Genomic DNA, 60,948 nt, shown 5'->3' with positions numbered 1-60,948 from the left:
TTCGAGCTTGATTGAAGTGAAAGAATAGTTCACTCAATACTCACCAAAAGACTCCTCTATTATTTATAGAAGTTAGTTGTGATGTTCTTCTATGTTTCTTAGCCATGTGGGATTGTTTTGTTCTCATATTTTTACTCTTTAGACTTTTAGGATGTTCTTCTATGTTTCTTAGTCATGTGGGATTTTAAAAAAAAAAAATTAAATCAAACAATATCATTTTGTTATGATTTTTTAGCCCCAAATTTATTTTTTTAATTATATTTATATAATTATATTTATTATTTAATATTTAATATGTTTTACCTTAAATATTATATTGTAGTTAATTTAAATCATTTTGTTTCACTTGATTTTATGGTTTTTAACTTATATATGTTATGACTTGCTTTGAATATGACTTGTGATATAAAAAATTATTTTTTATTAAATATTTTTGGTATTTTTATTTAATTTTTAAATAATTATAACGTCGTCCGGTTCTTCCGACCGATCGAACTGGCTCGACCGATTAAACCAGTGAACCGATAGCATGGTCGGTTCGCTAACTGATCCGGTTGTGAAAACTATGATAAAAATTTAAGACAACACATAATTGGAAAATAATTAAAATAATTACAACTCTCCCCTTTGTAACCAAAAAATAATAATTAAAATATTATCCAAAATATTTTTTAGTAGTTTGAAAATATTAATTCTTGAAAATTTCGTAAAAAAATAATTTATATTAATCATTTTGAAATAAATACCATTAAATACCTATGAATTTAGTTTGTGTTTTATATTGAAATCAAAATTAAGTTCAATGATCACCATTAACAATGGTCACCGTTAATTTAATTTATAAAAATTTAAAATTATCAAGGACTCAAAGTATAATTATAAATTAATTAAAAATATAAAAATAAATTATTTAAAATAAAATAATAATGAGATTATTTTTATAATCTTTTTTTGGGTAAACTATAGCATTAACCACTCAACTATTTAGCTCTTTTACTTTTACTATTGATTTTTTAATTTTGTAAATCAGATAACATAACTATTTAATTGTTGTCAATCAAGCCACCTGCTGTTAATAATTGACGAAAGTGCTGACGTAATAGTTAAAAAAATTGGCATAATTCCACATATTCATCAATAGTTATATATTTTATCAATTTTATCCTAATTTAAATTTAATTTATTAAGTTTAACCCTTTAATCAGATTGTGACATGTAGAGATTTTTAAATTTTATTATTTTTAATTATTTAATTTTATTTTCTATCTGATTATAGGATTAAATTTAATAAATTAAATTAAAATTATTAAATTAAAATTAGGATAAAATTGATAGGATATATAACTATTGTAGACTAAATGTAGAATTATGTCAATTTTGTTAACTATCACTTCAGCACTTTGGTCGATTGTTAATGACAGGTGACTTGATTAACAATAATTAAATAGTTAAATGATCTGATTGACAAAATTAAAAAATCGATGGTAAATGTGAAAGGGTTAAATAGTTGAGTGATCAATATTATAGTTTATCAAAAAAATTATGAAAAATAATGTAATTAATAATTTATTTTAAATAATTTATCTTTAAATTTTTAACTAATTTATAATTGTACGTTGAGTCATTTAGAATTTTAAATTTTTATAAATTAAACTATTGATGCTCATTGTTTGTGGCACTCAGCGGTGCTCGTTGAGTGTGGCAGACTCATCCATAATATATGGAGAAACTTGAAATATTTTATCGCGTTCAAAATTAATACCTTAAGGGTGCATTTGGTTCACGGAATATAAGATTACCAGTAGGAATAAAAGATTATCGATGAATAGGATTACTAGGAATGTTATATTTTGTATTTGGTTGGTTTAGCAGGAATGTAAGATTATATTGTTTGGTTAAAAGAATAAAATATTTATTGGAATGTATATTTTACCAAATTGTCATTATTATATATATATATTTTAACAAGTTAAATTCTACTATAATATTACTATAATTAATTTATATATTTTCTTTAAAAAATTTAAATTCATAAAATTTATATAATTTTTTTTACAAAATTGAAAAGATAAATAGGTTTAATGAAAGGGTAAAATTTTATTTTAACCCTTGAACTTCATATAAAATTTTAATTATAGACTTTTTTTTGTAAATCTAAAATAGTTTAAGGATAAATTTGTAGGATAACCTTCGTAGAATTTTTATTATTCAACGACAGAAGAATGATAATTTTGGAGAAAAAAATTAAGGTCATTTTAGTCCAAAACGTCGGTAATCCAACAATACCTAAGGGTGCGTTTGGTTCACGAAATGTAAGATTATCGGTGGGAATAAAAGATTACCAGTGAATAGGATTACTGGAAATGTTATATTACTGTGTTTGGTTGGTTTGGCATGAATATAAGATTACAGTGTTTGGTTGAAAGAATAAAAAATTACTTGAATGTATATTTTACCAAATTGTCTTTGTTCTATATTTTTTAACAAGTGAAATTCTAAATATTTAAATAAAAATTCTATTTGTTGATAATATATTACTTGAGTATTAAAATATATCATGTATTATTTTTATTTTAATTAATATTAAATTTTACATAATTTATGTAAAAATATATTAAAATTTTACATCAACATTTAATTAAATGTTTACATTGTGAAAATTCTTCATAGATATTCATAATAATAAAAAGATGTAAATTATTTTTGTTATCTAATATATAATATTTATTATATCTTCTATATACAATAATTTATTTATTTATCTTTTATATTTATACTTAATTCTGCATACTTTATCATTATTATTTATCTCATGAATTTATATTACAAAAACATAATTCAAATAAGTAAGAAAATATAACACTAAAAATCATATTGTCTATAATTTTATATTTCACTGTCATTCATCATTTTCTTTGCTAATATTTTAATAAAATTATTAATACTCAGTTCTAATATGATTTGTACTTAACTCTTGATTACAAAAAGCAAGCAACCCAATAATTCATGTTTCCCAACCTGTAATTTCTCTCCGAACATACAAAAACCGACAGAGGCCAAACTTTGAACATACTAGACCGTTAATTTCTTTTAGATCATACACAAAGGACAAGTGAAATAACTTATCTGTATCTAAAGAGAATTATAAAACAATTTTAAGTGGCTGCTAATTCGGCCATGTCTGAATTATTCTAAGATATCAGTCATGAAATTGTTAATTCGGCTATGTCCGAATTATTGTAAGCCTGTTTGAAATTTGACTTATTTCTGAATTAATTGGACTATTTGTAGGGTAAAAATGATGCCCTATTTAACAATAGAAGATGTAGCGAAAACCAAATTTTTGAACTGACACTATTGAGGATTAGTTTTTGAAGTAAAAATCTAGATTTTTAAGCGTAAATAGTAAAAACGAAGATGATGTATAAAAATTTTGATACTTAATTATTGGGGTAAATAAATTAAGTTTAAATGAATAGGATTTTATTTGTATTTGTTGATTTATTTTTATAAGTATTTATGTTTAATTTGTATTCATTTAATTTTTAGTGTTGTATTTGTGTTCGTTTATTTATTTTTGAAGATATTTATATTCACTTATTTTTTTAAGGTGTTAGTGTTCATTCGTATAGTGCTTACGAATATATTCATTTAATGTTGGTTTATATGTTCACGAACGTATTCATTTGGTAAAATTATGTTACTAGTAGGAACTTTTCAAGCTTCATATTTTAACCTCTAAATTTAATCATGTGTTCAATTTAATTAACTCTAACCTAGATTATAAGGTTGAGCCCTACGCCCCATCTTACTTAGGAAGTATAAAATAAACACACCTTCTATTACAGTTGCTACTGAACTCTCAACAATCCACAATCATACTAAACAAGTTTATATCGATAGCATCGGTATGAAAATTCATTGAAAATAACTAACGACAAGATCACCGAAAAACACGACTCTGTGTATCTACATCCAAGATTTGCCAAGAGTTGGAGAAAGTTTGGCATGTCTACTTCATCCCTGAACTTGCAGCAGGTCTATGGTTGGAAGGTCTATAACAACACAACACATATCTTCCAATAATGTTTTCCACAGGCAGAGGACCTCTGGTTATCGATCAAAATCGATGACATGATTGCATTTACATCATGAATTCACATTTCATATAATGTACAAAAAGAGGAACAAAGAATATCATAGCCAAATCAAAACGTTCAAGAAGATGCTCTCACGAATCGTTAAGCTCTGCAGGAGTCTTTCAGGGATAAAGTATGTTCTAAACTATATCAATGTACCAAGAATAATAAAGAACAAAAGAAAATAGAGCTGAACACAGAAGAAACTAAAAACCAAAAGGAGGATCTAGCTAATTTACCAGTTGTGAGAGTCATAGCTGTTATTACGGTTGTCCCCCAACACATAAACATGACCATTAGGAACATACTACAGATCCAAGAAACACAATGCAGTCAGCATGAAACAACAATTCTGAATAGTGCACCACCCGAAGTCCTATGATAAACCCAAAACTAAAATGATTCGGGTCATGGAGTCCACCAAGACTCATATTTAATGCAAAAAAGTAAAGGGAAATGTTGGAGAACTCAGAAATACATGGAGAGACAACAAAGGGGACTCACCTTTAAGTCTGATGTGTATGATGGTCATTCAGCTATGAAATTTTCTTGTTGTTCAACACTATTGACATAGAGTGACCCATGATGAACCTGCATAGCGTAAGAGGACATTTTAGAAGAAGATGAAGAGCCTTCAACATTAAAATAGCCACATATTTGGACAAAACATTACTGAAAATCTCTCCTATAAGAAAACCTATTGAACAACACATAAAATAATTTCAATCACGCTCTAGATCAAGTCGCTGTTCAAAGCACTCACAAATTCGAAAAAACTACTACCCAGAAGTTAAAAACAAAAAACAAAAAAAATGATAGCACAATTAACCAAAACCGAAATCATCCACAGATTTCAATCTGAAGCAAGGAAGAAATAAGATTAAAATAGCCACATATTTCCATGATTTCTAAAGCTACAAATCCATAAACTGAGTTCATATGCAGAGATCTCCTAGAATTAACAATTACTAAACAAACAAAACCACCAGTAGAAAGGAAAGACTAATTTTTTTTACCTTTTCGGCAATGATCGATCACCAACACAAAGAGTAGGGTACATGGAAGAAAAAAGGATGAAATGAATCTCTGAAAACATGGTCCACAAAAGAGCGATGACTAAGAACCTAAAGAACCCACCAAGACCAGGCCACCTAAGGAAACCCCAACTCTGGCAACGCATCCATTTCAGTGAAGGGAAAGTTATCAGAGACTTGTACAAAGCACACGGTCTCAAGACCATTACCCGAAATCATTTTTCTGGAAAAATTAAACAAGTAAAAGATGAATTTTTTGCAGAGGGATGCAAGCTCTCACGGGGGAGAAGAAGTTATAGCAGAGGTAAACGGGGAATAGAAGGGTATTTTAGCCCTTAGCACACAGAATAAACACACTTGAGAAAGAAATATTACCCTCACTTTGGAAAGAATATTCAACTAAACATGGGTATCCTTAGTTAGGAAAAAAATATACCTGCCAGGAATCTTAAAATTCTTGATCCAACGGGCCATAAGAGAAGGGAGGTAATCACATTTCAGGTAATCACATTCCCGATAATATACTTAAAAAATTCACTATTAGTAATAAAATATTATCAGGAATAAGATTATCGATCAACCAAACGGAGGAATAAGAATTTTATTCCCCCGATAATATTGTATGTCGGTGAACCTAACGACCCCTAACATTAATAAGTTAGATCTATAAAATGAATTAAGGTTTAAATTAATTGTTCTTTGACGAAGAAGTATTGAGTCATGTGCTAATCAAAATAACAATGGAGAAGAATAAATATCATTTAAATCGATAAAGAGATAATATAAACATTACGTTTATTGAATTTATTTTATATAACATTTTAAAAGATGGATGATTTTGTAACACTCAATGAGCATTATTAACGATAAATATTACTAATTTAATTTATAAAATTATAAATACTCAACGTATAATTATAAATTAGTTAAAAATCTAAACGTAAATTATTTAAAATAAAATATTAATTAAAAAAGCTTATTTTTAAAAATAATTTGATCAAATATTAACTCCTAAATTAAAAAAACCTTAAATTATTTTTTTGTTTTGAAGCCATCGTCACTGTCACCAGTGTTGTCGTTGTCACTACCGTTGCCACCGTTGTTGTTGACATCGTTGTTGTTATTATCTTCATTGCTGCCACTACCGTCAATGTTGCTACAACTGATGTTGTTGATGTTGTCACTATTGTTGTTGCTACTAGGGGTGTGCAAAAAAATTCGATCCGACCGATCCGATCCGTTGATCCAATCCGAAAATTCGGATATCCTATCCGTTTTTCAATTTTCGAATAGTTCGGATCGGGTATCCGATTTTTTTTTCAGATTTTCGGATTGAATACGGATCGATCAAAATCCAATTTCGGATTATCCGAAAACCCAAAAAAATTGGGCTATATTATTAACCCAGAGCTATTTGGGCTTGTTCTGCCATTTCCTTTTACTTCTCGCCCAAAATTTCACTTATTGTTTAAAATGAATTCAAACCCTAATATCATGATTTACACAGAATGTTCCAACTCCTTTTTTTTCAAGTTGGTTGCAGTTATCTTTTATTGTTGTCTTAAGAGTGAAGTGGAGCAATAATTTTATGCTTATGAAATGGGCTAGCCTATAGAAGTGAGTAGAAGGCATTCAAATATACTGGAATTACTTGCTTTAATCCAGGTTCCTTCTCAAACGATAACACATATGTTGCATATAGGCCTTGCAACCAGGAAGTTGAGTTTTCAGCCTTGTGAATATCTAAAGTTTATGACTTCCATATCCTTTAGCATGCTGGAATAAAGAAATGACATTATTTTCAGTTGTCAATTGAGAAATTATTATGATTAAATTATTAGTGTGATAACATTTGCAAATCTGCTGTGTTGTAAAGTATCTCACCAGTTTTGTCGGAAGATTGTGAATAACAATGGGATAATTTACGCGTTTAGTATCTAAATTATCAGTTTTTAGTACTTAAACTTTTAATTTTATGTTAATTAATGCTTCTATTATATTTATTTTTTTAAATTTTTTTGTAAAAAAAAAATCGGATTCGGATATTCGGATACGGATCATTACTTTAGGTATCCGAAAATTCGGATCGGATACTATCCAATATCCGATAATGCACACCCCTAGTTGCTACTGTTGTCGTCGTCGTCGTTGTTGCCGCCGCATTAAAGCAAGAAAAAATAATTTAAGGTTTTTTAAATTTAAGGGTTAATATTTGATCTAATTATTATTTAAAATAAGATTATAAAAATAATACAATTAATATTTTATTTTAAATCATTTACATTTGAATTTTTAACTAATTTATAATTATACGTTAAGTACTTTATAATTTTAAAATTTTATAAATTAAATTAATAGTGTTAATCGTTAATAATAATACTCATTGATACCACTTAATGTTATAGTAATTTCCTTAAAGATACTCTAACATTAAAGTTTATGAATGTATTTTGAATAAAATATTAAAACCTATACATAATCCAATGTGAGTTTCACCTTACGATATCTATATTTTATTAGTATTAATTTTATTTTTATTTTAATCTATGTTTAGTTACTATTACAATAATAATTTAATTTTTACAAAAAAAATATGAAACAATTTGTTATTATTTTTATGATTAAAAACTATGAATTTATATTTTTTCTAATTTTTAATTATATTTATATTCAATTTATCGTCATTTTAATTTTAGGTTAACTACATGGAAAATTACTTATGTTTATGTTTTATCCACTTTTGATTACTTATTTCAAAAAACATAAGATATGATACTTTCATTATTATTTAATTAAGATTTAGTCACCTCGAGTTAACTGCTGTTAACAGAAGTTAAATATTTTGATATATATAATCACACATTTTGTCATGTTATTTACATATTCTCTCAATTTAGTCATACTTTTAATAAATTACAATATATTTAATTCTATTTTACAACTCATAGTTGACTTAGAATTTTTGCGAGTCGAGTCAAAATTTTGAATTTCTATTTAAATTTTATTATAAATATCAACTCAAACTTGAAAATCAATCTACTAATTACTAAAATTTTTGGGTTATTCAAGTTGTATTTTACAACTCGATTTGAACTTGAAATTTTTTTGAGTCGAGTTGGGTTTATGAAATTACAAATCGAAGTTAATTCGAGTCAAGTTTTCAAAAGTTAAGTCGAAAAAACCGGTTCTTCAAGTCGAGTCGAATTTCGCTCACCCCTAATGCCACGTGTCACCGTTCGATTGGAGGATTAACTTTCATAAAGCCGACTCGACTTGAAAAAATTTCAAGTTCAAACCGAGTTGTGAAATACAACTCGAATAACTCGAAAGTTTTAGTAATTAGTCGATTAATTTTAGTAATTAGTGGATTTATTAAATAAAAACGAAAGTGACTATATCTTACGTTTTTTGAAATTAGTGAACAAAATTGGAAAAAAATATAAACGTAAGTGATTTTCCATGTAGTTAATCCTAAATTTAATTATAAATACTTATAATATTATGATATTATTTGTTTCTAATTTAAATGATATTTTATAACCATATACAATACATGTGTATTTATTTATATGTGATATATATTTATGATACAAAGTCGAGAGACTCAACTCAAACTTGAAAATCAATCCACTAATTGCTAAAAATTTTGAGTTATTCGAGTTGTATTTTACAACTCGGTTTGAACTTGAAATTATTTTGAGTCGAGTCGGTTTATGAAAGTTAATCCTCCAACCTAAAGATGACACTTGGCATTAGGGGTGAGCGAAATTGGACTCAACTCGAATAACCAATTTTTTCGACTTAACTCTTGAAAACTTGATTCGAATTAACTTCGAGTTGTAATTTCATAAATTTGACTCGACTCAAAAAAAATTCAAGTTCAAACCGAGTTGTAAAATAAAACTCGAATAACTTAAATAACTCGAAAATTTTAGTAATTAGTAGATTGATTTTTAAGATTGAGTTGAGTCTCTTGACTTTGTATGATAAATGTATATCACATATGAAAAAAAAATATATATGACGAAATACGCATGCATTGTATATGGTTATAAAAGATCACTTAAATTGGAGTCAAATAATATCATAATATTATACATATTTATAATTAAATTTAAATAGGAACTCAAAAATTTGACTCGACTCGACTTGAAAAAATTCTAAGTCAACTCTGAGTTGTAAAATAAGATTAAATTTATTTTAATTTATTAAAAGTATGACTAAATTGAGAGAATATGTAAATAAGAGGGACCAAATATGTGATTATATCAAAAATATTTAACTGTTGTTAACGGCATCTAACTCGGGGTGACCACGTCTTAATTAAATAAAAACGAAAGTGACCATATCTTATGTTTTTTTGAAATCAGTGACCAAAAGTGGACAAAACATAAACGTAAGTGATTTTTCATGTAGTTAACCCTTAAATTTAAATAGAAACTCGAAATTTGACTTGACTCGACTTGAAAAAAATTCTAAGGATTAAATTTGTCACCCCTACGTGGCATGACATGTGACATCCTTCGATTGGAGGATTAAATTTATTTTAATTTATTAAAAGTATGACTAAATTGAGAGAATATGTAAATAATAGGGACCAAACATGTGATTATATCAAAATTTTAATTTCTGTTAACGATAGTTAACTCGGGGTGACCTCATCATAATTAAATAAAAATGAAAGTGATCATATCTTATGTTTTTTGAAATCAATGACCAAAAGTGGACAAAACATAAATGTAAGTGATTTTCTACGTAATTAACTCTTTAATTTTTAATTTTGACTGAACGTCCAGACGTACACAAATAACTAGTAATAAAGGGTAAATTATGTGTTTAGTACCCAAACTATAAGTTTTGATATGTTTTATTGCTTAAACTTTTATTTTTTCTCAAAATCATACCTAATGTTTAGTTTTTGTTTCATTTCAGTACCGGTTAAAAACTTATCATTATGTTTAGAAAAAATTGAAATTTAAGATACTAAAACGGACAAAAACTGACAGTTTAGGCACTAAACACGTTAAATTTTCAACAACAAAATAATAAAATGAAATAAAAATTAAATGTTAAGATTTAAAAAAAAAAAATTCAATACTTCTTTAGATCAAAACTAATAATTTAAATACCCGTAGTTTATCGTACAAAAGTTAGTGACGCAAAATATATAAACTGGTTACACCTGGCCGAAGCCCATGGGCCAAAAGGAAAAAAATTAGCTGACCCTTATTCTCATATGTAATGGGGTAAAGGGGAGGTAGGATAGTAGGCTGTCCCCAACGCCAGATTGAGAACAGCTTCCGTAGGAGACTTCCGATTTATAAAATACCATCCGTGAGACTAGATCCCAAAATTAAGAACTTTGTGCTCTATCAACTGAGCTGGATCGTCAAGAGATTCCCGGAAATAATATATACGGCACGTGGGAAGAGAGTAGCAAGTGTGAGATTTCAAAAATCTAGGGTTTTGGGGGGCGACGGGCAGGTGCCTGTTCCCACTCAGTGTGTGTGTTTCCACATCCCGCTTCCTCCATCATTCGAAATTGATTTATATATAAATACCTGAAATCATCAAATCCCATATCTTCAAAAATCCATAGCCATTTCTTCCCCGATTCCTCCTCTCCTTCGTTTCATTTTGTTTCCTTTTTTCAAATCTTTGTTTGGCTTTGGCATCGGCAGGAAAACAGCATAAGAAAACACTGGGAATAGTGTTTTCGTGTGTGTGAGAGTGATAAAAAAAACCCTAAGTTCTCTCTGCCCAGACTGTGTGTGTTTATTTCGAAGCCCCCTGCTTCATCGGAGACTTGTTTGAGGTATATCACTCTCCACTTCAAGTTCGTCTGTTCCTTTTTTTCTGTTTTAGTTTCAGATCTATGGTTTTTTACTTGTACTTCAGTGGGGTTTTCTTGTATTTTGGTTTTCAGCTTTGAAAAAGATTAGTTTCGCTTTATTTCCTCTTTTTCATATATGTAGATCTCGGTGTGCTTGTTCTTTTTGTTTGATTATCTTCACTCACGTGTGTTCTTTTGTTCTGTTTGGTTGATTCTCCGATTAGTAAAGGAATAAGATTACAGGTTTTATGTTATGTTCTAAGGTCTTCCCCTTTTTCTTAGCAATAACTGTTTGATTTATGTTATTGTGCGAAGGGGGTTGAAGAACTTTTGGGTTTATGTAATTGTAAGATAGACCCTAGAAACATTAAATTGTAATGCTTTTATTTCTTCGTTTAGGTTGAACTTCGAAATCAAATAATATGACAATATCATTGAGGGATAGTGATTGAGAAATTGAACAAAGAAGTTACTGCATGCACTTGAAATTTAATATTCTTATTTAAGTATAAGGATTTAATTTCTTTTAGTGGAAAGTATGATTTCACTGTTTCAGCATATTTGTCACTGTTGACCTATCATTGGCAATGATATTCTACTCTATATTAAGCTTGGTAAATGGTGACTTATGTTTTCCGGATAACTTGTGTGGTTTTGATAAGTTTGTTTCTTCAACATCTGCTCCAAGGCACCAACCATGATTATTACTATCTATGACTGTTTGATATTGTTCAATTATAACTGGCTGCAATCTCTAGTGATGTATTTGTGTCCTATTCACCAATGCTGATTAGTGTTTTTTGTTTCCAATTGCAGGTTAGTTAAAATGGCTATGGAGATAACTCAATTTATGCTGGCTGCCCAATCAGCAGATACAAAAGTCCGGACTGAGGCAGAGACTAATTTGAGGCAGTTCCAAGAACAGAACATGCCTCTTTTCCTTCTTTCTTTGTCAGTTGAGCTTTCAAATGATGAGAAACCTGTTGAATCCCGTAGATTGGCTGGTATTGTGCTTAAGAATTCGTTAGATGCCAAAGATGCTATTAGGAAGGAACAACTTGTTCAACAATGGATGGCAATTGATGTTTCTATTAAGTCTCAAATCAAAGACTCTCTCTTGAAAACTCTTGGCTCATCTGTTCCCGAGGCGAGGCACACTTCTGCTCAAGTTATTGCAAAAATCGCTTCAATGAGGTTCCTCGGAAGCAGTGGCCTGAACTGATTGGGTCATTACTTAATAATATGACCCAGCAAGACAAACCTGCTGCCCTGAAACAAGCTACCTTGGAAACCCTGGGATATGTTTGTGAAGAGATATCTCATCAGGACCTTGTTCAGGATGAAGTCAATGCTGTTCTCACCGCTGTTGTCCAAGGAATGAATCTAGCTGACCATGGCCCTGATGTTCGGCTTGCAGCAACCAAGGCTCTGTATAATGCTTTAGAATTTGCACAGACCAACTTTGAGAATGAGATGGAACGGAATTATATCATGAAGGTTGTTTGTGACACTGCCATGTCCAAAGAGGTGGAAATCAGGCAGGCTGCTTTTGAGTGTCTTGTTGCAATAGCATCAGCATATTATGAGGTGCTCGAGCCTTACATGCAAACCCTATTTCAGCTTACATCAAATGCTGTAAAAGGTGACGAAGAGACGGTAGCACTCCAAGCAATTGAATTCTGGAGCTCTATCTGTGATGAAGAAATTGAACTTCAGGAGTTTGAGAGTCCTGAAAGTGGTGATTCTGGACCTCCCCATTCTTGTTTCATAGAGAAGGCTTTATCGTCTCTTGTTCCTTTGTTGTTGGAAACTTTGCTGAAGCAGGAAGAGGATCAAGACCAGGATGATACAATCTGGAACATATCAATGGCAGGTGGGACTTGTCTAGGTCTTGTTGCCAGAACAGTTGGAGATGCTATAGTGCCTCTTGTGATGCCATTTGTGGAATCTAACATTGTGAAGCCAGACTGGCGTTGTAGAGAGGCTGCCACTTATGCATTTGGATCTATTCTTGAAGGCCCATCTGTTGAGAAGCTCTCCCCTCTGGTACAGGCGGGTCTGGAATTTTTGCTTAATGCAATGAAGGATGGGAACAACCAGGTGAAGGACACTACAGCTTGGACACTTAGTCGTATTTTTGAGTTACTGCACACTCCAGCTAACGGTTTCTTTGTCATTTCTCCTGAGAATCTCAAAAGAGTTTTGGGTGTGTTGTTGGAGAGCATCAAGGATGCTCCCAATATAGCTGAGAAAGTTTGTGGGGCAATCTATTACCTTGCCCAAGGCTATGAGGATGCAGGACCAAGCTCCTCTCTTCTTTCACCATATCTCACTGAAATAATCAGTTGTCTAATTGCAACTGCTGATCGGACTGATGGGGGTGACTCCAAGCTCAGGTCTTCTGCTTATGAAACCTTGAATGAAGTTGTCAGATGTTCCAACATTGCAGAAACATCTTCCATCATAGCGCAGCTATTACCGGCCATTATGAATAAGTTGGGCCAGACTATGGATATTCAGATTGTGTCATCGGATGATAGGGAAAAACAAGGGGACTTGCAAGCCTCTCTTTGTGGTGTTCTACAGGTTATCATCCAGAAACTTAGCAGCACAGATGAAACCAAACCCATCATACTTCAGGCTGCCGACCAGATCATGCTTCTGTTCCTAAAGGTGTTTGGTTGCCGCAGCTCTACTGTTCATGAGGAAGCAATGCTTGCAATAGGTGCTCTTGCTTATGCAACTGGATCTCAGTTTCAGAAGTATATGCCTGAGTTCTATAAGTATCTTGAGATGGGATTGCAGAATTTGAGGAATACCAGGTATGCGGAATCACAGTTGGGGTTGTTGGTGACATCTGTCGTGCCTTAGATGACAAGATCTTACCTTATTGTGATGGCATAATGGGTCTTCTTCTAAAGGATCTTGCTAGTTCAGAGCTTCATCGGTCTGTAAAGCCTCCCATATTCTCTTGCTTTGGAGACATTGCTCTTGCAATAGGAGAGCACTTTGAGAAGTATGTCCCCTATGCTTTACCCATGATGCAGGGAGCAGCCGAAATCTGTGCTAAGATGGAAACTTCTGACGAGGAGATGGTTGATTATGGCAACCAGCTCAGACGTAGTATTTTTGAAGCTTATTCTGGTATGCTTCAAGGTTTTAAGACTGTGAAACCTGAGGTTATGGTGCCGTATGCTCAACATCTTTTGAAGTTCATAGAATTGGTCTCTAGAGACAGCCAAAGGTAGTTTTTATTTTCTATATTATGTCATCTTTAGTATATTGGTTCTTAGCCTTTTGTATTATCCATCTAAATACTTTGTTTTTTTTTCATGTATTGCAGGATGAAAGTGTGACAAAAGCTGCAGTAGCTGTTATGGGTGATCTAGCAGATGCTCTTGGTTCGAACATAAAGCTCATGCTGAAAGAATCCTCATTTTATGATGAATTTCTCGGCGAATGCCTCCAATCTGATGATGAGCAGCTCAAGGAGACAGCAGGATGGACCCAGGGTATGATTCAACGAGTCATGGTTTTATGAGCTGAATTTTAGTCCTCAAGGTAATGTTGTCATCTCAGTCCGTCGTTTGTTACAAAGCGTCTTTCTTTCTAGTTCTGGTAAAGGTTTTGAAAAAGGCGGGGATCCGAAAGGGGGTTACTACTGCATGTAGTTGTGCATTTATTATTACGAATTTGGGTTTTGAATTTGTCAAGTGTTTCCTTAATCCTAATGTGATTGGTTTGAGGCATTTATATGAAGATGGTGTCGTGTCCTAAACAGTTTATCTAATGCATCCTCTAAATCGGTGGTTTGTTGAGTTAATCTTTTGCTGATGGTGTCAAATATTCTTATATTATATGTTGATGGTGACATGTAATTTTTTTATTCTGCCGGAAGCCTTTATATGCATGTATATCTTTCCCATTGAATGAATAGTTCATCCAACTAAATCTCTTCATTAAAAAATTCATAAAAATATTGATTAAATAAAGAATTTCCATGAACTGGTAACTCTAAGAAGCTGCCAAGTAAGGAAGCCGACCCAACAGGGAACCTTTATTCAGATTTGATTGCAGATTTGGAATTTCATTTCCTTAATCATGTTTCTTTCTATATTATATTAATAATCAACTGCAAAAATGACCTTACTGCATCTCTATCTTCTATTCTATTTATACTAAAACTAACCTGGAAAGTGGAACTCAAAGCAAATCAAAGTTCTTTCAACCCTCTGAAAATTCATCGGAAAGATGATGCAATCGGAGAACTTTACCCCTTTATGGCCATTCAACGACGGTCTGATGGATTCGAAAGACTTTGGTCTTAACATGGATGTTCGTTTTGATGGTTGTTCTTCATTTGCTACCAGAGAGGAGTCATGTTTCTCTACGATGTTATCCGATGTGATTTTCCCATACCCGACCTATGGTTATGATGATCAGCTTCAGGTCACAGTACCATGGGGAGAATTTTCAGTCCCCTTGGTGGAACTTGATTCTATGTTGACTGATGATGGGGTTGGTGAAGAAAGTTTTCTCTTGTCACAGTCGCAGCCGTGTTCCTCTCAGAGGCAAGATGTATGGAGTCCTTGTCGGTCGAGTGAGGCATCGGTACATACGACAACAGCGCGGTCTATGCCGGGCCTAGGAGAAGCCATGATGGGAATTGAAAACCAGTTGACCCTATTTCATCTTCTCACTGCATACGGAGAAGCTAAAGAGAAGAACCAGACAGAGCTCGCAGAGGTGATCTTAAGGTGCGTGAGCGAGAAAGGAAATCCAGTTGGCGAAACCTTGGAACGGATCGCATTCAATTTATCGTCTCAAGATGTTCAAAATCAAAGAGTTTATCTAATGCAAGAGTCTAGCAAGAATTTTGAGGTAGCCTTCCAGACTTTCTATCAGATATTCCCTTATGGGAGGTTTGCTCATTTTGCTGCTAACTCGGCAATCCTCGAAGCCATACCGAACGATATAGACGTGCTACACATAGTGGATTTCGACATCGGAGTGGGGATTCAATGGCCTCTGTTGATCGAGGCAATGTCAATGCAACACAAGACGTTGAGACTGACATCAATAAGATGGGGAGAGGAACACTTTGGACAGTCTCCATGGAGGTTTCAGGACACAAAAGTGCAACTCTGCAACCTTGCTAGGACTTTCGGCCTAAAGTTTGAAATCGAAGAAACGAGAATCGAAGATTTGGCGAATGAGCTCGAGGGAACGAAGAAACGAGGTGGAAGTCAGAAATGGTTGGCCTTCAATTGCATGGTGGGACTCTCTCACATGGGCAAAAGCAAGAACAGGAAGCTTGTCAACAAGTTCCTAGACATAGCTAAACAAGTATTAGCAACAAACAGGGGAATCATAACACTTGGTGATGGAGATGCTTGTGAAAAACTGGAAGATAGTTCCGGTTTCGGGGCATTCTTCATTGGACAATTGATGCACAACCGAGCTATTATCGAGTCGATGGAATTCGACATCGCAAAGCACTTGGTCCAAGCAAGAACGGCAATGGAGTGTCTGTTTGTAGGGCCTAATATCAATGCCGAAGCTTGGTTCCAAAAATGGGAAAACATGAATGAAACTTGCCATTTTGTCGATTTCGAGGCGGGGACGACTTTGGAAGGTTTGAAGGTGAGCATAGAAAGAGTAATGGAAGCTAAAGAAATGGTTAGGGAGAAGGATAATTCATATGAGGTAAGAATTGGAGGGAATTCTGGGCATGAACTGGCCTTGGAGTGGAGAGGAAATAGATTGGTCGAAGTCTCTTGCTGGAGAAATTAAAGCTAATTTTATACGTACTTAGATGTAAAATACGAATTATTGAGGAATTATTTATGTATAAATTGTATAAATAGAGAAAACGATGAGTAAATAGTTTAATGTATCCTTCTAATTTGTTTATCGGGGTAATGACATGAATGTCCCTTGTAATTTGTAAATTTGTGAATATGATACCTCTACTTTTTAATCGTTTAATGTACTCTTTGTACTTGTCTTACGAAATATTTTCGAGATTAACACCGTTAATTGATGACGTGACACTCTCATATACTGTCACACGACATTTTTTTATATAAGAAATACTAAAAATTGAGGGAGTTGAAAAAAATGATATTTATCTTTATTTTCATGCTCAAATAAAATTGAGATTCGAACCTGCTTCGACAATGGGATACAATCATGAGCAAGCAATGACCAAAAGATTTCGAGTCTGTCTCCTAAACCACTCGGACATATCGACATTGTTGAAGTTCAGTGAATGACTAAATGTGTAATATACTTAAAGTAGAAGGACTGGGTGCATAATTAAACCAAAGAAGAACTGTTACCATTACCTTATAATGCAATTAAATAAAAAAGTATAAAGACGTCGATAGCAGCATTCGAATCTGCGCAGGCACAAAGAAGAAATAATTACCATTACCGTATATGGCTATTGCAATTAAACGACGTCGGCAGCAGGATTCGAACCTGCGCAGGCATGGCCCATCAGATTTCGAGTCTGACTCCTTAACCACTCGGACATATCGACTCTATCAAAAGATAATTAAGGACTAAATATCAAATTTGCTAAATGTAGAAGGACTGTGTGCAAAAATAAACCAAAGAGGAACTAATTACCATTACAAATAAAAAGAACAATAATAACGTCGACAGCAGGATTCGAACCTGCGCAGGCACAGCCCATCAGATTTCGAGTCTGACTCCTTAACCACTCGGACATATCGACAATGTTTGAGAAGTTATTATAGAATTAATTTAAAATATCGTAAACACAGAAGGACTGGTTGCACAATTAAACCAAAGAAGAACTATTACCATTACCGTATATGTAATAAATTAAACGATTCAACCTATAACATCCAAAAATGGATTAGTGCAGGAGGAGTAAATTTGAATTTGACCCAGAAAAGATGATTTCTAATTGCTTTTACTTCCTGGTGCAGAATGGAGATTTCATCATATAAATGAATCATAACAACATACGTATATATGCTGTTGCTTCTATGTTCCTCCGATCCGAGATCTTTGTTCCGCAGATCGGAGAAACTGAAGATTTCTCTCCAGTTACATTTAGAGAATGTAACAGTCAGGCCTTTACCAAAACTGTCTTGTAGGCATAGCAGATGTAGGCTATGAAATTTTCATATTGCTGCACCCCAAACTTTTCATAGGATCAGAGACTAACATAATAGTGAGTCTGATTGTTCACTGCCACCCACGGAACGTACAAATGTTTCGGATTTAGATCATCAGTTTCAGTGGCATACCGCAGCAAGAGCTGCATTTACATTCAATTTGCATCTGGTGTTCCTGATATGGTATATAGTTGCTTATAAATGGTATATGTATGTCCCACAATTCCTTCAATTTATATATTTTGTTTCTCTTTCCATACAACAATAAAATAAGGTCTCTTTGATGACAATTTGTGCAGGCTCGTCTGGCTTCGGGACTCGTTCGAATAATATATGCAACAAGGATGTTGATTTCTCATTCATAGAATGGAACAATGATGATATAAACACATCAGCCGTAAACATGTCGCCTATAATGACAACTAGCATTTGGTTTTACTATAGAGTTTGTGAATGATGAATGGTGAAGCAGCTGCAATGGACAAAGCAGAAGCTATGACCTCTTTTAAGGCCCTATTTCAACTTTGTTCGGCATAGCAGCCCGGATGGATTTTAGTTCCCATCCTCCGATTCTTTGAACCGACACTGGATGATTGTGCATTGCAGGCCTCTGGTTTAGTTTCACCTTGATAAGCATCAGAGACATATTTCACAAAATTTTCATAGTCCTGCACCATGAAATGAATATCGGAGTTACTTGTCACAGAAGTTACTTCTAAGTCGTGAAAAAAAGAGTGCGAGGAACTCACATCTTTGAGTGGCTGGTTATTCACCACCACCCATGGAACATATTCATGAGGTGGATTGAGAATTGCAGTCTCTTAACCATGTCGAAGCAGAAGCTGCAAACATTCAATGTCAAGAGTGGACCATAAAATAGAAGATTTCGGAGAAAAAAAACAAAGGAATGATACTAAGATATGCAGCCAACCTTCATTCCAATTCCAGTAGCATAGCGTTTCTTTATCATGTCCACTCTCAATCCCAGTTGGTCACTGCAATTTCTCCACATTGCTTCTTTGCTTCTAACTGGCACCTCCTTTAACCTCTGTTCTTCCGTGCAGCGAACGAAACCGAAGTGCGTTTTCTGCATCGCATTAAATTAGTTGATAACTAATCCGAACCCGAATCCAAATCCAAACACTTTCGGCTAATAGAATTTACCTCATCAGGCCACAAGTGGATGACACAGCTATGTATGGCATTCAAGTAGCATTCATCTTCTCCATGCTGCACATTGTTGCAAAGAGTTAACAGTACAAAAGAATAAAATCCATTATCCATGAGAACACAAGCAACCAACCGGAGTATCGAGCTCGAACCTGGCAACGGATTAAATCGCCGACGATGTCGGCATTATCCCAAGGGACCAACCTTAGATTGACAATGGTATACAGATCAGTCTGGAAGACCTTCACAAGGTCATTTGTGATAAACGAGGCACAACCTAGGCATAAAGTTTCATAGTACAGTGACAAAGTAACATTACCATCTTGTCTGGCAGGAGAGAAAATCTCAACATCATCATGATCTAAAGAGGAATGAGATGGAGAAACAAACAAGAATGGAAAAGCTGCCAGAACAAAGAATATCAATGGCTGAAAATAACCCATTTTTTAAAGATCTTTCTGCACAATGCCGAATCTTCATTATTCAAGAGTTTTTATGGTTGAGAACTGGGATGACGAGTATAGTGTTCTTTAACTTTCAATAAACCATATAACAAGTAGGATCTAGTTGATAGTGACTATCGACATTGTTGTGTATCTGATACAGGTTTCAGTCGCATGCCATAATTCGCGTGTTGATGACAAGAAAACCAAAGTGAATCATTTTAGTAAAATATAGACATCAGTTGCCTTAATTTTCCTGATTCAACTCCACAAGTAATTGAATGACAAATCCATTATTTGTTAAAACTATGCTTCTGGATTTTTATTTTTATTTTTGCTCTTCCCTTGCTAAGATTTCGTTTTGATTAATTCGGATCGACCCGCGTCACACCCTTGGTTTTAATGGGCGAGTCTTCCAATAGAAATTTTCTACATACACAAGGAATCAAACTCGAAACCTTACTTAAGTGGTATCAAGCTGCTTATCACTTAAACCATCCCTATCGATAAAACTGTGCTTCTGCACTTTCATCTAAATAATTGAGACCACTTGGCATATCCCCTTTCTAAGATTGGTATAATAAGATTCTTCCATTTTATGAGTGGGTTTTGAGCCTAATCATCCACCTATTTCTGGTCAAGGCTGGATATTAACCAAAATGCTGCAATGATTCGTGCAAAAATGGAAATAGTACCAGTGATTGAAAATATATTTTTCACGTATGATCTGTGACTTTCCCAACAAGGTAAAGGAATGCAATCAGCCGGGCTCATAATCGGGGACGAACAAACTTATAAAATTTAAAGGGATAAATTAAAAAAAATTAAACAGCGAAAATATATTATCAATAAAAAATATATAAAAGGTTACTTAAATTATATAAAAATATAATTTTTCAGTAGAATGACCGTCTGTGTCAGTCCCCTTTTTCCATACCTGCAACTACAGCTGGACTACCGAGCATCTCCATGCAGATATAAGCAGCAAAATTTTTCGTAGTCCTGCAAGAAGAAATGCATAACGGTTGACATAAGTAGGCGTTAGCAACGAAGTCGAGAAAATCGAGAAACCAATTCGAACCAAATTATGTGGTTCGGTTCGGAATTTTTAATTTGCGGTTTGTTTTCAGTTCAGTTTTAAAAAAATAAATATACCATTCGATTCAGTTCAATTTTTGGTCCGAATACACCCCTAGGCATAAGTAAAAGAAACTAATTCATTCGATCGAGTAGTAAATAGTTCGATTCTCCTTCAAAAAGGTCTTGATTCAACTCTTGTAGGTCCACAATGTGGTTTGTGCAGAAAAACAGGGAGGATTGAACTGAGGTAGAATCAATAGTTGGAGTTGCTAGAATTGTGCATTAATCATGCAATTAAATATATAGAACAAAGACATCGACAGCAGGATTCAAACCTGCGCAGGCAAAGCCCAACAGATTTCGAGTCTGTCTCCTTAACCACTAGGACACATCGACGCTGTGAAGGACAGATCAAGGACTAAACATCTGTTAAGAGTATAAGGACTGGTTTCACAATTAAACTTAAACCGAAGAACTATTAGCAATTCAGCATTAGGAAATAAATAAAAAGCATGAAAGGTCGACAGTAGGATATGAATCTGCGCAGAAATAGCCCATCAGATTTCAAGTCTGGCTCCTTAACCACTTGGACATATCGACAACATTGAAGGCTATACAAGGACTAAATATAAACTCTGTTAAGAGTAGAAGGACTGGTTGCACAATTAAACCGAACTATTAGCATTACCCTATAGCAAATAAATAAATAAATAGAGACGTCGACAGCAGGATTCGAACCTGCGCAGGCATAGCCCATCAGATTTCGAGTCTGACTCCTTAACCACTCGGACATATCGACAGCACTGATGGTAATACAAGGGCTAAATATAAACTCTGTTAAAAGTAGAAGGACTGGTTGCACAATTAAACCAAAGAAGTATTAGCATTACCCTATAAGCAAATAAATAAGATAAAACATATAACCGTCAACAGCTGGATTCGATCCTGCGCAAGCGTAGCCATTCAGAATCGAGTCTGACTCCTTAACCACTCGGACATATTGACAACATTACTAGGACTAAAGATTAAATATGTTAAGAAAATAAGGACTGGTTGCACAATTAAACCGAAGAACTATTAGCATTATCGTATATGCAAATGATAAAAAAAAACGAAGTACTAACGTCAGCAACATGATTCGAAGCTGCGCATGGCAGGCCAAAATATTTCAAGATTGTCTCCTCAAGCACTAGGACATAACAACGTTTCTAGAGTTTGATGAAGGGTTAAACATAAAATGCGGTAAGAGTTTTACATAAGTATTATAATAATTATCCTTAAATATATAAAATAAAATTATAATACTATTTTATGTGGGAGTTTTTTCATCGGGTATTCCTTTTGTTGTAGTTAAGATAACGACTTTGGGTATGACTAACTCTTCATATCCACTTAGAATTCACCCCACCCTTTTAAGCCAGTCCTATGCGTCTCTTATCCATTCTGAATCATAGTAGGGAATGGTAACCCATCAAAGACTAGGGCCTTGTAAAAGATTGATTAATATCTTCAAACTAAGGGTTCGATCAATATATGAGATGATTTAACTCCTTGAAAAAGATAATCCAATTATTCAGTCAATTGATCTTGTTATTATAACCGACATAACAAGTATCATACTAGAGGTAAATTCAAACACAACTTAATCCTTCGAAAATAAATAAAATAATTTTATTTAAACTTAAAATTTTAAAATATTTAAAATTATAAAATTAGATCAAATCAAAATTCAGGAGATTAAGATGAAATCACCATTGTTACCTAAGATGTATGGTATTTATAGTAAAATCCAAGTATTCATAGTCCAAGAGGCTATTCAGAACAAATAGCCCAACGAAGTTTAGGCCTTATCTTTTCGTAAGGCTCATGAACATCAACGCCGCTTAATAGTACTACCCGCTTCCGCTTCCGCTTCCGCTTCCGCTTCCACTCTTATCACTCGAGAAAACTCATTATCTATGGTAGCTGCGTCGCCACATACCGAACTCCGTTCCCTAAAACCTCACCAAAACTCTAAACCCTTAGAAGCAAATCTCCCCAATGACTTCAATCAACTTCAATCCCTTTGAAAGCTGGTTCAGAAAACCTCAAAACCCGATTCAATTCATCAACCTTCACTCAGTCGCCGAGTCATTCCTCCCCAAAACATCCTCAACCTCTCCAAACTTCCTTCCATAAACGGCTCCAGCCTCTTCAAGCGAAAACCCAAGAAATCCGACCCGGATTCCGACAACCCCGGGCCATACAAGCAGATGCTGGACCAGTTCTTTTGGGAATGAGAGAACCTCCCTGATTACAGGCACACTCCGGAGGTCGATAAGATTCTGAACGATGATCCCTTTTTCGAGAAGAAAGAGAATCCGACGGAGGAGGAGATTAAGGAGAATGAGAAATGGTGGAATGGTTTCAGGAAAAGTCCCGTGGTTCAGTTCTTGGCTAGAGCCGAGGAAATTGCTGTGGCAAGCTGTCCCGCACGTTATTGGGTTGGATGGGAGGCTTATGCCTAGAAAGGCTATCAAAACAAGGGAAGAGAGTGATGATAAGTTTTGGGATTTCACTCGACAGTTCTTCTTTGGCCTCTGGGGGTTCCGCCAGAGGCCTTATCCACTTGGGAAACCCATTGATGTTGCTCAAGCCATCGGGTATAAGCGGCTGGAGACGCGTTGTTAAGCCTGGTTCTACCACAAATTGTTTAGGAATTGTTGGAGTTTCTAACTTTTAGAGTTTGATTTCATCTTATGTTCTACATTGTTTTTATAATCAATAATTTCTTGGTTATTTGTGGATACAGTTATCATGAGAAGTGGAGGATGGTATTATAAAGATCGCCTGCTTCGAACCCGAGGACCTTGTGAGTTAATAACCCTCAAAACAGCTTGGGGTGGTGGGATTATTGATAAAAACACTTTTATTTGGGGAGAAGACATGGATGAATGGGCACCTATTCATATGATTTATGGCATGGAACGTGCAATAGCCACTTGGGAAGGTTTGTGTATTTTCCTTTTTTTTCTTATGCTTTTAACTTAAATCTGTATATTATATGTGGAAACAGGTTAGCCACGTTGTGTACACTGGGAATTGTCTTTCATAGTTTCAAACATATCAGATAGTTAATTGTTAGTGTTCTTCAGTTGTATCTGCAAAATGCAGTACCAAAATGGTATTAGTTATCTAAGTCAAATACAACTTTGATGAATGAGGTTTCATGTGCATTATCGTGACACATGATTAGGTGATTTCATGGTGATTCAGAAAATATTGAAATGAGCACGGGATGCGATTTTAACTCAATTAAATCCATATAAAATGCTATGATGCTTATTTAGTTGAGGCCTGCCTTTTGTACATAATATATTACTTTTGCTGGCAATTTTTTTATTGTTTGCTTTTTTCCACAAACTTAAACGAGGAATTCCATTTAAATATTGTGATCTATTGAATAGAAGATTCAGAACTTTCAGATTATCCGTTTCAATCATTTGGAATCTAGAGCCAAAGTAACCTTATACTGTTGCAGGAATGATTTCTTTCAGCTTGAAGATGCTATCAAATGCATTATATTTAAATGAGTATTATCTCATGGTTTTGGGAACTTTGGAACAGATTTTTCAGGTTTTGGGACATCTCTTCAGCTTTGCCTCAAGATCCCCCTTCCCTGCTTAGTTCATGGTCTGAATTCAGGGCTAATTCTTCCATTTAGCCCGGGAGTTGTTTTTTGGTCCATCTAGAAGGCTAGGAATTCAATTGTTTTTGATAATATGATTCTCGACAGATCCTCACTTTTCTTCATAACTAGATTTAGGTTGGCCAAATGGTTTCTAGCTAAGTTCCTACAAGTTCATATTCAGGTTGATTTGCTGGTCGGGGACCCCTCTCTTGCAGGCAGGCTTCCTAGCCATACTTTTCATAGAAGGATGGTGCAAAGCTGGCTTCCTCCCCCAGCAGATTTTTTCAAAATGAATGTAGGTGGGGCTGTCAGGAATGATGGGCTGGCGGGTGGAATCGGAGGTATTTTGAGAGATTCTAATAGCTATACTTTAGCGACTTTCTCTGATAGTGTTGGTCCTGGCCCTCCTCCTTTGGCTGAGTTGAAAGCCATTAAAAAAGGCATTGACTTTTTTATTTCATCATTTTGGGCATCGAAGGGAAGACTGATAATAGAGAGTGACTGCAAAACTGCCGTTGACTGGATTTTGTTGCCGAATACTGCTCCTTCCTTCTTCAGTTCCCTGGTTTTGGAAATTGGGTCCCTAGCTTTAGCTAGGGCGGTTATTGTGAGATTAATTCCTAGGGGTTGTAATTGGGAGGCTGATAAATTAGCTAAGGAGGGGATTGGGTGATTGTAAGGGTTTTTTTCTAGGGCGCTTAAAATGGTTTTTGTTTAAATTGATGTCTAAGGTGTAATGGTTCTCTCTTTTGTAATTGCTGACTTATTAATAAACTGAGGTAATCTTTTCCTCCTTCCGCTAGTTGCCTCTTTTCCATAGCCAACTATGAGGGAGGTTTTTAATGAGGCCTCCTACTTCTATATAAAAAAAAAGTATTATCTCATGGTCCGGATTTCTTGTTGATTTACTATCGTCTTGTATTGATGATCAGTTAGGCTTGTTGCGGCAGCAACAGCTTTCCTTCATAAACTTCAGAAAGGTATACCTCCTTGTGTTCCCCTTAAAGGACATGAGGATAAAACTTATAAGCAGCTTCAAGAAGAAGCTATAGAGAGCAAAAGACGTGATTTGGCCGTCCTAGAAGCTAATGACGGCATATGGCCTGGAGTTAGAATTCCCAGCCATGCCCTATTTCTTTGGGCTAGTGGCTCTGAACTGACAACTGTTTTGGAAGCTGATCATATGCCAAACAAATACATTTCATAAGATCTTCGGTATTATTTCTCTTCTTCTAGCCTACGTTATCTGGTTTGGTGTTTGAAGATGACTGTACAACATATTTCTGAAATTGCATGTTTTCTTGACGGTTATCATCTTATTAGAAGAGTCTATTTAGAATTGTTCTATATATTGAAAAATGTTAATGTTTTGGTTGCTTTTGTGAGGCAGGCGAAAACCGGCCAAAGTTATCCCTGGTTTAAGGCCGTGGGAAGTTTTAAGTGTTGAGCAAGCAATGGATGATATTACGTATGGTGGAGAGTGGTACCGAGAACCTCTCGGCACCTACCACACTGGTCCTCCATACATTAGACACTGGAATAAGGATGTCAAAGTAGGGTGTAATCTTTTCTGAGTATGATGTTGTTCAAGTCGCAAGTTCGATAACTAAAGTAACTACCTCACTCTCATCGTATATTAGTTCTTTTGCCTTCAACATGTTATGATTTTTTGTATCTTACTAGTTACTATCTTTGAGCAGTAGCTTTCAAACTGTTCCGAGTTCCGATGATCTTTTCTAATATGATGACAATGATTCATTATTCCACAAACCCTAATGTTGTAACCTTATGTTGTTTTTTGTTCACCTGCAGAGATTGTTCCGAATTTTTTACAACCTTAGTACCCAAGTCTATGAAAAACTGCACAGGACGATTCCTGGTTTCGACAGGATAATGGAGAAAATAGAAGCTGATTCTGATGCGAGGGATGCTCGACGGAAGGCAGCAAGGGAAGCACAAAAGAAAGCTGAGTTGGAGGCTATATATGGTCGGAGAGAGAATTATCCATAGCATAGCTACCGCAAAGAAGTCAACTCTGATAGGTAAGTTCTGATTGGATAAGCAACCAACCCCTTTGAATTTGATCATATATCTTGCAATGGTGATGGTTTCTGGTTCTTGTGAAAACTTAGGCAGAGTTTTTATTTTAAATGATGAAGAAGAGCGAGTCATGTTTAACTCTTTATGTGATACACTTTCCTGTATTGATACCAATGTTGATTAATGAAAATCTTGTTTGTGCATGTCCATGGATTTGTGAAATGTGAAGTGCCTGCCTATATATTTCTTTTATATGATATTTCTTTCTTTAATTCTTAAAAGAGTTAAGGGTAAACTACGCATTTAACTATCAATTTTGGTCTGTTTTAGTACTTTAAACTTTTTTTTTTTAAATCATACTTAACGTTTTAGTTTTTTTTATTTTAGTACTTAAACTTTAGATATGATTTTGAAAAAATTGAAAGTTTATGTACTAAAATGAGTGAAAATTGATAGTTTAGGTACCAAATGTGTAAGTTACCCTTGTTAATTGTACCAGACATATTTGAACTATGCTTAGGTTCTAAATTAGTCTCCGAATTTAAGTATATTCAAATTGAGTAATCCAATTATCAATATCATTTCAATTTTGTCCTTCCATCACTCCAGTCATATGCTTAAACATTAAGGTGGTGTTTGTTTTCACTGTGCAAATTCTTTAAACTACTTATGTATACGTCGTGCAAACCACGCGCAGACATTAGGTTTCGCAAACTGTTTGTTTTTTAAAAGACAGAAGCTCTTCAAACGTCTGCGCAAGCTCTTCTTGGTGCAAACTTGATTTTATGTCTTTAAAGGTCTTTAAACCTCTTCAAGAATAATTATAAAATAAAGTTATTTATTAAAATAATTTTAAATAATTTAATAAAGTTATTTATTTTAAAATAATTTATTATAAAATAATTTATTTTAAAATAATTTATTATAAAATAATTTATTTTAAAATAAATTATTATAAAATATAGATTGATTTATTTTAAAATAATTTATTTTAAATAATTTATTAGTATGGATTGATTTATTTTAAAATATGGATTGATTTATTATTGTAGTTGTATTGATTGATTTATTTTAAATAATCTATTAGTATGGATTGATTTACTTTAAAATATGGATTGATTTATTTTAAATAATTTATTTGTATAAATTGATTTATTTTAAAATATGGATTGATTTATTTTAAATAATTTATTAGTATGGATTGATTTATTTTAAATAATTTATTAGTATATATTGATTTATTTTAAATAATTTATTTGTATGGATTGATTTATTATTGTAGTTGTATGGATTGATTTATTTTAAATAATTTATTAGTATGGATTGATTTATTTTAAATAATTTATTAGTATATATTGATTTATTTTAAATAATTTATTTGTATGGATTGATTTATTATTGTAGTTGTATAGATTGATTTATTTTAAATAATTTATTAGTATGGATTGATTTATTTTAAAATATGGATTGATTTATTTTAAATAATTTATTAGTATGGATTGATTTATTTTAAAATATAGATTGATTTATTTTAAATAATTTATTAGTATAATTTGATTTATTTTAAAATATGGATTGATTTATTTTAAATAATTTATTAGTATAATTTGATTTATTTTAAATAATTTATTTGTATAGATTGATTTATTTTAAAATATAGATTGGTTTATTTTAAATAATTTATTATTTTAGTTGTATGGATTATTTAAATTTTAGTATTGTAAAACTAAAATTATTTAAATCTCAGTATTGCAAAACTCTTTTAAGTTTAAAAAATCAGTTTATTTATATTTCAGTTCATTTTAGCAAACAAACAGTCTTCTTCTTGCAGATTGCAGACTTTTGGTCCACCTCTTCTGCTGCAGATGCCTGCAGATGTGGTCCGTAAACTACAGACGTGGTCCGTAAGACTGCAGACGTGGTCCGCAGACTGCAGATCTTTTATCTCTGCAAAAACAAACACCACCTAAATATTTGTTTGGGTTTGACGTGGAACATATTTAAAAGTTTATTGTATGGATAGTTGAATTTGACATGTTAAAACAGAATGTGATTAATACTAACTTTTGTGGTAGGTATGTAGTGTTTAAATTTTACTTTGGGAGTAGATATATAGTGTTTAGATTTTGATTTACGTGTTTTAAATGTATTTGTTATAAAATTAAATTGACATTCAACACCCTATCCATGACTAGATTAATGGTATCTTATTGAAACAATATTAATAAGGGTAAATTATGCATTTAGTACCTAAACTATCAGTTTTGGTATATTTTTGTATCTAAATTTTCAATTTTTTTAAAATCATATTTAATATTTAATATTTATTTCATTTTAATACTCTATCGTTAAAAACGTAACGCGTTTAGTACCTAAATCATCAATTTTGGTCAATTTTAATACTTGAACTTTCAAATTTGTTCAAAATTTAACGTTAAATTTTGAACGAGTACTAAATTAAACAAAAATTTAAGTTTTTAATGACGATGTATTAAACGAAAACAAAATCTAAACTTTAAGTATTATTTTAAAAAAATAAATTTAAATATTAAAATAGATAAAAAATTAATAATTTATGTACTAAATGCGTAATTTATTCCATTAATAGTTCAAAGATTGAATTAAATATTTTTAATGAAATTAATTATTGAAGTGAAACGGCGACGTTATTGTCCGTGTATTGTATTTCTGACAAAGGCGGTATTATACTCCACCGACCATGTATGTAAATGTTTGTATTGAAATCATAAAACTCCTTGAAAGACGATAAGTCTCCGACAATAAGACACGTGTCACCTTTGTTGGCCGACTTGGCTACATAATTACGTGTAAGAAGACCCTTTTACCACCATCCTCTCACTAAATGACGACTTTGCCATTCCTTTCCCCGTTACGGTGGATCTCAACCCTCTCATTAATACCCCTATTCGATGTTGAAGAAACCAGCCAAAAAGGTGAAAAGATGGAAGACGCTATGCCCGATGCAGTAAATCCCAGGGAAGACGATGAAGTCCCCGGAGAAGAAAAGCAAACCCCAGAAGCAGCTAAAGAAAACGGAGAAGAGAGAGCTAATGGCGGCAGTGGATTCATTAATCATCTCCTATCCAACTTCGTTAACGGTGATGGAGAAAACCGAACCGAACAAGCCGAGAAGGAGACGATCAGTGCAGGTGCAGAGGGAAAACATGACAAAAAGAGCGGCGGGCTTTTCGATCATATCATATCCAATCTGGTCAGTCCTTTAAGTCCGAGAAGTGGAAACATCAGTACCCAAGTAAAAGCTGAAGCTTTTGATGATACAACCGCAAGTGAAAATGAACCAGGTTTGAGATCAGAGGAAGAAGGTGGTGGCGGCGGCGGAGGGTTTATCAACAACCTTATGTACAACCTGTTTCACCCCTCCGAGGGCGAAGTGGGAGAGGGAAGCAATAAGAAACAAAAGGTGGAAGAATGTGGTGAAGATGAAAGCAAAGCAGAGAAAACAGAGGGTGGAGGTATTATTGATAACATTGTTTCACGGTTGCCTACATCTCTTCCAGGTTAAATTCTTTCAGCATCATCATGGTAATGTTTTTCTTTGGTTTTTACTTGAAGTTTTTGCATATTTACTAGTGATACGTTGTGAATGAGCAGAGAGTGCAGCTCCCAGCAGTGATGAAGCTACTATTCTGATTCACATCGTTCAAGATTAACAAGTGTTGGTGATTGAGGATTTATTCCTTTTTTTTTTTGGAAGAATCTGATTGTAACATCTTCAACCACTTTGATTCCTATTGGCTCCTACTTTGATTTTCTTTGTTTTGTGTAATTTATCTCTCTCCCTGTACTGTATTTTGGGCACGGATGTCAAACAGTGATTCCAATTACTCCTCTCTTTTTTCTCGATTCTGAAACCTCGGTTCCTCAGTTCCTCACTGAACTTGTTGCGCTGCCCCTTGGGTCCCTCAGGGGCTGTTTTTCACTGGTGCATAAGCAACCCATCACCTACACAATCGCGTTCAGTGAGGTTATTGAAGAGAAAACATTTTATATTAGTAGCAGATTCTTTCACATAATCATGAGAGAAGCAGGGTCTTATCTAATGTTAAGACATGGACTGTTAAGACATAAGAACTCAAGTGAAATTATACGAAAGGATCGAAACCACCTGTTACCGGGAAAGTTTGAGACGGTTAAAAAATGACGTGACCGGTTAAATAAGTGATCGGTTAAAATTTAGATCGGTTATGTTATATCATTTAACTGGAAATATTATCAAGCACAATAACATATTAGGTAGCGTTTATATAATGTAATAGGTAGCGCTTATATAATAAAATAGGCATTTAACCATATATATTATCAAGTACAATAACAAATTAGGTAGCGTTTATATAATGTAATAGATAGCGTTTATATTGACATATTTTCTCATAAAATCGGTAAATTTAAACCAGTTACATTATAAATTGACCTATTACATTATGTATATCGGTTTCGATGTTTTCGGGATCGATACAATTTTAAATGTATCGACACTTTATGCGTGCAACTCGTTTGTGCTTTATTTTGGAAAAAAGTATCGACACATATTTAAAGAGTGTCGATACATAATGTAGACCTATTTTCTAATTAACCGGTATATTTTAACCGGTTACATTGTAAATTTACCTGTTACATAATAATTATCGATTTTGATGTTTCGAGGATCGATACTTTTTACAAATGTATCGACACTTTATGCGTACACCTCGTTTGCCATTTATTTTGAAAAAATGTATCGACACAAATTAAAAAAATGTCGATACTTTATGTTGACCTATTCTCTCATGAACCCGGTATATTTCTACCGGTTACATTGTAAATTTACCTATTACATTATAATTATCGGTCTCTTTGATTTTGGGATCGATACTTGTTATAAATGTATCGACACAAAATCTAATAGTGTCGATACTTTATGTTAACTAGTTTTATAATTAAACGGTATATGTATACTGGTTACATTGTCAATTTACCAATTATATTATAATTATTTGTCATTAAAATAGTCTAATTTTACCACCTACATTAAAATTTTACCTATTACTTTAAAGTTATTGAATTATGTAGTTATTGTACATACCTGAATATATCCCGCAAAATTTAATGTTGTACCCACCCTTCAACTACCACCACTACCAATACCCCACACTACATCCTATTGAAAGCACCACTGAAACATGAATGAACCTTTACTTACATACATCTCCATCAACTCCTGTTGGGACCATTGAAATTGCACAACAAAATTTTTGCCATGGATCATACTGATACAGACAATGTTAAGCCAACCGAGGAATGCCATAAAGTACATAATGTTGATGAATCTGACATATTGGTTGGTAAGCTCTTCTCTTCACGTGATCAAGCTTGGTACTTTTATAAGGAATTCGTACGGGAACATGGGTTTAGTGCACGTCGGGGAACAACACGGCTTGACATGGAAGGGAATGTGAAGACACAAGAATTTTGTTGTTCCAAAGAAGGGTTTCGAGTATCAAAAGTCAATACCGTTGATCGTCAACGTGCTCATACGCCAATCACAAGAACAGTATGCAAGGCTAGAATCGTAGTTACAGCAACAAATACAAACGATCAGTGGGTTATAAGTAAGTCTTATCAGAAACATAATCATGCATTGTGCACACATGCTATGACACCATTTATGCGTTCTAATAGAGCTGTAAGTAAGGCTGATATCGATGAGGCAACAACATTGAAAGAGGTCGGTGTTTGCAAGTCACAAGTAATGAACTATTTAACGCAGCAGGCATGGGGCTATCATAATGTTGGATTTACACATAAAGACCTCTACAATGCACTTCAAAGAGGCAAAGCAAAGGAAATCGTCGATGGGGATGTGAATGCGCTTATTGCTTACTTTGATTATAAGAAACATGATGATCCCGGGTTTTTTGTGACATACTCGGTAGATGAATCAGGGGCGTTGCATAATCTTATTTGGTCGGATTCTACATCGAGATCAGATTACATATGCTTCGGTGATGTAATTGCATTCGACACAACGTACAAAGATAATTTGTATGGTCGACCAATTATGCCTATTGTCGGTGTCAATCATCACCATAACACAATTGTGTTTGCTACTGCCATAATCGCTGACGAGACGTCCCAATCTTTTGAGTGGGTGCTACAGAATTTTTTAGAAGCCATGATGAACAAATCGCCTATTTCAGTTGTCACCGATGGGGATAGGGCAATGCAGAGGGTTGTCAAATCTGTTATCCCTAATGCTAAGCACATATTATGTTCTTGGCATATTTCTCGTAATGCAAAAGCTAACATTGGTGACCCAAAATTTACAGGAGCATTCTCAAAATGCATGGTTTCCTGGTGGACAACCGACGATTTTAATATTCAATGGCGTTCAGTTGTTTCAGAGTTCAATGTCGAAAAACATCCATGGGTGATTGAGAAGGGAAATACTCGGCACTTATGGGCACAAGCATATCTAACCGGTCATTTCTTTGCTAATATTCGCTCAACACAAAGGTGCGAGTCTATGAATGCTTCACTCACAATTGCACTGAAACACAAGAAGACATATTTAGATGTTGTTCGTGCAATTGAAGATGGAATTAGTAGAATGTGTCTGAACGAGTTGAAAGCAGATTACTTAAGTTCCCAGACGAAGCCCTTCCTGATCACAAAACTGGTTGAATTTGAAAGTCATGCTTCTGAGATTTATACGCGTGAATCTTTGCGTGCGTTCCAAGAAGAACTTCAACAGGAGATATTGTACCGGATTCAGGAAGAGATTGAGTCCTTATCAGACGAATGCCAATATTTTTATTTGAAAAAGTACAAAGAAAAAAATAGGACATTTGAAATTAGTTTTGGTTCTCATACGGAAACCCTAAATTGCTCATACAAAAAATTCAAGACAGTTGGACTTCCATGTCGCCATCAACTTCACGTTTTGAAGCACTTGGATTACACATATTTGCCCGGGTCTTTGATTCAAATTAGGTGGACTAAGGATGCGAAGGCTTCTGCATCCAGTTTTGTTGATTTTAATGTGCCTCCAGAAATAATGCAAATGGCAAGGTTTGCTTCTCTACATGCAACAACAAGTATGTTATGCTATGTTGCATCAAAGACAGACGCGTCTTTCAAAACCGTAAGAGATGAGATGAAAAGATTAACAGAAGAATTTGAGAACTTGTTTGGTTTGAATGATTCAGTCAATCGGAGCAGTGTATTAAACAATGTTCGCGACCCTCAACGAAAACAACGCAAGCGAAAAAAAGTAACAAAGAACAAGGTCGATAAGAAAATTAGGCGATGTGGGTTCTGCAACGGTGAGGGGCATATCAAACTAACATGTCCTCAAGTCAAGCTGGGTTTGAATACAAGCACGCAGCCTACTTCAACTGATTTTTTTGAAGATGGAATGGACTGGTCATTCAGTCCCGCACATGATATTAGAGATATTTGGAATAATGCAGACAACGATCTCCATATATCCTAAGTATCAATATGACTCATACTGTGTATAAGAAACATGTACAACAACCTATTGTTATTACAAATAAACCACAACATTCAATCATGTTTGTACATTACAACTATATTCGTATAAAATTAAAAACAATTCTTCAACAACTGAATACAACTATTATATGTAATGTTCAATCATGTACTCCTTACGTTGTAGGAATTCAGTCCCTAAACCCTCAAAGAAAGTCTTGTCTTACCAATTCGTAGCTTACCATTTGGACCCTGAAAGGGTGTTTTATTGGCTATGCAGTCAACATGATTATGAGCTTCCTTTATCATTTTGCATTCAGTCAGACTGTAGAGATTTGAAATTTGTAATCAATTAAAAGATCTTAAACACTTGAATCCAATTACCATTTCAAGAACAATTACATGAATACATTGATACTTACTGGTCGCTTTCGATTTTCTTCAATGTTGATATGTTGGGGCTTCATTTGAAGGTCATCACTATCGGAGTGGAAGAGTTCTCTGCCTTTAGGGTTTTTTGATTTGGGTTTTGTATATATAAGAAAAAAACACGCGTAATTTTAAAAAGTATCGACACAAATTTAAAACGTGTCGATACATTATGTAGACCTATTTTCTCAGAAAACCGGTAAATTTAAACTGGTTACATTGTAAAGTGACCTATTACATTATAATTACGGGTTTCGATGCTTTTAGGATCGACAATTTTTCTAAATGTATCGACACCTTTTCGTGAACTTGTTTGGAAAATTTATTATGGACATAAAGTGTCGACACGAATGTATAAATTATCGATACATTATGTATACCTTTTTTTTTTAATAACCGGTATATTTAGACCGGTTACATTGTTATGTTACCTATTTATATTATAATTATGTGTTTCGATGTTTTTAGGATCGACACTTGGTATAAATGTATCGACACTTTGTTCGTGCACTTGGTTTGGAAATACATTCTGGACAACATGTATCGACACAAATGAATAAAGTGTCGATATATATTGTAGACCTATTTTCTCAGAAAATCGGTAAATTTAAACCGGTTACATTGTAAAGTGACCTATTACATTATAGTTACGAGTTTCGATGTTTTTAGGATCGACATTTGATATAAATGTATCGACACTTATTTGTGAACTTGCTTTGGTTGGAAAATACATTATGGACACAAAGCCGGTAAAAGACAATATTTCAGTACAAAGCTGAGTTGTGAGTTGATGGGGTTGTCACACTAGTCACATGGAATGGAATATTTACTGTATAAATCACATGTTATATTGTAATATTCATATTAAAAGACACAGTTACTGTGTTATATGATTTAGTTTTTTTGAATGGAATGAAAGTATATACACAATATAATCAAACCATAAAATTCATACACAACAAATTTATGGATAACAATGTTCAAATAATATACCTACAACGAAATTAATCCAATGGAAAAGGGTTATCGCTAACGAAGTCTAGAACATTAGGCGCCTTCAACAAATTTTCCAAATACTCGTGTATGTTACCACCTTTTTCTGAGGACATATATAAATAATTTCAATAATCAAACTAATCAGGTGCAATTTTACTAACAAGAAACTAAATGAGCATAATCAGGAATAAATTTGTGTCATACTTAGAGCATCGTCGTCCGAATGGGAAGCAACGTCGAAAAAATGTGGACATATGTAATTGTTTATCTAATAAAAAACATAAATTGTTAATCAATCAATCTATGAACTGTTTAACTGGAAAAATATGGCATAACTGTAACTTACCGGATTATGAATCATTTTTCGCGGTGAATCATCAACCAACAGTGTATTTAGGACGTTAAAATCAGTAAACTCGTTCCAAACATCATTGAGATCTTTACAGTATGTAAAATTATCTGCTGTTTTGCACTTTCTTTGATCCTGTTTACAAACAGTCGAACATAAATATGTAGGAATCTTAGACAAATTAAAGTTAGCAAAGTGTAATGACAATCATCTTACCCAAACGAATAGAAAGTGGTCAGAGAACGAACGTAGTTTATCAAGTACACGGTCCATGTTATGCCTGAGATTGTAATCAAGTTTGAATGTTAACATTTAATTGTATACTAACGATTTTGGCTATAGCAATTTGAATTGCTCAATAGTTCTAACATCATCTTGGATGACCAAATGGCAACAACAAAATTCTGCGTACAAAATTGCATAAATTCACATAATCTATTTCAAAGGATAACATCTGCAACATGAAGAAAATGAGATTAAAGTTGTATGCTTATATGTTAAAATAATGGATACAAATTAACAGAATTGAAACCTTCTGGATGTCTTGGGATGTAAGCAAGGACACCATTGGCATCAAAAATTACTAATTTTCTTACAGGCGGCGTTGCAGACATGATATACTTGTTTGGATCATCATCATCATCATCATCATCATCATCATCATCGTCGTCATCTTTATTGACCGCTTGGTTGTCCACATCTGTTAAAAGAAAATAAAATACATTTCAGAACGTGTAAATGTTTAGAAACATAAATAATTAATTACCTAACTCGTTTGATGTCGTTGATGTAATTCGTCACGCAACATGGATACTTCATCGCGCAATGATGAAATATCGGCTCGTATTTCGCTCACAAGGGAATCAATATGCTCCCGAAAATTGACCATGTATTCCATCACTATCGTAATTGTGACATCCTGTCCAACTTGAGCTTCTGGAGCTTCTACAGCTTCTTCCATCATTGTGTCTCCTCCCTCGTCTCCCATTGGTTGGTCGTCTTCATTGTCCTCCATCTCTAGATCTAATCTGACATCCTTGGCACGCTTCCAACCGACTTTTTCATCAAAATCATATCCCGCTTTTTTAATAAATAACATGTCAATCTTGCAGGTTAATCGAACAGGGGCGTCAAGCGAAAAATCAACTTATTTCTTTTTCAACAGATGGGTGATGACACATCCATATGGTAGTGAAGTTGAAATTGATGCTCCCTTTGTGACCATATATACAAATGTTTTAAACATCGGTCTAGCAATGTTTGGAGCCGTTTTGGATCTATACTTTTCTATCCACCAATAATCGCTGTCTCGAATCGTTGAATGTTTTCCCCCAGAAGGCCGAATAAACCAAGTCAATATTTTGTGGAACACTCTCGCCTATACATCTAGGTTAATTGAGCTATTTCTATCAACCCGTTTTATTGTAGTATCTAAGTCAGTTTCATCTGAATCCCTTTTATTCTCGACACCTATACCCGAAGCAATAGTCTCCGGAGATATATATATATATCATTCCCCATGACATGGGTATTAATTCCTATTATATTACTCTTATTAGGCTCATGCTGGAAGGAAGCATTGTTGTAGAATACTCTAACTAGGTTGGGGTAATATGTTGGTTCTACACCAAGGAATTCAAGCCAACCCCACGATGTAAATGTGAATTTAAAACTAAAATCATATTTACCATCGAACAAGAAACCCAGGTCAATGACACGTTCGGGACGAATCTTCCTTACTTTAAAACTCCTTTGCCATCTTTCTTTCTCCGCATCGGATCTAAAGTTCTCAGTGTCGAACGACCTGATTTCCTCAGAAGAGCTGGGTTGAGAAGAGGTGGGTTGAGAAGAGATGGGTTGAGAAGAGCCCCGATTCTGATACTTACATTTTGGAGCCATTTTCGGTGTGGATGCTGTTACATAGGAACACAAACACATTAAGGCAACAAAAGTGACAAATCTGCAAATCAAACAAACCATAATTTATGGCAAAATATCAACAACTTTACCTGAATATCTTATCGTAACTGTTATGAACGATGGTATTCGTCGGAGTCGATGAGTTCTCTTCTGCCTTTAGGTTTAGGTTTAGTAAGGTTTAGGGTTTTTCGATTTGGAGTTTGTATCATATATATAATGAATGAAAAAAATGCGAGTAATTTAAAAATGTATCGACACAACTTTAAAATGTGTCGATACATTATGGTGACCTGTTTCAAATTAAATAGGTATATTTATACCGGTTACATTGCAAAATGACCTATTACATTCAAATTATAAATTTCATTGTTTTAGGATCGATACATTTTATAAATGTATCGACACTTTTTTGTGCACTTTTTGACCATTTACATTCTAGACAAAAAGTGTCGATACAAATTCAAAAAGTGTCGATACTTGGACAAAATGTTGGAATCAAATTTGTGCTTATTAATTTTTTCAGTGTTATTTTCTATTTTTACCACCTACATTGTGAATTTACCTATTACTTTAAAGTTATTGCATTTTTTAGTTATTGAACATACCTAGATATGGAATGGCCATTCAGTCCCGCACATGATGACAATTATGTTAGTGACACTTGGAATAATGCAGAATCCTACTGTGCATAAGAAACATGTACAACAACCAATTGATAACTTTTCCCATCTCATACATAATTACATTCACATACAAAATTATAAATCGTATACAAAATTAAAAATCTTATACAAAATTAACCCTACATTTACATCACCGCTTCCTTTTGTTATTCTTGTGTAGCATGGCAGCTTTTGTCATATTCTCTCTTAGTTGATTTTGATTGTGGCATATGAGATCGTTTAATATTCGCATACGATCCCATTCTCCAACAACCTATATTCAAATTGTCAGTACGTTAAGTATTGTAAACCACAGCATTCATTCTACGACTTTTAACAATATAACGACAAACTAATTTTTAATTCTACTTACAAAATCACCAATAGCCCTGCTAGAACCGATCGATTCCATCCACATCATCACATAGATGCCGCAATCACATCCATTCAATTGTTCGGTCATCTTATGCTCCACGAATTTGAATCTTTGCAAGGTGACTTTTCCTAGAGCGCCACATGCTTCTACCCAAATGTGTTTCTCATTATAACTATCTAATATTTTCATCTGCATTAAAAAATATGAAGTTATGATCCAAACAAATTATGTATTATAATTTACATAATTTTCTTCCATACATACCAATCTCTTAGGATCATTCACTCTCTGTTTTGCTGCTTCAGATTTAAACAGACTATGATATACAGTTCCAACACGATTTTTCATATCCAACACCAACAGATACCAATGTGAATTATTGTAGTTTATTGTGATCATGATCTGCAACAAATTTCACACACAATTTGACAAAATTCAACATTATATATCCAAAAACATCATTTATGCCTATTCTTATGATGTCTTACCTTCTCACAGTTGGTGAATTTCATATAGTTAGGCAACATGACACCCCAAAAGCTCGCAATACCCTCAACATTATCGTTGTTGTCCAACGCCTGTTGCTGCAATTACGCGACAATCATTATTAATTTACCGTCTATAACATTACTTTTCAACATTTATTAATTTAACTCACCGCTAAGTGGTATAGAATGTAGCCAATCATCCGGCCTGAATTTTTAGAATCGTAACATACTGTCCAGGCGAGCAAATCAATAACCTAACAAAATTAATTACACAATCAGAACATATTCAATAGGTTTTGTCTTTTAATTGATTTCTACTTACCACACCGCCAACCCATTCCATAGGCTTCAACGTTGCAACGTTGGATACTTGTGCGTATTGATTTCCCATTGAGATTACAGTATATCTGTATGAATCATTAGAATTAATATCTTTTCATGAAATATTTAAATATCACTCACAAATCAATATAAGTGACTTACCCCGATTCTAACCCACTATTCCATAAATAATCACAAAGTGCAGCTTCGACCGGTTCAATTCCGATTGGAATATCCGCTTTTACAACCTACAGTTTTGCATACAAATTTGTGTCACAACAACATGATAAAAATCAAATTAAGTTATCTTTTATTCAACTTACCTTCTGCTTCTTCTTCTGGGGGTGCAGGACATTCTGAATCCAAATCTGCATCTATAATACTCTCCGGTGTATAGATGTTACTGACATCATTTCTCTTCATTTCCTCCATCTTTTCTTCTTCCTCCATCTTTTCTTCTTCAAATTTTCTCAGTTCATCGTATTTTTTCTCTACATAGCTCTTCATCTATTTTATTTCACCCTTCAATTTCCCCCCTTCATCTAAGTTTTTCTGAACCACCTCCTTCACCCCCGAAAGTTCACTCTTTATTTCCACAACCTCTTTGACAACTCCATCAATTTTTCCACTCGTCAACATATTAACTTCACCACTCAACACCTCAACTTTTTTCACCAATACATCTATCTTTCCTTCCACTTCCATCTTATGCCTTTCATGTGTCTCTTCGACTCTTGATTGTCTTTGATGAATATCAAAAACGATTTTTTTAATATCAGCCAATTCAGACATCAAAATGTCGAATTTACTCTGTTTTCCCTGACCGTAATCCCCCTGACCGTCATCCACCCCTCCAACCATCTCTTCTTCCCTCTCATCTGCCTCCTCTGCCTTCTCTGTCTCCTCTACGTCCTTGAAAATAACCTTCAAAATTAAATTTGTATTAAGACATTGATTATATTCTTAATATTATTTAATCATTTATTACCATTTATAGCTTCCTCGGTCTATCCACCTTCAACTTCGCCATCACTCTAACCACCTCTTCCTTCCCCCATGCACGGATGTGTGCCACTCTGTATCTTTCATAAGCCGGCAAACTATCACAGCCAGACCAATAATCGAACAGTGCAACCTGCATTTATAATAAAATTAATCATTTTATATAAAAAAAACAAAAAAATTCTTCAACTCAGTTACCTCTAAGATTGCTATGCACCCTTTGAGGTATCTCTGGCTGCCCTTTTGAAAGGTGATTATTGATTCAATCAATCTTGAATGGACATATTCAACCCAATTGAATTCACCCTTCAAGCCTTCATCGTAAATGAGCTTCATATTGTCCTTGTTCGTTGACGTATCACCCGTTGGACAAAGAAATATCCCGACAAGGTACAATAGAACTCGGGCCTTCAGCTCATCCCCCCGGTAAGATCCGCTTTTGATATCCTCTTCAACTTCAGCATATGTCACCTTATGATTCAAACCATATTTGGAGGCAACTGCTTTCCAGTTCTTACTCCTACAGACTTCTACAACACTTTTGCCTTTGTTTTGTACCCCCAAGAAGGCTGCAACAGTCGATACCCCCAGAGGGAATAAATAATCGCCATATTTAGCAATACATTGTTTGACATCAAATTGCTCCATCAAGGATCGACACAATTCCTTCTGAATTGGTCGATCATTTACTCCTATCAATGATCCAAACCTCATTTCACTCAGCACATTCAACTGATCATTATTTTTAAGGTGTTCAATTAATGAATACACCCTTTTTATGCTGCACCTTGTCGACACGTCCTATATTTTTTTAACAATATATAATGTTATTGTTCTTATATATCTTGTATCAACGTATTTACAAGTTTAATGAATACCTTCTTTACATGTGTTTTCCTCCGTTCTTTGTATTATTTACTATCATTCCTTGACTGTGTGATGTAAAGTTCCTTTTGAGCATCACTCATCGAATTCTATTTCGACCTCACATCTTTTTTCACCTAATATTAAGCATAAATGTTTCTTAATCAATACATTAAAGCTAAATAATACTCAATGTCAATTTCATTTTACATACTGAACCGCTGTGTGTGCCATCTTCCTTCATCCTTTTGCATTCGTCCATACTGTCAACATTTAAAATTTGTAATCAATTTAAAGTTCCTAAATACTTTAATCCAATTACCATTTCAACAATAATAACAAAAAGAAATTGATACTTACTAGAAGTACATATATCCACTATTTGGTTGCTTTCCACCCATTGACTTCATTTTTCCTTCATATATCAGTTTACGCAAATCAAATCAAATACTTATATACAAAAATCGATAACCACTCTTGTGGTAAAACGGTTGGTCTTCAATAGAATTTGAATGGCCATTACAACAAGTGTCGGCACATTTATACAACCTAAAATATCATTTTCTACCTATAATATTATATACATGTATCCATATTTATTTTCTACCTATAATATTATATAATAATCGGTCCCAAAACCTCCCTATTTCCTTCAAACGAATGGGAACACTCAATACTCCAAGTAGCGGCACATTTATACAACCTATAATATCATTTTATACCTATAATATTAAATAAAAGTATCGATATTTATCATCTACCTAGAAGATCACTTTCTACATGTAATTGGTCTCAAATGCTTCTTTACTTTGAAAACCCCAAACAACAACACATAAAAACCATAATTACTGTAATAATAAAAAAACTAGGGTTTCAACAACGTACCTTTCAATTTGAAATGCAGCAACAAACAAACAAACTTCAACGTAGAAACGCCTTCTGAAATGTAGCAACAATTACGCTTCGATTTCAAAAACTCTATCTATTTTCAGAGGAAATTTAGCTATGCCTTTATATTTACACCAGATATGTTATTTATATTTAATCGATACAATTACATAAGTGTCGATACTTTTTATGTAAATGTCGATACTTTCGATAGTATATTTACCTATTTCTTTTAAAGTGTCGACACTTGTTTACGCATACTTATTAAAGTACCGACACTTTCAACATAACCGGTAGCGCTTTACCGGTTTTGTCATTTCGATATCGGTTTTGTCATATTTTTACCTATTATATTTTTATGGATCGATACGTTTTCATAAAGTATCGACACTTTTTAGGCGCTATAATTTATTCTCTTTTAAATTACGAAATTGTCGATACTTATATTAATTTATCGACACTTTAAATATATCTGGTATCTTTTTACCGATTTTATCATTTCGAGACCTGTTTTGTCATATTATTACCTATTATATTGCTATGGATCGATACATTTGTATAAAGTATCGACACTTTTTAGGTGCTATTACTTCTTCTCTTTTAAATTACGAAAGTGTCGATACTTATACTAATGTATCGACACTTTCAATATATTCGGTATCTTTTTACCGGTTTTATCATTTCGAGACCTATTTTGTCATATTATTACATGTTATATTGCTATGGATCGATACATTTGTATAAAGTATCGACACTTTTTAGGCGCTATAACTTCTTCTCTTTTAAATTACAAAAGTGTCGATACTTATATTAATTTATCGACACTTTTAATATATCCGGTAGCGATTTACCGGTTTTATCATAATGACACCGGTTTTATCATATTTTTACCTGTTATATTGCTATGGATCGATACATTTTTCATTTGTATCGACACAAACCGACAAGCTAAGTTTGTCGGTTGCCAAATTTTTTAATATTTTCTTCATGATTTCCACCTACAACATTGTTATTACTCGATATTTCAGGTAGCGCTAAATCAAATTTGTTAAATATATTATAATGTATCTGGTAACGCCGTATATTAGCCCGCCTTTCCTGAAACAATCCCCCGTTACCGTAAATCTAATTTTTATTGATTAAGCATGGTTGGAGCGACATCAATGGTAAATAAATTATTATAAGATTTTTAAAACTTTATTTCCTTATCATTATAAGGTTGACGGTTGTTAAAAAATTGTCAACCAATAATTACAAGGCACATAGTATTAATTTCTGATTAATATTAATTTTTTGAAAACACTAAATTTCTTAAAAAAATTCTTAATTTTTAAATTTCTCAAACTCTCAAATCCCCTTATCTTCATGATTTCTCTTTTTAAATTTAGTCGGGTCTTACGTTACTGTCTATATACAGAGATTTTTACGCAGGGATTTATTTGCAGTGATTACTTACCATTACAGACGCGCATATGTAGATTGCATACGAAGAATGTTCAACTATGTATTTAGTTATTTATTTATACATGCATTGCATTTTATCGTTATTTTTAATTTTCTGACTGTCAGAGGTCTTCCACGGAAGCTGCTCTCAACCTGATGTTGGGGGCAGCCTATTACCCTACCTCCCCCTTACCCCATTACATATGAGAATAAGGTTTTGTTGTTGTTGGTTTTGGTTCGAGCGACAATGTAGTCTTACTGTCGACGATGAGCAGATGATGATTGGGTGAAAAAAATGTACGGCGTGATTTGGGACAATGTGCGATTTTGGTAGATGACTGACTGATGAGAATCTAACGACAAAAAGAATGACTGGTGGTGATTGATTTGATGATGGTATATGAAATTTAGAGATTTAAGTTTAAAGATTTTTAAATTTCGGATAATTCTGGAGTTTTTATGTTTTTTTAAAAGATTAACCTTTTAAAGATTTTTAAAGAAATAAAAATAAAAAATTAATATATATATATATATATTTAATGGTAAATTAAAAAAATTAAACATCTACTTTATTATAAGAAATTGAATAACTAAAATAAACGAGAGATATAATTTGAACGTTTATTTTTTAATTAAGTTATTTATATATGTTATACACAAATTACCTTTTCTGGGCTTAAGGCCCATAAACATAGTTTCGTTCATGGCGGACGTCCAATTCATATTTGGGTCGATGATCATATAGTGCCCTCATCCTATTAATACATACAGTTATTAGGGTTACTTGTTTTCGAGACTCCAGCAAGAGACGGACTTTGAGCACAGCAGCCTCATTTCTCCAAGATGGTCAGTTTCCTCTGCTCTTCCTAACTTCGATTCACTAATCATTTTTCTAATTCTTTTTCATTCATTGATAAGTTTTGTGAGTTTCATGTTTTTGCTGTTTAGGATATTCCATATTAGTTTGGCTTATCACTGTTGTTTAACGCCTTGAGCTAGCTTTCTGAACAGATGAAAAGTGATTCATCTTCATTGATCTGAATATTTATGATTTCTGGGTTTCCTTTGATTCCCACTGTTGTATAGTGTTGGGCATTTGGATGTCTGTGTTTTGGGTGGTAATAGTGGTCTTAACGGCCTGGATCTAGCTAATTACATGCTTAATTAGTGTTTGATACGTAATGGAACCTTGTGAATTTACCCGCTATATGATGAATGTCCTCCGGGACGGACAAAGGATTTTATGTTAAGTGACTAACTTATAAAATTTTAGGCGTAGAGCTTCTAGGAGGGAGAAAACTGATTATTAATAGAAAATACAAATGAAATACCTAAATTATAAGAGCTTTTGAAATTTTCAAGGGTGGCGATCCACACCAGGCCCCCTTGGTCCATCCCTAATTGTCCCTATTTTTTGAAATGGCTTGCTAATTTGGTATCTTGTACATTTCAGTTTCATTTTCAATATACATTTGACATCTTGTGCATTGCGGTTTTGTTTACTAACATGTTTTCGATTGCTATGTGTTACAGGCTAGAGGGTTGAAGAAACATTTGAAGAGGCTCAATGCCCCTAGGCATTGGATGCTTGACAAGCTTGGTGGTGCTTTTGTATGTTATCATCTTTATTCCTTCACCTTCATACAAGTTTACTGTTTTCTTTATCCTTTTCAGTTCTCTTTTTTGATACAGTTTACCTTCTTGATTCGTCTATTAAGGTTCTAATTTTGTTAGCATTTTTCTTCTTTGTAGGCACCCAAGCCATCTTCTGGTCCCCACAAGTCCAGGGAATGCTTGCCATTGATCCTTATTCTGCGAAACCGATTGAAGTATGCTCTCACCTATAGAGAAGTCATTGCTATTCTCATGCAGAGGCATGTTATGGTTGATGGAAAGGTTAGGACAGATAAGACCTATCCTGCTGGTTTCATGGGTATGTATACTCTTCACTTTCCGAGCTGATTTTGTCAGTTTTAATTTTTTCTGGATTCTTGGTATACAAAGTATTTAGTTGAATGCAATACTTCGGTTTGATTACTCTGTTTTCACATCATATTGGGTTGATTGACAATTTTGTTCTGATTTTATGGAATACATGCTGAGATCTTTTAGTTAAGCACTGTTCTTTTCCTAATTAGCTTTAAAAGCTACATTTTCAGGATTTGTTTCCTTTCTCTCTGTCTTTCTAAAAATATTCCCTTCGGATATTGCCTAACCATGCTTTCCTACCTTCTGCCAGATGTTGTGTCCATTCCTAAAACCAACGAGGACTTCCGTCTTCTTTATGACACCAAAGGACGTTTCCGTCTCCATGCTATCACTGGTGATGAAACTAAGGTTTGAATATTCATGTGCTGTTCGATCTGCTGTTACTTCTTGTCACACTTATGTTTTCCAACTTTCTTTACCCTTCTAGTTAAAACAGTATTGACTGTGTTCCTATTTGCTTTTTGCAGTTCAAGCTTTGCAAGGTTCGATCTGTCCAGTTTGGCCAGAAAGGTATCCCATACCTAAATACATATGACGGGCGTACTATCCGTTACCCGGATCCTTTGATCAAGGCCAATGACACCATCAAGCTAGACCTTGAAAGCAACAAGATTGTTGATTTCATCAAGTTTGATGTTGGGAATGTTGTCATGGTCACTGGAGGGAGGAACAGAGGGCGAGTTGGAGTAATCAAGAATAGGGAGAAGCACAAGGGAAGCTTTGAGACGATCCATGTTCAAGATGCCGCCGGGCATGAGTTTGCTACTCGTATCGGTAATGTCTTCACTATTGGAAAAGGAACAAAGCCATGGGTGTCTCTTCCTAAGGGCAAGGGTATCAAGTTATCCGTCATCGAGGAAGCTAGGAAGAGGCTTGCAGCCCAAAATGTTGCTTAAACTTCAGCATAAGATATCCAGATATGTTTCGCTGCAGTAGTTTATTATAAGGATGCTAGAGATGTTTAGTGTCGTTTTACTTTTGAAACTGTGAGCAAAATTTTGAGAACTGTTTACTTGTTCTGTTGGTTGTTGTTACTGACTTCCCATGCTTTAAATTATCAAATACTTGGATGTTTTTTTGGATATTAATGCTTTAGTTGGTTAAATAAGAGTTGCTTCCTCTACCCTTTTAGTTTCTTGACATTCAAGTTATTGGTACTGATTTCATAATTGGCTTTGAAGTAAGGGTGTATTCGGTTCGGTTTTTTACCAAAAATTGAACCGAACCGAAATAAACGGTTTTTCAAAATTTAAACCGAAATCGAATGGTTAAAAAACCGAAAAAACCGAAATTGATTTTATCGGTTTGGTTCAGTTTTTTTAACGGTTCGGTTTGGTTTATCGGTTTTTCAATGAAAAAATCACTTGAAACTATAATTTTTTTTAAAAAAATTGCTTTTTCGGTTCAATATGGAACAACTGGGTTCCATATGGAAAACCCGAACCGAATCAAAAGAATTGAGACTTTAAATCGAACCGAAAATTGAACCGTATAATGCCAAACCGAATCGTTTTACTCGGTTCATGTCGATTTTTCAGTTTTCTTGGTTTCGTTGTTCAGCCCTACTTTGAAGTCATTAGTTCTCATTCTTGTTTTGCATGCACTTCTTTTTACTGGAAGCAATGCAATTGCAATGAAGGTGAAATTTATCTCAGACAAATCTGAGTGACATTATTGTTTGTGGAGCCTCTTGCAGGGTTTTGCCCATCTACATTGGAAGCCTTTTGTTCTCTCATTCTTGTAATTGTTAACTTGTCTACGGTTCTGAACGAGATAAGACAGATCGTCAGTTATTTGAGAATGAACTTGATTCAAGTTTAAACTCAACTTGAACTTTTAACAAGTTAAAGTGAGTTATTTAATATCTTACTTGAAGAATTTGCGATTAATTTGAGAAAATAATAAATAAATTTTTAAATTAAATTTAGGGTAAAGTATAGTAATGGTCACTGAATATTTCAGAAGCTTGCATTTAGGTCCCCCAACATTTAAAACTTGCAATACAGTCCCCCAACATTTATTCCGTTTGCAATATGGTCCCCCAACTTAAACCACAGTTAGAAAATTAGGATAAATTATATAAATGGTCATTGAACTTTTCAGTCACTTGAATTTAGGTCCCCCAACTTTTAAAACTTGCAAAACAATCATCAATTTCATTCTAAACCCCAATTTCCAAAATAATTCAATTTTATTCTAAACCCTAAATTCCAAAATACTTAAATTAAATTCAATTATGTCAAAGTTATTATTATTTAATTTCATCTTATTTCATGTGATACGTATTCTTTATATAAATATAATAGTATAATTCTTATCTGTTGAAGAAATTTTTTAATTAAAAAAAGTAGTTAGGATATAAAAGAGGTTGAAAATAATTCGAATTTTAAATTTATAAAATGTTATTTTGACGTATAAATAAAAGTGTAAACTACTCGGTTGACAACTTAACTATCTAGCCCTTTGTACTTTTGTCATCGATCTTTTAAATTTATCAATCATACCACATAATTATTTAACTGTTTCAACTAAGCCACTAGTCGTTACCAATTGATAAAAATGATGATGTGGCAGTTAAAAGGAATTGACATTATTATACATTCAGTCTTTATTATTTATATAATCAATTTGGTCCTAAATTAAATAAAATTTAATAAATTAATCATTTAATTAGGATCTGACATGTGTTAGCACATGATCATGACACGTGTCATTGGTGACACGTGTTACCACCTAATTATTTATATATGCTATCAATTTGGTCCTAAATTAAATAAAATTTAATAAATTAATCATTTAATCAGGATCTGACATGTGTTAACACATGATCATGATATGTGTTATTGGTGACACATGTCACCTCCTAATTAGAAGAAAATTAAGTTACAAAGAAGTAAAATTTGGGTCTCGGGCAAACTCAAACCTGAGTCACGCAAATGAAAGATATAGGGTGGAGCCACTAAGCTAACACCATCGTTTGTGTTAAGAGATATACAATAATACATATACTAATAGTATGACCAATGCCAGAAAAAAAAGAATATAATGTAAAATGGAAATAATGAGATTTGAAGTTCGGAAAAAAATTTGAAAGCAATAAATGATGAGAAAATATTATATTTTTTACAATAAAAAAATATTATATTTGATAAATTGTTTGATAGATTTAATATATTTTTTAAATATTAGTTGATACAATATTTTAAAAGAATAAATTTAAGATTTATATATTTTTAAACTAAATTTAATAATTATATTTTTCATATTTATAATTCATGATTATATATATAATCTTAAGTTGAGTATTTCTAATATAATTAATAATTTTAATTTCTTATTAAAAATAAAATATTCAAAAAATATAAATGATTCATATATTAATATATGAATATATTTTTTATTTATACATCTAAATATAAATATACATTTATATAAATATATTTTTATTCGTTGTGTCTGTGCCTTGAACTCTTTCTTCAATCCTATATTACCTTAAATTGAAGTATTTTAGAATTTAATTGAAGTATTTTAGAATTTAGGGTTTAGAATAAAATTGAATTACTTTGGAAATTGGGGTTTAGAATGAAATTGATGACTGTTTTGCAAGTTTTAAAAGTTGGGGGACCGAAATTCAAGTGACTGAAAAGTTCAATGACCGTTTATATAATTTATCCTAATTTTCTAACTGTGGTTTAAGTTGGGGGACCATATTGCAAACGGAATAAATGTTGGGGGACTGTATTGCAAGTTTTAAATGTTGGGGACCTAAATGCAAGTTTCAGAAATGTTCAGTGACCATTACTATACTTTACCCTTAAATTTATTAATAATATTAAAATTTATCGGGTTTTTTAAAATACGATATAAGGTTTTCTTATACTTAGCGTTCATGATTGAATTTGAGTTTGAGCTTCAATCGAATTAAATCTGAGAATGTTTCGAATCCACGTTTTTGAGCTTGAGTCGAGCATCAACTTTTTATGTTCGACTCAAATTTAAAAATTTTAAGCTCGTGAGTTTTCTAGTCAAATTTTAATTTTTTTATTTCGAGTTGAGTTTAATAATTTTAAGCTTGTGAGCTTTTAAGTCAGTTGAGTTCAATTTTAAATTTTTTGATTTGTGCTTGACTCAGCTCATTTACATTCCCATGTGTATCCTATTTGAATTATTTTCATAAAAAACAAAGTGTTTATTGTCTGAGTGTTTGTTTATTTATTAATTTAAATAAATAAATATGAAAAATATTTACTTATTAAACGAATGAATTTTAAAAAATGTGTGATTTATATATTTATTTAGGATTGAGTCTCTTTTGAAAAGATTTATATGAGTTTCTTACGAAAAAATATTGTCAACAGACTGCGAGCCTAGAGTCGAGACTTATGTGCATCAAAATATGATATCAACATGATCCCATCCCAACTGATCCTTCCCTCGAAGATTTATATGAGTCCTGGGTCGATACCAGTACCAAGAGTAACAAAAATATTAAGACAACAATTAATAATTATCAAATAATTGATAAAATGGACTTTTTTTTATTTCACAATTTATCAAGATCAAGAAATCAACATATCCAATCAAAAGGGCTTCCTTTTTTATTGGATGGGAATGAATGAAGAAATACTAAGCCGTCCTATATCGAATCCGGAGTTTTGGTTCTTCCTAGAATTTATGATGCTCTATGATGCATATAAAGTTAAAACATGGATCATACCAATAAAATTACTTATTTCAAATTTAAATGGAAACGAGAACATTAATAAAAATATTATTGAAAATAAAAAGGGACCCCTATAGCTCTGGATGAAAAAATAGCACCGAACGAAAAAATGATTGAATTAGAGAATCGAAATCAAGAAGAAAAAGAAAGGGGATCTTGTATCAGATGCACAAAAAGAATGAAATTTTAAACCCGTCCTCTCAAACCAAGGAAAAAAAACTTTCTATGCGAAGATTTCCCCATAGCATCTAGGATATCGTCTTCTCCTATATAATTATGGATAGGGATGTCCCTCAGTGTATCAAATAATTTTCGTTTATCCATGTTCTTGTTGTAATTATAAGAAATCCCTTCCCTCTTATTTACTTGGAATGGTGATCCATAAACATAAGGGTCCCTCTTATCACTATGAGTCAGACTTAATAGAATTTGATCAATCCTTTTTTTATGTCGTTAAGGTAGAGAACTAAACCAAGAATTCTCTTTCTTTATCATCAATCGAATCATTGTTCGCGACCCTGGATTCTATTTTATCATCAATCCAATCATTGCTCACGTTTTTTCTTTTTCTTATCAAAGAATAGATCTCTTTACTTGTATGACTTAAATGTCTCGTATTTATTAAAAAAATGATTCGATTGATGGGATTTGGTATGATACTTATGAGATTGATGATAGCAATGAGATCGATATTCAAATAGAACGTATTGATTTGATCCCATAAGTGGGACCACCACCCATAGCATGTTGACGCCAAAAGTAGAACCCCGTATTTCTTCTAGAGAATCTCCTAATTGTTCTAGAGCAACTAGAAAGAGATTCTTTAACCAGAAATAATTCAGTTCAGATGTAGGATATCTATCTAGAAGTTTTCACAACTCAATCATGTACGATGGAATCATCAAAGATTTGACCTTTTCAAACTTTGTCTGTAACTCAATATAGGCTCGGGAAACAAAGAGAAGATGTGTATGAACAAGATATTCGTCAACAAGAAGAAGGAAAATGATTAAATAGAGGAACTCCTAAACATTTGGCAATCTCAGATGTGTCGATATCAATGGCGACTCATTATTTCTATGAATCATTTCTTCGGACAAAAGAAAATTACATAAACACTTACTTGAAATCTCACTTATCAGATTCCATTGTGGAAGACAATTTTTTTTGAAGAATTCGCTATGATATATCTGATCCATGCATAATATCATGAAAAATGGATACAAATTTTGGATTGCTGCTTAGTATAGACAATAGGTTTGAAAAAGTATCTAAAAATATCAAATTTAAATATGTGTACCCTGTCAAAGTAAGTAACCATGGCATATATGTTTGGAATAGATTCCGTTTTGAGAGAGTTGAAAAAACACTATCTCGTTGAAAGGTTCTATACATCCACCCTTTCTCAACTCATTTCTTTAGGCAAAGGCTCTATTTTTTTCGTTTTTCGGATGGTAAATATTTCTCAGAACATGGAGTGTGAATCAAATTTCACACATTCCATATATATTATATGGAGTTAAATAATAAAATTTCATGTGATTCAGTAAACAAAATAGAAATTCAAATCCATCATTATTAGATCGATTCATGTGATTCTATGAAAAATAAGAAAAGAATGGGATTTTTTGATAAGCGGGAAATTCAAAATGCTTGGGGATAAAAATGGGAAAATGTCTACAATACCTGGGTTGAATCAGACACAATTTGAAGGATTTTGTGGGTTCATGGATCGAGACTTAACGGAAGAACTTTATAAGTTTCCAAAAATTAAAGATGCAGATCAAGAAATTGAATTTCAATTATTTATAGAAATATATCAATTGGTGGAACCGTTGATAAAAGAAAGGGATGTTGTATATGAATCACTCACATATTCTTCTGAATTATATGTATCCGCAGGATTAACTTGGAAAACCAATAAGAATATGCAAGAATAAACAATTTTAAAGAATATGTGAGTGATTCATATACGACATCCCTTTCTTTTATTAACGATTCCACCAATTGATATGTTTCTATAAATAATTGAAATTCAATTTCTTGATCTGTATCTTCAATTTTTAGGAACTTATAAAGTTCTTCTGTTAAGCCTCAATCCATGAACCCACAAAATCCTTCAAATTGTATCCGATTCAACCCAGGTATTCCATACATTAAAAATTAAATTTTCATTTTTAATTTTTTTTGGGATAGTGTATGGAATTTGAAAGAAATTGTATTGAGAAGTAGAAAGAATTACAATCCCCATCCCGCCTAAAATTCTAGGAATTTGTCGATAGTTAGAATAGATTCGTAGACCCGATCAATTGATCCTTCATAAATTTAAAATAGTTCTATGTGGTCCTTTGCTATTCCTTTTATGCGTAGGGTTAAAACCAAAAAATATTTGTTGTGTTCCCAATGTTTCCTTACATTATTGATAAAATCTTCTCGTAAAAGTATTTTTTACGATATTTTCAATGATGTTATTAGATTCTATTCGAATCGTTCCTTTTCTATTCATGTCAGCATTTCATATAGAGGTTATTATGTCAGCAATAACATCCTTATCCATTGTAAACTAAAATTATTGTTTCTCCCGAACTTCGATACAACTAGCGTGTTCTTTTTTTACTTAGTAAAAGTATATACGTGAGACACAATCTACTAATTAATCTATGTCATTTCAATACTCTAATTTAAATACTAAAGAGCTCATCTCATTAGTTATGACCAAAAAAGATATTATAGTGATGCCATCACAAAATTTTCAAGGGTACAATCACCCTTTAACCCCTTTAGATTTAATTAGGGATGGACATGGGTCGGGTTTTTGGTCCACCCGACCTGACCCGAAAATAAGGAGTCCTCCACCCGAGACCCGACCCGATATATAACTTAAAAACTCGACCCGACCTGACTCGACCCGAAATAAAAAAATATTTTTATTCAATAAAAACAGTGACTTAATTGAAAATATATATATATATATAGAGGGGTATTATTATAATTATTCCTAAATATTTAATGTAAAATTATATATTTTTTCAGGTCGGATCGGATATTTTTCACCCTAAACCCAAACCCAAACTTTTTTTAAAAATCCGACTTGATCGGATCAGATCCGGTTCGAGATTTAGGTCCCATGCCATCCCTTGATTTAACCCTAAATAGAATCCCTACACAACCTATTGGTTGACTCATTCCAAAAATCTAAATAATTCCAAAGCCCTAAATTAACAAAGAAAACAGTTACACCTAACAATCATTTGGTAAAAATATTCAAATTGCCCCCAACAACTTTGCATAGACTTCAAATTAAACTATGAAAATAAATCAGTGTATATATGATTTCCCTAATAAATAATCATTACACAACCGCCGCTAAATGTGGGAACAAAGATGAATAATCCAACCTTAATTACAGCTAATTAAGAAACTATTGATCACCCAATTTCCATTAACTTTTTTTATTAGTAAAAGTATTAATTATCAAACTCGATTTCTCCTACCTTAAAGCCTTTCATTTTTAGTAACCCAAAAGGAGTAATTACTTGTTTGTTTGAGTGGCAGAGCCTTCCTGCTATCTGCTTGATCCCATAGCCATGCCCATGTCGAGTAAATGGAGCAGAAAGAAACCACACTTCCCTTTACTCGCCGTGCTTTTGGTTTTCATAGCTTGTTCAGTTCTCTACAACGAATTCAGCATTCAACGGATCCATGAAAGCACGGATCATATTCCCAGCAGTCAACCAACTCCATTTACTTATGTCAAACCAAATCTTCCTCAACGTGCTTCAGGTGTGTTTTATCCATCTTCAACCTTTTGTTCCTTCTTCTTTTGATCGAAGAATAACTGGGATTTGGGTATTTATTTATGTGGGGTTTTAGAGGTTTTGGATAGATTCAGTGGCTGCAACTCTACTAGGAACTTCAGTGGGAAGAAAATCCGGTGGGCCGACCCGGAGGCGGAATTGGGTCGGCGGCGGAGTGTAAGCCAGGAGAGTTGTGATTTGTTCTCCGGAAAGTGGGTTTTCGATAATCGATCGTACCCGCTTTACGAAGAGTCCGAGTGTCCGTACATGTCGGAGCAGTTGGCGTGTCATAAGCATGGGAGGTCCGATTTGCAGTACCAGCACTGGAGATGGCAGCCTCATGGCTGCAACTTGAAGAGGTAAATGCCCTTTCGGTTGCTTGCGTTTTGTTAGTTAACTGGGTAGAATTAAATTGCCGTCGCCATCACGGCTGCAGTGTCGTGATTGCGGATGGTACGGCTGCAATTTAATACTAGTGGCCATTGGGTGCATTGTAGGCAGCAATTAACTATGTTACTTGGATTCGGGTACCAGTCTTGGTTAAGGTTATGTATTTGACACAGGATTAGTAAGATTTTTCTATGCTTTTTCGTTTATTCGGAGGATACTCGGAGATCATATCCCTGTATTCATGCACCGGAATGTCGGACGTGTTTGTACTTCAAGGAAATGTAGACTCTGAGTCCAAACAACATAGGCAACTGATGCAATTTGAAGAATGGGATGTAATTTGTCCCTCCTTTGTGCAGATGGAATGCAATCGAAATGTGGGAGAAATTGAGAGGGAAGAGACTAATGTTTGTGGGAGATTCTCTGAATAGAAACCAATGGATATCAATGGTGTGCTTGTTGCAGTCGGTGATCCCGGCAAATAAGAGATCAATGACTCCTAATGCCCAGCTCACAATTTTCAGAGCAGAGGTAAGCCGGGAAACAACGAATATAATGCTGGTGATGGATATTGGTTATCTGATATTGCAGCACATCGTTGCCAATCGTGCTATTCTTGTGTCTTTTGCAGGAATATAATGCGACAGTGGAATTTCTCTGGGCTCCGCTCCTGGTTGAGTCTAATTCTGATGATCCGGTGAAACACAGACTGACTGAACGAATCATCCGTCCCGATTCAGTACTCAAGCATTCAGCACAATGGGAGCATGCAGATATACTAGTTTTTAACTCGTACTTATGGTGGAGACAAGGCCCGGTCAAGATGTTGTATGTACAATGGTTGATCGGTTCTAGTTTAATTACGGTGAAAATATCTTAAAGATGTGTTGAATTCCCAGTATGCTTTCAACTTTTGCAGGTGGGGTGGTGAGGAAAATGGAGCCTGCGAGGAGCTCGACGGGTTAGGAGCAATGGAACTGGCCATGGGAGCTTGGGCAGACTGGGTAGCATCAAAGGTCATTCCCCTCAAGAAACGTGTCTTTTTTGTTACAATGTCGCCGACACATTTCTGGTGAGGATGGACCTTTTCCCCTAAACTGAATTATTCTATACTTATCTATATCATCTGCATAAATCGCCTATCAAAAGCCTGCAAACTTATTGAATGCCATAAATCATAGGCATAGAAGCATTTGAAGCATTTGAAGCAATGATAGATGAATTCTAAGACTAATAGTGCATAACGGAGGCACTATAAGGGCTATTGCCTGGATAAGTAATCTAACGAACGCCTGGGAATTATCGAATGCCTTAAATCATAGCATAGAGGCATTTGAAGCAAAGATGGATGAATTCTAACACTAGTAGTGCATCACGGAGGCACCATAAGGACTATTGTCCGGATAAGTAATCTAGTGAAAGCCTGCAAACATATTGAATGCCATAAATCATAGCTTAGAGGCATTTGAAGCAAAGATAGATGAATTCTAAGACTAATAGTGCACTATGGAGTACGGAGGCTCTAACATGACTATCGTCGGGCTGTACTCACATAGATTTGTGTGATAAATAAAGCCTCTATGGTATGTTCCTGCTAGGGTTTCCTTATGTGGTTCTCGTCATCTGATATGAGCTTTTTGCCAACATTTTGACATGATTAGGAAAAGAGAGTGGGAAGCTGGAAGTGAAGGAAACTGCTATAACGAAACGAGGCCTATCGATCGGGAGGGGTACTGGGGAAGTGGGTCAAACTTGGCTACCATGCGCATGGTGGATGATTTGGTTTCCCGTTTGGGTTCGAAGGTATCGGTTATCAACGTCACACAGCTCTCGGAATATCGAAAAGATGGGCACCCTTCCATCTATAGGAAATTCTGGGAGGCACTCAGCCCACAGCAACTGGGAAACCCTGCAAGCTACTCTGACTGCATACACTGGTGCTTGCCTGGTGTGCCTGATGTGTGGAATGAATTACTCTTCCATCTTTTGTAAATATCAAGGTTTATTTTGTTTGTTAATTAACTGCAATCGGCTCCCTTGGTTGGTTTGACTGAAAATGAAATGATTATATTGTTTTATTGGACTTCCACTCCCATATTTCCATTCAATTTTCGTATCTGCAACTCGATAAGAGAGATTAAGATTACAGATTACCTCAAATCGAAGATATTCCATTTAATTACTATAACATAACACAAACTCGAACCCAACTCAAAGTTAAACTCGAAAAAGCCTGAACCTAAAAGCTTAGACCTCAAAAAAAACTTAAACTTGAAAAGATCTGAATCCGAATGTGAAATATCTCAAACCCAAAATTACTGGCCTCGAACTAGTCCGATTGCCACCTCTGGAAGGAGGTTTGAAGGCTTTTTATATTTCGTGTTTGGTTTATGTGAATTATGTATAACGCTTATGGTTTATAATACCTGTGTGATGAAGGATCATAGATGCATGACATAAGGGGACGGATGTGATGAAGGATCATAGATGCATGACATAAGGGGATGGACTAAGTGGTTGTTAGTTTTAGCTTAGAAAGAATGATAGATGTGTTGGTATGATAAGTATCATGATTGAATCATGTTTGATATGTATAATATGCATTATAGGTTAATTTGGTTGAATATGAAAGTATCATATATGTATGAATCAGCATCATACATTATAAGCTCATGATTTAAAGTTTTTATCCATTTTAGTACCTAAACTTTCTTTTCTTTTTTTCCAAAATCATATTTAAAGTTTAGTTTTTGTTTCATTTTAGCAACCCTTTCAAAATTTAACGTTATTTTTTTTTTAAATTAAAGTTTAAGTACTAAAACGGACCAAAATTAATAGTTTAGGTACTAAGTGCACATTTTACCCTAAATTTTAAAATTTTAACTTTGAGAACACTTTATAGCCTTTAGATCAATAACATTACATGTGCATCTCTATGGGTGATCATGTTTAGCCTTTAAAGCATCAGCATTATCTTTATCAACCCTTCGAGCCTTTTGAATGGCTTGAGTGATCATTGAATCAAATCCGGGTGCTAAAGTCTTTGCTTCCCCCGGATAGAGTTTCTTGTTCACAACATCTCGGTTTATTAATCCACCACTTGCCACCATTTCGAGGGTGTCCTCCAGAGTTACATAGAAAAGTTGTTTTTCATCTTCCAGGGATACTTTTACCGACGAAGGATTTCGATTTTCTTTGGCCCTTTTATAAGCTTGATCGAACTTACTTTCGACGAATTTATTCTTCAAGATATTGCGATCTACTAATTTAGCGTTCACCAGATTCTCCATGATAGTTTCGAAAACTAAAAAGAACGTTATTTTTTCTTCTTCTTGGGGTAGTTCTGCCTGAACCCTATCTTCTTCTAAACCTATCGTAAATCGAATCGAAAGAATCATCGATATCGAGAATACAACTAAAGGAAACCTTTCCATCTTGCTTTAAAAGGATAAGCTAAAAGGAACAATGATTTTTTTGCTAGTGATGCACTAAGATGGAATTCAAAGTTAAAAAGCTTATGATGAGGCATTTGCGGTAAATATAAGGTTTTATTGAGTATTGATCAATTTAACGTTCAATAACTATACACGAGTAAGACATAGATTACTTCCCGCATGATTAAACAACCCTAGAACTTCGTAACTTATTCCTAAAAACACAAGTCTTATGCGAATGGTGTAAATATCTCATAAGTCCCTATTAATTTGGAAAATGGATAAATCGGTCCTCTTAAAAAATGAGGATACTAAGACGGGAAACTTAAAATGTTACGGAAAGAGATGATACGAGAAATAGAGTTGTAAATGAGACGAGATAGATCGTGAGTTACTCGAAATCGACTCGATCAAAGCTCGATAAATACTCTGATCGAATGGACTCGACTCGAGTTATTAATGAGCCGAAACGAGCTACTTGATATTTGACTCGAAAAGCTCGTGAGCAGCTCGAAAATATAATATATTAAGATTTTATTTTTTAAAAATAAATTATTAATAATATTAACATTTATGTATTGATTTTTTTTAAAAAAAATACAGTAAGATTTTCATGTATTTAAGGTTCATGTTCGAGTTTGAGTTTGAGTTTGAGGCTTCAATTGAGTTAAGTTTAAGATTTTTTTTCATTTCGAGCCTTTTCGAGCTGCTCACGAACTTTAGTTCAGGATTTCGAGTTCGAGTCGAGCTTGAAAATTTTAAACTCGCGAGTTTTCGAATTGAGTCGAGCTCCATTTCAGAGTTTTCGAGTCGAGTCGAGCTCCACAATATTCGAGCTCGACTCGACTCGTTTACACCCCTAACGAGGAATTCGATTTGGTGGAGGGTAGAAATTTGGGGTTTGTTGAGCCAAATAATTATTAATTCATTTTGTATTGGACTATTTCCTGGGTCAAGATTAAATGTCGATTTTATGTACGAGATTATTACAATTTATATTTGTTTAAATCTATCTTATATTACTTTAGGTCTCGAGTTCGAGATCATGAATAATAATAGTGTTAATGTTTAATATCAAACGGTTAAAAGTTATATTTAAACGGATATTACCTTATACTTACATGAGATTAATAAAAAATGTATTATTTTAAAATATAAAATTTATATTTTATGTAAATTTGTCTATATTTATAAATAATTATTAAAAAATAAATTTAACTCTCCAACATTTATTAAAATGATTATTTTGACTCTTATTTTTTTCCGGAGCATTTTAACTCATAATATTTTATTTAAGGGTAAAAAGGACTCTAACATTTGATAATAAAAAAATATCACTCTAGCTCTTATTCTTTTTTTTTTTTGAAGCATTTTGACTTTAACGTTTCATTTGGATAAAAATTGGGGATGAACAAAGGACTCTGTTGACGAAAACGGGTAAAGAAAACAAAAGAACACGAGAATTTTACGAGGTTCGGCAATGTGCTTACGTCCTCGGTGCCTAGGCGGCGCTAGAAGTTTTTATTCAATGATATTTTAGGTCTAGGTTACATCTCTATTTATAATAGAAAATCCTGGTACATAATTATAAAATCAACCCTGTACCGTACCGCGGGGCTACGCCCCCGCACCCCCAACCCACATAATTTGTAACCCCACAACGAGACTTTCTTTGTAAGTTTACTGGTATATTTATGAGCCATACCTAACAAATCTCCACCTTGGCGAATATCCTGCCCCTTGGAAACTTCAATGTGGGTTGGGTTACCTTGCTTCTTTAACAACTCGAAACATTCAACAAGTCCAAGCAATGCTTGAACTTGTCTGTCGTAACTGGCTTGGTGAACATATCAGCGGCATTCTCATCAGTATGTACCTTCTGAAACAAAACCTCTCCAGATGCAACCAACTCTCTGATCTTGTGGAACCTTACATCAATATGTTTAGTTCTAGCACGATACACCTGATTCTTAGCCAAGTGAATAGCACTTTGATTATCACAAAGCAACTGAACTCCACCTTGTTGAACACCCAACTCCTTCACTAAACCAGTAAGCCATAAAGCTTCTTTTGCAGCTTCAGCCGCTGCCATGTATTCAGCTTCAGTGTAGATAGTGCCACGACAGATTGAACAGTAGACTTCCAGCAAATAGGCCCTCCACCAAGAGTAAACACATACCCTGTCGTAGATCTTCTATTATCCAAGTCACCTGCATAATCTGAATCCACATATCCTACAACCAAAGGATTATCCCGCTGACTCCCAAAAACAATTCCATGTCCCACAGTACCCTTTAAGTACCGAAAGATCCACTTGACTGCTTCCCAATGTTGCTTACCAGGTTTAGACATGTACTTACAAACTTGACTAACAGCATGAGCTAAATCAGGACGAGTACATACCATCGCATACATCAAGCAGCCAACAGCATTAGAATACGGAACCTTTGCCATATCTTCACTTCCTTATCTGTCTTGGGGCACTGTTCTGATGAGAGCTTAAAGTGATTCGCCAATGGAGTGCTAACTGGTTTCGCGCTGCTCATCGCAAACCTTTCTAGCATTTTCTCAACATAACCCCGTTGAGATAGCCGCAGTTTCCTTGAGTCTCTGTCCCTGCAAATTTCCATTCCAAGAATTTTCTTTGCAGCACCTAAATCTTTCATATCAAATTCCTGACTCAATAAAGTTTTCAAACTGATAACATCATCCATGTTCTTCGCAGCAATCAGCATATCATCAACATACAGTAATAGAAAAATAAAAGAACCATCATCAAGGCTCTTAACATAGACACAACAATCA

General features: G+C 33.9%; 5 protein-coding genes, 4 non-coding genes and 2 pseudogenes across 10 annotated transcripts; 6 read left to right on the top strand and 5 right to left on the bottom strand.

Moving 5' to 3' along the window:
• The first annotated feature begins 10,660 nt into the window (after positions 1–10,660).
• Positions 10,661–14,834, top strand: LOC120116019 (annotated as a pseudogene).
• A 357-nt stretch (positions 14,835–15,191) lies between these two features.
• LOC120116052 (protein NODULATION SIGNALING PATHWAY 2-like) lies at positions 15,192–16,897 on the top strand. Its single transcript, XM_039136623.1, has one exon. The coding sequence runs from the start codon at positions 15,258–15,260 to the stop codon at positions 16,797–16,799; it is 1,542 nt and encodes a 513-aa protein (XP_038992554.1). The 5' UTR covers positions 15,192–15,257; the 3' UTR covers positions 16,800–16,897.
• A 571-nt stretch (positions 16,898–17,468) lies between these two features.
• TRNAS-CGA lies at positions 17,469–17,550 on the bottom strand. The gene has a single exon. It is a non-coding gene; the product is annotated as a tRNA-Ser (tRNA).
• A 116-nt stretch (positions 17,551–17,666) lies between these two features.
• On the bottom strand, positions 17,667–17,748 carry TRNAS-CGA. Its single transcript has one exon. It is a non-coding gene; the product is annotated as a tRNA-Ser (tRNA).
• A 927-nt stretch (positions 17,749–18,675) lies between these two features.
• Positions 18,676–19,802, bottom strand: LOC120116037 (gamma-interferon-responsive lysosomal thiol protein-like). Its single transcript, XM_039136613.1, has 5 exons — positions 19,480–19,802; positions 19,322–19,387; positions 19,089–19,244; positions 18,907–18,975; positions 18,676–18,825 (listed from the first exon to the last, which is right to left on the bottom strand). The coding sequence occupies exons 1-5, from the start codon at positions 19,768–19,770 to the stop codon at positions 18,676–18,678; spliced, it is 732 nt and encodes a 243-aa protein (XP_038992544.1). The 5' UTR covers positions 19,771–19,802.
• A 1,362-nt stretch (positions 19,803–21,164) lies between these two features.
• TRNAS-CGA lies at positions 21,165–21,246 on the bottom strand. The gene has a single exon. It is a non-coding gene; the product is annotated as a tRNA-Ser (tRNA).
• A 321-nt stretch (positions 21,247–21,567) lies between these two features.
• Positions 21,568–21,649, bottom strand: TRNAS-CGA. The gene has a single exon. It is a non-coding gene; the product is annotated as a tRNA-Ser (tRNA).
• A 1,899-nt stretch (positions 21,650–23,548) lies between these two features.
• On the top strand, positions 23,549–26,788 carry LOC120116018 (annotated as a pseudogene).
• Positions 26,789–29,524: 2,736 nt separating this feature from the next.
• On the top strand, positions 29,525–30,370 carry LOC120116051. Its single transcript, XM_039136622.1, has 2 exons — positions 29,525–30,099; positions 30,194–30,370. The coding sequence occupies exons 1-2, from the start codon at positions 29,535–29,537 to the stop codon at positions 30,250–30,252; spliced, it is 624 nt and encodes a 207-aa protein (XP_038992553.1). The 5' UTR covers positions 29,525–29,534; the 3' UTR covers positions 30,253–30,370.
• A 14,153-nt stretch (positions 30,371–44,523) lies between these two features.
• On the top strand, positions 44,524–46,881 carry LOC120116017 (40S ribosomal protein S4-like). 2 transcript variants are annotated; one of them, XM_039136596.1, is made up of 6 exons: positions 44,524–44,656; positions 45,344–45,421; positions 45,563–45,743; positions 46,050–46,147; positions 46,267–46,742; positions 46,777–46,879. In XM_039136596.1, exons 1-5 carry the CDS (start codon positions 44,654–44,656, stop codon positions 46,693–46,695), a joined length of 789 nt encoding a protein of 262 aa, XP_038992527.1. In that variant the 5' UTR covers positions 44,524–44,653; the 3' UTR covers positions 46,696–46,742; positions 46,777–46,879. The 2 variants fall into 2 exon arrangements, with proteins under 2 accessions (XP_038992527.1, XP_038992526.1); XM_039136595.1 differs by having other exon boundaries at positions 46,267–46,881.
• Positions 46,882–54,109: 7,228 nt separating this feature from the next.
• On the top strand, positions 54,110–56,790 carry LOC120116016 (protein trichome birefringence-like 35). Its single transcript, XM_039136594.1, has 6 exons — positions 54,110–54,305; positions 54,396–54,678; positions 55,069–55,240; positions 55,341–55,537; positions 55,629–55,781; positions 56,371–56,790. The coding sequence occupies exons 1-6, from the start codon at positions 54,110–54,112 to the stop codon at positions 56,699–56,701; spliced, it is 1,332 nt and encodes a 443-aa protein (XP_038992525.1). The 3' UTR covers positions 56,702–56,790.
• Positions 56,791–60,948: the final 4,158 nt, after the last annotated feature.

Source organism: Hibiscus syriacus, unplaced genomic scaffold (genome assembly GCF_006381635.1).
Source record: "Hibiscus syriacus cultivar Baekdansim isolate YM2019G1 unplaced genomic scaffold, ASM638163v2 tig00110280_pilon, whole genome shotgun sequence".
Taxonomy (NCBI): Eukaryota; Viridiplantae; Streptophyta; class Magnoliopsida; order Malvales; family Malvaceae; genus Hibiscus; species Hibiscus syriacus.
Note: the sequence above shows the minus strand (reverse complement) of the source record. Positions and strands in the feature narration are given on the sequence as shown.

What these genes read in the sequence shown, in the direction of transcription:
- LOC120116052 (XM_039136623.1), top strand. Translation starts at nt 15,258, where the DNA reads ATGATGCAATCGGAGAACTTTACCCCTTTATGGCCATTCAACGACGGT.
- LOC120116037 (XM_039136613.1), bottom strand. Translation starts at nt 19,770, where the DNA reads ATGGGTTATTTTCAGCCATTGATATTCTTTGTTCTGGCAGCTTTTCCA. An exon ending in GCGATTTAATCCGTTGCCAG is followed by an intron (nt 19,388 to 19,479) that starts GTTCGAGCTCGA and finishes AACAATGTGCAG; the next exon opens with CATGGAGAAGATGAATGCTA. An exon ending in ATAACCAGCCACTCAAAGAT is followed by an intron (nt 18,826 to 18,906) that starts GTGAGTTCCTCG and finishes TTCATGGTGCAG; the next exon opens with GACTATGAAAATTTTGTGAA.
- LOC120116051 (XM_039136622.1), top strand. Translation starts at nt 29,535, where the DNA reads ATGCCCGATGCAGTAAATCCCAGGGAAGACGATGAAGTCCCCGGAGAA. An exon ending in GTTGCCTACATCTCTTCCAG is followed by an intron (nt 30,100 to 30,193) that starts GTTAAATTCTTT and finishes GTGAATGAGCAG; the next exon opens with AGAGTGCAGCTCCCAGCAGT.
- LOC120116017 (XM_039136595.1), top strand. An exon ending in ACAAGCTTGGTGGTGCTTTT is followed by an intron (nt 45,422 to 45,562) that starts GTATGTTATCAT and finishes TCTTCTTTGTAG; the next exon opens with GCACCCAAGCCATCTTCTGG. An exon ending in TCACTGGTGATGAAACTAAG is followed by an intron (nt 46,148 to 46,266) that starts GTTTGAATATTC and finishes TGCTTTTTGCAG; the next exon opens with TTCAAGCTTTGCAAGGTTCG.
- LOC120116016 (XM_039136594.1), top strand. Translation starts at nt 54,110, where the DNA reads ATGCCCATGTCGAGTAAATGGAGCAGAAAGAAACCACACTTCCCTTTA. An exon ending in CATGGCTGCAACTTGAAGAG is followed by an intron (nt 54,679 to 55,068) that starts GTAAATGCCCTT and finishes TCCTTTGTGCAG; the next exon opens with ATGGAATGCAATCGAAATGT. An exon ending in CAAGGCCCGGTCAAGATGTT is followed by an intron (nt 55,538 to 55,628) that starts GTATGTACAATG and finishes CAACTTTTGCAG; the next exon opens with GTGGGGTGGTGAGGAAAATG.